Here is a 72089-nt window from a genome sequence, read left to right as displayed (position 1 = left end):
GCTCCGAAAGTGCTTCAAGACTCCTGACCACACCGTCAACTTCGAGGACATTGAGCTCCAAGAAGATCTCTCTTATCGTGAGCACCCAGTTGCTATTCTTGAAGAGACTGAATGCAAGACTCGCAACAAGTCAATCAAATTTCTCAAAGTCAAGTGGTCACACCATTCCGACCGTGAAGCTACCTGGGAACACGAGGATCACCTCCGTTCTGAGTACCCGGCGTTCTTTCAGTCCTAGATCTCAGGACGAGATCCTTTCGTAGTGGTGGAGTGTTGTAACACCCCGGATGTAACTTTCCCTATTTGTACTCCAACTCTTGCCGTTTTCGGCGTTAAGTTATATTTATTTCCTCGGGTTCGGGTTTTTGTCTCCGTGTGTTGTTGTCGTTGTCATGCATCTCATATCATGTCATCATGTGCATTACATATGCATACGTGTTCGTCTCATGCATTCGAGCATTTTCCCCGTTGTCCGTTTTGCATTTCGGCGCTTCGTTCTCCTCCGGTGGTCATTTCTAGCTTTCTTTCGTGTGTGGGGATTAAACATTTCTGGATTGGACCGAGACTTTCCAAGCGGCCTTGGTTTACTACCGGTAGACCGCCTGTCAAGTTTCGTATCATTTGGACTTTGTTTGATACTCCAACGGTTAACCGAGGGACCGAAAAGGCCTCGTGTGTGTTGCAGCCCAACACCCCTCCAATTTGGCCCAAAACCCACCTAACTCTACTCCATCATCTAGAGCGTTCGATCACGATCGCGTGGCCGAAAACCGCACCTCATTTGGACTCTCCTAGCTCCCTCTATGCCTATTTAAACCCCCCCCCCCCCGATTTTCGGATCTTCTTCCTCCCCGAAACCCTAGAAATCGTCCCCGCGCCACGCCGGACAAAAATCCTGCCGACGGACATGTCCGAACGCTCCGCCGCCGCCGACCCGGGCCAATAGGCGCCCGCCACGTGGCACTCCGCGCCAGCCGCCGCCGCGGCCCGCGAGGCCCGCTCGGGGCCCCCGCGAGCCCATCGCCGCCGCCTGCCTCCTCCTCAGCCCGAGCCGGCTCGCCCGCCTCTCCTCCTCGTCGTCGGCCGCACCGCCGCCGCCACCAGAACCTCACCGTCGATCCACCAGCCGCCGCCGCCTCGATCCGGCCGCCGCCGCCCCGATCCGCTCGCCGCCGCCTCGGGTCCGCGCCGCCCGCGCCTCCCGGAGCCAGATCCGGCCGCCCCGCCGGAGTCCGGACGCTCCCCGGCCTCCCCCCGCCGCGCTCGAGCCTCGCCATCGCCGGAGACAGAGGAACCGGCCTCTTCTCGCCGGAGTTGTTTTTTTTCTCGCGGGGTGATTTTTTCTACTAAGTCCCAGATATTTTCAGTACAAGTGCACATGTTCATGACCCCGTAACTTTGCATCCGTAGCTCCGATTCATGCATATAGCATATCAAAATGTTCATCTCAGAGAGTACATCATTTCATTCCATTGCATCATTTCCATTTGAGCTACTTGAGTTAATTGTCACATCTGCAACTCCGTTTAGCACTTTTGTCATTTTTGCCATGATTAATGTGTGCATGCTATGCCCATGAGTTCTACATGTGTTTTGTTAAGGGTTTTGTCATCTCTCCAGAGGTGCAACCCATGTATTTTTAGGATGTGTGTGGTGACTTGTGCAAGCTTGCAAAGTGGTGCACTTGCTAAGTCTGTTTTCAGGGACTTAGTGATTTCACTAAGTCCTGGACCTGTTTATCTCATGATGCCATATGTTCATGTTGTTTCCTAGTGATCTGTGCCTCTTTTGAGGATGATCAGTAAGGATGTTTTGTTAATCTTGTAGCGCTCTATCCATCCATGTCTTTGTTTGCAATTATGGAGTACCCTAGCTTGAGTCAATCGAGTTCTACTTTTGCTACTTTGTGAATCTGGGCAGATTGTCAACTTGTTTGCAATTTTGCCGATGTTGTTGTAGTTGATCCGTGCATGCTATGCTATTGTTCTTGCCATGTCTAGCTGGCATTTTGTGCCTTCTTTGTGGGTGTATGCTTGTCTTGCCATGACTTGAAACGTAGTGAGTGCATCGAGCTCGTAAACATGCCTACTTGAGTTATATTTCAGCATGTGTCAGTTTCCACTAAGTCTGTAAACTGATTATGTTTTTGCTATGTTCACATGCTTGCAATTGTATTTTCTGATCCCTTTTGGCTCAAGGCCACTAAGGGACTTTTGTTAAGCTCTTTGAGTAGCTCCATGCCATGCTTTACTTTTCCATGTTCAGGTCCTGTAGCATGTAGTTTTCATGCTCCAAAGAGGACTACCTGATCTGAAATTCCAGACAAGTGTTAATTTCACTAAGTCTGAGATCTGTTTGCCATATGCATTTTTGCCATGCTTATTTGAACCTGTTAATGGATGAATTGGCCGTAGCTCAGTGCTAGACTTTTGTTAAGCATCTTGTGTGCATCTCTGCCATGTATTTTGTTGTCATGTTTGGGTGTTGTAGCATGTTCATTGCATTGCATTTATGTGGCTACTTGCTGTAAATCGCAAACCGGTGTCATTTTTGAATCGCTTGCCATTTCCAAACCGTAACTCTGATTCCGGCGTTCTTTATATCGTTTTCAAGCGATTTCGTCTCATCTTTCCAGTGGCACACTTGGTTTTCCAAGTTGAGGCCAGGTTCATGCATTTCCTGTCATATCTTGCATTTTGCATCCCGCATCGCATCCCGCATAGCATATCATCTTTGCATTGTGTTGTTTGAGTTTGCACGTGGTTGATTGTATCCTTATTGCTTGTTTGTCTTGTTTGGGTAGAGCCGGGAGACGAGTTCGCTAACTAGGAGCCCGTTGAGTTTGCTTTTGAGGATCCAGTCAACTCTGACAACTGTGTAGGCAAGATGATCATACCCTCGAAATCACTACTATCTTTGCTATGCTAGTTTGCTCGCTCTTTTGCTATGCCAATGCTACGATGCCTACCACTTGCTTTCAAGCCTCCCAAATTGCCATGTCAAACCTCTAACCCACCATGTCCTAGCAAACCGTTGATTGGCTATGTCACCGCTTTGCTCAGCCCCTCTTATAGCGTTGCTAGTTGCAGGTGAAGATTAAAGGCCGTTCCTTGTTGGAACATTTATTTACTTGTTGGGATATCATTATTTTATATTGTTATCTTAATGCATCTATATACTTGGTAAAGGGTGGAAGGCTCGGCCTCTCGCCTAGTGTTTTGTTCCACTCTTGCCGCCCTAGTTTCCGTCATATCAGTGTTATGTTCCCGGATTTTGCGTTCCTTACGCGGTTGGGTTATAATGGGAACCTCTTGATATTTCGCCTTGATTAAAGCTTTTCCAGCAATTCCCAACCTTGGTCTTACCATTTGCCACCTAGCCTCTTTTTCCCTCGGGTTTCCGGAGCCCAGGGGTCATCTTATTTTAAACCCCCCCCGGGCCAGTGCTCCTCTGAGTGTTGGTCCAAACTAGAGTCCTGTGCAGCGCCCCCTCGGGGAAACTCGGGGTTTGGTTTTAGTTGTATGGAGCGCTCATCTGAGTGTGCCCTGAGAAAGAGATATGTGCAGCTCCTATCGGGATTTGTCGGCACATTCGGGCGGTGTTGCTGGTCTTGTTTTAACCCGTTGAAGTGTCTTGAATTACCGAGATACCAAGTCTGATCGGAACGTCTTGGGAGGAGTTCTATTCCTTCGTTGACCGTGAGAGCTTGTCATGGGCTAAGTTGGGACTCCCCTGCAGGGATTTGAACTTTTGAAAGCCGTGCCCGCGGTTATGGGCAGATGGGAATTTGTTAATGTCCGGTTGTAGATAACTTGAACCTTAATTTAATTAAAATGAATCAACTGAGTGTGTTACCGTGATGGCCTCTTCTCGGCGGAGTCCGGGAAGAGGACACGGTGTTGGAGTAATGTTTGCACAGGTGGTTCTCTAGTTTCTCGCTCGTGCTTTGCCTCCTCTTCTCGCTCTCTTTTGCGAATAAGTTAGCCACCATACTTGCTAGTCGCTTGCTGCAGCTCCACTTATATTATACCTTGCCTTACCTATAAGCTTAAATAGTCTTGATCGCGAGGGTGCGAGATTGCTGAATCCCTGTGGCTCACAGATTACTATTACACCAGATGCAGGGCCTGATGATTCCGCTCCAGGAGACGCACATGAGCTCAAGTGGGAGTTCGACGAAGACTCTCAACGTTACTATGTTTCCTTTCCCGATGATCAGTAGTGGTGCCCAGTTGGGGGTGAACGGGACCGTTGTCGCATGTTGGGTTCTCTTTTATTTTGGCGCCGTAGTCGGGCCATGAGTGTGTTGGGGGACGTTGCAGAAAACAAAAAATTTCCTACGGTTTCACCAAGATCCATCTATGAGTTGATCTAGCAACGAGTGATTGGATGCATCTACATACCTTTGTAGATTGCGAGCGGAAGTGTTCAAAGAACGGGGATGAGGTAGTCGTACACGACGTGATCCAAATCACCAGAGATCCTAGCGCCGAACGGACGGCACCTCCGCGTTCAACACACGTACGGTCAGCGTAACGTCTCCTTCTTCTTGATCCAGCAAGGGGAAAGGAGAGGTTGAGGAAGATGGCTCCAGCAGCAGCACGACGGCGTGGTGGTGATGGAGCTGCAGTACTCCGGCAGGGCTTCGCCAAGCTCTATGGAGGAGGAGGAGGTGTTGGAGAGGGAGAAGGAGGCAACCAAAGGCGTGGATGAAAAGGCCCTCCTTCCCCCACTATATATAGGGAGCCCAAAGGGGGGCGCCGGCCCTAGGAGATCCAATCTCCTAGGGGGCGGTGGCCAAGGGAGGAGTCCCTCCCCCCCCAAGGCACCTAGGGGTGCCTTCCCCTTGTGGGACTCTTCCCTTTTGTGAACCCTAGGCGCATGGGCCTCTTGGGGCTGGTGCCCTTGGCCCATGTAGGCCAAGGCACACCCCCTACAGCCCATGTGGCCCCCCGGGGCACGTGGCCCCACCCGGTGGACCCCCGGGACCCTTCCGGTGGTCCAGGTACAATACCGATAACCCCGAAACTTGTCCCGATGGCCGAAATAGCACTTCCTATATATAATTCTTTACCTCCGGACCATTCCGGAACTCCTCGTGACGTCCGAGATCTCATCCGGGACTCCGAACAACATTCGGGTTACTGCATATACATATCCCTACAACCCTAGCGTCACCGAACCTTAAGTGTGTAGACCCTACGGGTTCGGGAGACATGTAGACATGACCGAGACGACTCTCCGGTCAATAACCAACAGCGGGATCTGGATACCCATGTTGGCTCCCACATACTCCACGATGATCTCATCGGATGAACCACGATGTCGAGGATTCAAGCAACCCCGTATACAATTCCCTTTGCCAGTCGGTATGTTACTTGCCCGAGATTCGATCGTCGGTATCCCAATACCTCGTTCAATCTCGTTACCGGCAAGTCACTTTACTCGTACCGTAATGCATGATCCCATGACCAGACACTTGGTCACTTTGAGCTCATTATGATGATGCATTACCGAGTGGGCCCAGTGATACCTCTCCGTCATACGGAGTGACAAATCCCAGTCTTGATCCGTGTCAATCCAACAGACACTTTCGGAGATACCCGTAGTCTACCTTTATAGTCACCCAGTTACGTTGTGACGTTTGGTATACCCAAAGCACTCCTACGGTATCCGGGAGTTACACGATCTCATGGTCTAAGGAAAGGATACTTGACATTGGAAAAACTCTAGCAAACGAACTATACGATCTTGTGCTATGTTTAGGATTGGGTCTTGTCCATCACATCATTCTCCTAATGATGTGATCTCGTTATCAATGACATCCAATGTCCATAGTCAGGAAACCATGACTATCTGTTGATCAACGAGCTAGTCAACTAGAGGCTTACTAGGGACATGTTGGTGTCTGTTATTCACACATGTATTATGATTTCCGGATAACACAATTATAGCATGAATAAAGACAATTATCATGAACAATGAAATATAATAATAATGCTTTTATTATTGCCTCTAGGGCATATTTCCAACAGTCTCCCACTTGCACTAGAGTCAATAATCTAGTTACATTGTGATGAATCGAACACCCATGGAATTCTGGTGTTGATCATGTTTTGCTCTAGGGAGAGGTTTAGTCAACGGATCTGCTACATTCAGGTCCGTATGTACTTTACAAATATCTATGTCTCCATCTTGAACATTTTCACGAATGGAGTTGAAGCGACGCTTGATGTGCCTTGTCTTCTTGTGAAACCTGGGCTCCTTGGCAAGTGCAATAGCTCCAGTGTTTCACAGAAGAGTTTGATTGGCCCCGACGCATTGGGTATGACTCCTAGGTCGGTGATGAACTCCTTCACCCATATTGCTTCATGTGCTGCCTCCGAGGCTGCCATGTACTCTGCTTCACATGTAGATCCCGCCATGACGCTCTGCTTGCAACTGCACCAGCTTACTGCCCCTCCATTCAAAATATACACGTATCTGGTTTGTGACTTAGAGTCATCCAGATCTGTGTCGAAGCTAGCATCGACGTAACCCTTTACGACGAGCTCTTCGTCACCTCCATAAACGAGAAACATTTCCTTAGTCCTTTTCAGGTACTTCAGGATATTCTTGACCGCTGTCCAGTGTTCCTTGCCGGGATTACTTTGGTATCTTCCTACCAAACTTACGGCAAGGTTTACATCAGGTCTGGTACACAGCATGGCATACATAATAGAACCTATGGCTGAGGCATAGGGGGTGACACTCATCTCTTCTATATCTTCTGCCGTGGTCGGACATTGAGCTGAGCTCAATTTCACACCTTGTAACACAGGTAAGAACCCCTTCTTAGACTGGTCCATATTGAACTTCTTCAATATCTTATCAAGGTATGTGCTTTGCGAAAGACCTATGAGGCGTCAAGATCTATCTCTATAGATTTTGATGCCTAATATATAAGCAGCTTCTCCAAGGTCCTTCATTGAAAAACTCTTATTCAAGTAGGCCTTGATGCTGTCCAAGAGTTCTATATCATTTCCCATCAAAAGTATGTCATCTACATATAATATGAGAAATGCTACAGAGCTCCCACTCACTTTCTTGTAAACGCAGGCTTCTCCATAAGTCTGTGTAAACCCAAACGCTTTGATCATCTCATCAAAGCGAATGTTCCAACTCCGAGATGCTTGCACCAGCCCATAAATCGAGCGTTGGAGCTTGCACACCTTGTCAGCATCCTTAGGATCGACAAAACCTTCCGGCTGCATCATATACAATTCTTCCTTAAGGAAACCATTAAGGAATGCCGTTTTGACGTCCATTTGCCATATCTCATAATCGTAGAATGCGGCAATTGCTAACATGATTCGGACGGACTTTAGCTTCGCTACCAGTGATAAAGTCTCATCGTAGTCAACCCCTTGAACTTGTCGATAACCCTTAGCGACAAGCCAAGCTTTATAGATGGTCACATTACCATCCGCGTCTATCTTCTTCTTAAAGATCCATTTATTTTCTATGGCTCGCCGATCATCGGGCAAGTCAGTCAAAGTCCATACTTCGTTTTCATACATGGATCCTATCTCGGATTTCATGGCTTCTAGCCATTTGTCGGAATTCGGGCCCGCCATCGCTTCTTCATAGTTCGAAGGTTCACCGTCGTCTAACAACATGATTTCCAAGACAGGGTTGCCGTACCACTCTGGTGCGGAACGTGTCCTTGTGGACCTTCGAAGTTCAGTAGCAACTTGATCTGAAGTTTCATGATCATCATCATTAACTTCCTCTCTAGTCGGTGCAGGCACCTCAGGAACATTTTCTTGAGTTGCGCCATTTTCCGGTTCAAGAGGTAATACTTCATCAAGTTCTACTTTCCTCCCACTTACTTCTTTCGAGAGAAACTCCTTCTCTAGAAAGGATCCATTCTTGGCAACAAAGACCTTGCCTTCGGATCTGAGGTAGAAGGTATACCCAACAGTTTCTTTAGGGTATCCTATGAAGACGCATTTTTCCGACTTGGGTTCGAGCTTTTCAGGTTGCCCCAAACTTTTAGAAATGACAGCTTAGGTTTCTTCCCAAACCATAACTCATACGGTGTCGTCTCAACGGATTTTGACGGAGCCCTATTTAAAGTGAATGCGGCAGTCTCTAAAGCATAGCCCCAAAATGATAGCGGTAAATCGGTAAGAGACATCATAGATCGCACCATATCCAATAGAGTGCGATTACGACGTTCGGACACACCATTATGCTGAGGTGTTCCAGGCGGCGTCAGTTGTCAAACTATTCCACATTTTCTTAAGTGTGTGCCAAATTCATGACTCAAGTATTCTCCTCCATGATCTGATCGCAGGAACTTGATTTTCCTGTCACGTTGATTCTCAACCTCACTCTGAAATTCCTTGAACTTTTCAAAGGTCTCAGACTTGTGTTTCATTAAATAGACATACCCATATCTACTCAAGTCAATCAGTGAGGGTGAGAACATAACGATAGCCACCGCGAGCCTCAACACTCATTGGACCGCACACATCAGTATGTATGATTTCCAATAAGTTGGTTGCTCGCTCCATTGTTCCTGAGAACGGAGTCTTGGTCATTTTACCCATGAGGCATGGTTCGCACGTGTCAAATGATTCGTAATCAAGAGACTCTAAAAGTCCATCTGCATGGAGCTTCTTCATGCGTTTGACACCTATGTGACCAAGGCGGCAGTGCCACAAGTATGTGGGACTATCATTATCAACCTTACATCTTTTGGTATTCACACTATGAATATGTGTAGCATTACGCTCGAGATTCATTAAGAATAAACCATTCACCATAGGAGCATGACCATAAAACATATCTCTCATATAAATAGAACAACCATTATTCTCGGATTTAAATGAGTAGCCATCTCGAATTAAACGAGATCCCGATACAATGTTCATGCTCAAAGCTGGCACTAAATAACAATTATTGAGGTTTAAAACTAATCCCGTAGGTAAATGTAGAGGCAGCGTGCCGACGGCGATCACATCGACCTTGGAACCATTCCCGACGCGCATCGTCACCTCGTCCTTCGCCAGTCTCCGCTTATTCCGCAGCTCCTGCTTTGAGTTACAAATGTGAGCAACTGCACCGGTATCAAATACCCAAGAGCTACTACGAGTACTGGTAAGGTACACATCAATTACATGTATATCACATATACCTTTCGTTTTGCCGGCCTTCTTGTCCGCTAAGTATTTAGGGCAGTTCCGCTTCCAGTGACCGCTTCCCTTGCAATAAAAGCACTCAGTCTCGGGCTTGGGTCCATTCTTTGGCTTCTTCCCGGCAGCTTGCTTACCGGGCGCGGCAATCCCTTGCCGTCCTTCTTGAAGTTCTTTTTACCCTTGCCTTTCTTGAACTTAGTGGTTTTATTCACCATCAACACTTGATGTTCCTTTTTGATCTCCACCTCCGCTGATTTCAGCATTGAATATACCTCAGGAATGGTCTTTTCCATCCCCTGCATATTGAAGTTCATCACAAAGCTCTTGTAGCTCGGTGGAAGCGACTGAAGGATTCTGTCAATACCGCGTCATCTGGAGATTAACTCCCAGCTGAGTCAGCGGTTATGCATCCCAGACATTTTGAGTATGTGCCAACAACGAACTATGTGAGTTCCGGCCCATCAGAGACTCTGGTTTTCCTCCATCTTACAGCTGAAGAACCACAAGGACGTCTGGAAGGTGCTGTTCAATGGCGCCGAGGTCCCTCCCTACCTCACCGAGGACCGTGGGCTAAGCGCGAAGCGCCGAGCGCATTCGGTGAGTTCTATACATCCGGTAGGATATTTTATTTCCCCTAGCTTAATCATGTGCGGGGTCTGATTTCCATGCCTTTGACAGGACTGGTTGGAGACGTCGGGGCAAATTAACTGTCCGGCCCCTCTGCCCGAAGACACTGCGGACGCTCTCCTCATGGAAGTGCTGACTCCGGCCCCTTATAAGGTGCCGGAGAAGACCAAGAAGGCCAAGGGAACCCGAAAGAGTTCCCGACGCCAGGTGTTATCGGACTCATCGTCTGAGGACTCCTCGGCGAACTCTTCCCACGAAGACGAGGAGGAAGATGAAGACGCTCCCCCTCCAGTCGGGGGAGACAAGAAAAGGAAGGCCGCCCCAACTAGGGGGGCCGAAGGGTCCAAGAAGGGAAGGACTCTCCTTCCGGACTACTCTACCACCGCCGCCGAAGGCGAAGATGGGTGGCTGCTCAGGGCCAAGCCCCTGGCAAAGTCGTAAGTATTCGGATGCCAGAGTAACTCATAGCATTCATTTGTCGCATTGTTTCTTCTAACGCCGAATTATGATTATGCAGACCGCCACGAGCCCGTATCGACGTATCGTCGGACGGCTCCCTGGGCTCATCGGATATGGATAGCGATCCATTTCCGACCGCCACCTCCCCCTGCCCTACAGACCACGCCGAGGTATTGTCTCAAAAGGCACCTGGTCAAGGGGAGACAATCCCAGAGGCGCCTCAAGACGACCTTCCAGACTCTGGGAGAGAGGGAGCAAGGCTCCCGAGGGCTCCGAGTTCGGCCCTCAGCCGAACACCGCGCCGGAACCCCCAGTGGTTCCGGACTCGGGCAGGCGGCCTCCTTCCAAAAGGGGGCAAGACGCCTGTGCCGGTGGCCTCTGTCCAACCAGAGCCACCGGACAATCTGCTGGGAGCGCTTCGCAGGGCTTCCATCGACGAAGAGCACCGCACTATTATGAGTGCGGTGGTCCAGAAGGTTCAGTCCGCCAAGAGCGGATTGACTGAAGCCTGTGCCAGCCTTGTAACAGGCTTTGAGGTAAGTTTTTGAAATATAGGAAAAATATTACCGCATAGACAGTAGCCCCTGATGCTTTGTTCGGTGTTCAAAAAGAAAAGCCGAATAGAGGATCAAACAATATCGCAGGAGTCTAACATAAGTATGTCTATATGCGTATGCAGGCTTCGCTGCTGGCCTCTGCCGCACAGACTGCGGAGGTTGCCGCATTGAAGCAGAACCTCGAGGGGTCCAAGAAAGAGCTCGGCCTTGCCAAGAGGCAGCTCGAGAAGAACAAGGGTAAGTAATACCCTGTCTATAGATATATATATATATATATAAAAAAGAAGACGCGATTGCAAAATGACAGGATCATCGTAAATTTGCCAGGGGCCATGACCGAGGTGGCAACCCTGAAGCAAGTGCTATCCGAGGCCGAAGACAGAGCGGCCAAGGAGCGCACCGAGCGGGAAATGAAGGAGGCACGGGTGGGCGAGGTGCAGCAAGAGCTCCAAGCTCTCGTGTCGAAGCATGAGGTGTTGGAGCGTGACTCGGATACGCGAGAGTCCAAGCTTGTCGCGGCCCTCAAAAGCGCGAAAAATGCCAAGGCTGAAGCCCAAAGATCCCTCCAGGAGATTGAGGCGATGAAGAAAATAGCGGTGGGTAAGGCATTCCTTATGCAGAGCAAGCATGTGAAAGTAAATTAGTTGTTACTTACCCGAATCTGGAGCTCTCCAGGAGCGTTCGCAGATTTGCCCCGCAGCGTGTCGGATGCTGCACGGTTTTACCAGGCCGAGGAGGGAAGCTCAACGAAGAAGTTGTTCTGGTCTCAGTATACTGGGGCCGAACACCCGGTGCCCATGAGCGACCAGCTAAAGCAGCTGGTCGAGCTACACAAGGCGGCCGAACAGGCCATGAAGGGCTTTATATTCCGGATGTGGCCTGGCGACGCCCTTCCCAATAGCTACTTCGGCCTGGTGAGGCGGCTTGTGGATGCCTGCCCACGGCTGGAAGTCATCAAGCGGTCCATCTGCATGGAAGGTGCACGTCGGGCTTTCGCCCGTGTGAAGGTGTAATGGGCCAAGCTGGATGCCGTGAAGCTGATTAAGGAAGGGCCGCCGGCGGGCAAGGAGCATCGCCACCCCGAGATGTACTATGAGGGTGTCCTGAAGGGTGCCCATCTCATAGCGGACGAGTGTACGAAAGATGTAATATTTGAGTAAACTCGCTCGTGTAATCATGTATCTATGAAAACTTGTTCATATGCGCTATGCAACGCTTGTTTGAATTTAAAATATTACCTTCTGTTTGGCCGTTTATCAAATCTGAGAGATGGCTAGTCATCGGCTTCTGCCCCCATGCCACGAGTGCTGGGGTGTTCGGAATAAACCTGAGCACTCTTGTTCCCATTGTTGGGTCCTTCGAGGGAGGTGCTTAGCACAACAAACAAGGCAATCGGACTATAATGCGTTATCACTCTCACTTAGCCATAGAATTCTATAATTTTAAATTTCGGCGAAGCCCCTAGTATTCGGAAGGCCGAATTCGGGGCGCGATACACGCCTTAAGTCGGACAGGGCCGACTCCTTGCTCTAAGCGGCATAAGTCTTTAGGGACTCGAAAACCTCTCGAACAGCGACCAGTCTCTTGCCTTATCATGACAGTCAGTTTTAGCTTTCTCTACTGAGGTGCTTAGCCCAGCTGAACCGGGGCACAATCGTAGTAGTTCTCCCAGTGCTACCTTAGCCGATATAGCGGAACATAAGGTACCAAAACATGGGAGCCGGGCAAACCCAACTATTGACCAAAGACATGATTCGGAGCTGATGCATATAATGCTATAAGTTCAGGGTGCCGCACTTGTGAAAGTGTTCGGACTTCTCACACCATATTGTGGGGTACTTAAGCCCCTGGTGTATTGGCCGTACCAGAGTGTACGGGTGTTGGATGTCATGAATGAACATATATATATAAAGAAGAATGCAATAAAAGCCTTAATGCAATGCATTGTTTATTAAAAAATGTGCGTTAGAGCAGAATGATACAGGTAGTGCGATAAGAAAAAAGTAGGACTATGTCCCCTCCAAGGGCAAGCTGAGGAATAATATTAAAGTAAGTATTTCACTCGTTATTGTAATCCACCTGGGAGTTCCGTGGTGTGATGTAGCTTTCTGCCTCCTTGGTTGCTGCATCATATGTTCGGCAATCATGCTGCCGGACAGGGTTTCCAGAGATTAATGTCCTGAAAGAGAGAAAAATAACAAAGCGGGAAGCCCCTAGTGCGGTTTAAGCCGCGTCTTGGGGCGTGCCGTAGTCGTGCCCCCTCCCTACCTGTGCCCATGGTATTTTTGATGCGTAATTATGCGTGGCACGAGTTTCGCCGTTTGGCTTGGGCCGGGGTGGGGGCCGCATTGCTATGCGAGCTCGGAACGTGCCAGGCGGTCATGTTGCCGATTACTCCGAGCACGCTTGAAGGTGTTCGGGTCCTTAAACGCCGAACTAGTGGATTGCCTTAAGAGGCTGCTTTGCGCTTCCGTTGCGAGGGCCGCAGTGTGCTCCTCCGTTCGGAGAGAGCGCTATGTGTTTCCATTAACTGTAATGACCCCCTGAGGTCCTAGCATCTTGAGCTTGAGGTATGCATAATGCGGTACCGCATTGAATCTCAAAAAATGCGGTTCGCCCGAGTAGTGCATGATAACCACTGCGGAACGGGACTATATCGAAGATTAACTCTTCACTTTGGAAGTTATCCGGGGATCCGAAGACCACTTCCAGTGTGACTGAGCCTGTGCAATGGGCCTCTACACCTGGTATGACGCCTTTAAAGGTCGTTTTTGTGGGTTTGATCCTTGAGGGGTCTATACCCATTTTGCGCACTGTGTCCTGGTAAAGCAGGTCCAGGCTGCTGCCGCCATCCATAAGGACTCGAGTCAGGTGAAATCCGTCAATGATTGGGTCTAGGACCAGTGCGGCGAATCCGCCATGACGGATACTAGTGGGGTGGTCCCTGCGATTGAAGGTGATCGGGCAGGAGGACCATGGGTTGAACTTTGGGGTGACTGGCTCCAAAGCATATACGTCCCTGAGTGCACGCTTCCGCTCCCTCTTGGGGATGTGGGTTGCGTATATCATGTTCACTGTCCGCACTTGTGGGGGAACCTCTTCTGTCCTCCGGTATTCGGCTGCCGGGGCTCCTCCTCGTCATCGCTATGTGGCCCCTTATCTTTGTTTTCGGCAATTAACTTGCCGGCCTGCTTGAACACCCAACAATCCCTATTGGTGTGGTTGGTTGACTTGTCGGGGGTGCCGTGTATTTGACAAGAGCGATCGAGTATACGGTCCAAACTGGACGGGCCCGGAGTGCTTCTTTTGAATGGCTTTTTCCGCTGACCAGGTTTAGAGCCCTTGAATTCGGCATTGACTGCCGTATCCTCGGTATTGTCCCTGTTAATGCGGCACTTATGTTTGTTGCGACGTGACCTGCTAGTGCCATCCTTGGTATCCGAAGTACCATGGTTCTTTGATATGTTGTTACTGTGAGCCAGCCAGCTGTCTTGTCCCGCACAAAAGCGGGTCATGAGTGTCGTGAGGGCTGCCATAGATTTCGGCTTTTCCTGACCAAGGTGCCGCGCTATCCACTCGTCGTGGATGTTGTGCTTGAAAGCTGCTAGAGCCTCAGCATCCGGATAGTCGACGATTTGATTTTTCTTTGTTAGGAACCGGGTCCAGAATTGCCTGGCCAATTCCTCTGGCTGCTGAATTATGTGGCTCAAGTCATTGGCATCTGGTGGTCGCACATAAGTGCCCTGAAAGTTGTCGAGGAATGCAGCTTCCAGATCCTCCCAACAGCCAATGGACTCTGTTGGCAAGCTATTGATCCAATGCCGAGCTGGTCCTTTGAGTTTGAGTGGGAGGTATTTAATGGTGTGTAGATCATCACTGTGTGCCATGTGGATATGCAGGAGGAAATCCTCGATCCATACCGCAGGATCTGTTGTGCCGTCGTATGATTTTATGTTTACCGGTTTGAAACCCTCTGGGATTTGGTGATCCATTACTTCATCTGTGAAGCATAAGGGGTGTGCCGCACCTCTGTACTGGGCTATATCGCGACTCAGCCCCAATGAGTCCTGCCCGCTGTGTTCGGCCCGGCCGGATTTACTTTTACTGTATCCGGCGTGACGTTTATCGTCTCGCATAGAGGCGCACCCTCGTGATCCGTAGATCGATCTTGCATGTTTTGCTTTGTCCTCCAATACGTCTCGTAGGTCTGGCATATTTCCCCATGCCTTTTTAGTTGAATGGCATCGGGGTGCAGGCTGAGCTTTTGGCTGGAATGCCTCTCTATCGCGGCCACGAGGTGGCCGATCAGCCGCGTCATACGCTTCTTCCTCCAGTCGGGGTAGCAACCTGCGTTTTGGGTAACTCTTGGAGGGGCGTTCGAGTTTATATTCCTCGGCTGCGAGGACTTCAGTCCATCTGTTAGCTAGCAGATCTTGATCAGCTTGAAGCTGTTGCTGCTTTTTCTTAAGGCTATTTGCCGTGGCTATAAGCCGGCGCTTGAAGCGCTCTTGTTCGACGAATTCGTCATCGCCGAGGCTTGCCTCATCTCCGGAGGGGGGCATGCAATTATCATCCTCCGCCTCTCCATCTGCCGCTCTCTTTGGAGGGCTGGCCTCTCCATCCTCCTGTCCTAGATCGTGCTGGAGGGGATTGTTGCCATCTTCGGCACTATCCGGAGTGTTATTATCTCCTGTGCCGGTATCACTACTTTTGCATTGGCGGGACTTAGAGCGGCGCCACTGACGTCGGCGCTTGGGTTGCTTCTTGGAGGGGTCACCCTCTGCTGTCTCGTCGTCATTGCCTTCTTTGGGTGTGTCCACCATTTATATATCGTATGATGAGGTGGATGTCCAGTGCCCTGTGGGCAGTGGTTCCTCTTCGTCTCCCGCATCGTCGTCCATACCGTCGATGTCTTCGGAGTCAAAGTCGAGCATGTCGGTTAAGTCGTGGACAGTGGCTACTAAGTGGGTGGTGGGTGGGCAACGAATTTCTTCGTCATCCGCATCCCAATCCCGCCAGACATAGTTCGGCCAGGATCCTCCTGACAAGGAGAGAGACCTTAATGAGTTTAGTATGTCGCCAAAGGGCGAGTGCTGAAAAATAACCGCGGACGTAAACTCCATGATCGGCGCCCAATCGGATTCGCTAGGAACGGGCGCAGGCGGTTCGGAGTCCGTGGCCGGAGAAGGATCCGGCAGTCTAACAACACGGCTCTCGTGCAGGGTAAGGTCGATGTTCGGCTCGATCGCCACTGAGGGTAAGGCCTCCGTGGTGGGGTCCATCCACCCGTCCATGGATGGCGCAACTGGCTCCGAATTGAGGGTCGGAGCGGCTGCCGGTGCGATCTCCTGAACACTGTCTGATGGTAGAGCTAAATCGTACTCATCGTGACCGTGTGACGCACAAGGCAGAGGCTCGAATCCATCGAAGATCAAGTCTTCGCAGATATCGGCCGTGTAGTTTAAGCTTCCAAACCTGACCTGGTGGCCAGGGGCGTAACTTTCGATCTGCTCCAAATGGCCAAGCGAGTTGGCCCGCAGTGCGAAGCCGCCGAACACAAAGATCTGTCCGGGGAGAAAAGTCTCACCCTGGACTGCATCGCTATCGATGATCGTAGGAGCCATCAAGCCTAACAGCAACGACACAGAGGAACTCTCAATGAAAGCACCAATGTCGGTGTCAAAACCGGTGGATCTTGGGTAGGGGGTCCCGAACTGTGCGTCTAAGGCGGGTGGTAACCGGAGGAAGGGAACACGATGTTTTACCCAGGTTCGGGCCCTCTTGATGGAGGTAAAACCCTACGTCCTTCTTGATTTATTCTTGATGATATGAGCATTACAAGAGTTGATCTACCACGAGACCGGAGAGGCTAAACCCTAGAAGCTAGCCTGTGGTATGATTGTTGTTGTCCTACGGACTAAAACCCTCCGGTTTATATAGACACTGGAGAGGGTTAGGGTTACACAAGGTCGGTTACAAAGGAGGAGATATCCATATCCGTATTGCCTAGCTTGCCTTCCACGCCAAGTAGAGTCCCATCCGGACATGAGACGAAGTCTTCAATCTTGTATCTTCATAGTCTAACAGTCCGGCCAAAGGATATAGTCCGGCTGTCCGGAGACCCCCTAATCCAGGACTCCCTCACCGTGCATTGCCCTTTCTCACCTCGAGAGTTGGTGCAAACTTCACCGGTGCATCCAAAGCCCGTGATTTGATACGCTCTGTCACACATAAACCTCCTTATATCTTCCTCAAAACAGGCACCATACCTACCTATTATGGCATTTCCATAGCCATTCTGAGATATATTGCCATGCAACTTCCAACCATTCCGTTCATCATGACACGCATCATCATTGTCATATTGCCTTGCATGATCATGTAGTTGACATCGTATTTGTGGCAAATCCACCGTTCATAATTTTTCATACATGTCACTCTTGATTCATTGCCCATCCCGGCACATCGCCAGAGGCATTCATATAGAGTTATACTTTGTTCTAGTATCGAGTTGTAATCATTGAGTTGTAAATAAATATAAGTGTGATGATCACCATTAATAGAGCTTTGTCCCAAAAAAAGAAAGGCCAAAAAAAGGAAGGCCCCAAAAAAGAAAAAAAGGGGCAATGCTACTATCTTTTTTTCCACACTTGTGCTTCAAAGTAGCACCATGATATTTATGATAGAGAGTCTCTTGTTTTTTCACTTTAATATACTAGTGGGAATTTTTCATTATAGAACTTGGCTTGTATATTCCAACAATGGGCTTACTCAAATGCCCTAGGTCTTCGTGAGCAAGCAAGTTGGATGCACACCCACTTGGTTTCTTTTGTTGAGCTTTCATACATTTATAGCTCTAGTGCATCCGTTGCATGGCAACCCCTACTTCTTGCATTGACATCAATTGATGGGCATCTCCATAGCCCATTGATTAGCCGCGTCGATGTGAGACTTTCTCCTTTTTTGTCTTCTCCACATAACCCCCATCATCATATTCTATTCCACCCATAGTGCTATATCCATGGCTCACGCTCATGTATTGCGTGAAAGTTGAAAAAAGTTTGAGATTACTAAAGTGTGAAACGATTACTTGGTTTGTCGTCGGGGTTGTGCATGATGAGAGCATTCTTGTGTGACAAAAATGGAGCATGATCAAACTATATGATTTTGTAGGGATGAACTTTCTTTTGCCATGTTATTTTGAGAAGACATAATTGCTTACTTAGTATGCTTGAAGTATTATTATTTTTATGTCAACATTAAACTTTCATCTTGAATCTTTTGGATCTGAACACTCATGCCACAATAAAGAGAATTACATTGAAGAATATGCTAGAAAGAATTCCACATCAAAAATTCTGTTTTTATCATTTACCTACTCGAGGACGAGTAGGAATTAAGCTTGGGGATGCTTGATACGTCTCCAACGTATATGTAATTTTTGATTGTTCCATGATATTATATATTCTGTTTTGGATGTTAATGTGCTTTATTTTACACTTTTATATTATTTTTGGGACTAATCTATTAACCCAAGGCCCAGTGCAAATTGTTGTTTTTTTTGCATATTTCAGTGTTTCGTAGAAAAGGAATATCAAACGGAGTCCAAACGGAATGAAACCTTCGAGAGCGTGATTTTTGGAACAAATGTGATCCAGAGGACTTGGAGTGGGCGTCAAGAAACAACTGAGGAGGCCACGAGGCAGGGGGCGCGCCTACCCCTGGGCATGCCCTCCCCCCTCGTGGGCCCCTCGTGGCTCAACCGACCTTCTTCTTCCTCCTATATATATTCATATACCCCGAAAACATCCAGGAGCACCACGAAACCCTATTTCCACCGCCGCAACCTTCTGTACCCAAGAGATCCCATCTTTGGGCCTTTTCCGGAGCTCCGCCGAAGGGGGCATCAATCACGGAGGGCCTCTACATCGACTCCATGGCCCCTCCGATGATGTGTGAGTAGTTTACTTCAGACCTTTGGGTCCATAGTTATTAGCTAGATGACTTCTTCTCTTTCTTTGGATCTCAATACAATGTTCTCCTCGATCTTCTTGGAGATCTATTCGATGTAACTCTTTTTGCGGTGTGTTTGTTGAGATCCGATGAATTGTGGGTTTATGATCAAGTTTATCTATGAACAATATTTGAATCTTCTCTGAATTCTTTTATGCATGATTGGTTATCTTTGCAAGTCTCTTTGAATTATCAGTTTGGTTTGGCCTACTAGATTGATCTTTCTTGCAATGGGAGAAGTGCTTAGCTTTGGGTTCAATCTTGCGGTGCTCGATCCCAGAGACAGAAACGGAAATGACATGTATTGTATTGTTGCCATCGAGGATAAAAAGATGGGGTTTATATCATATTGCTTGAGTTTATCCCTCTACATCATGTCATCTCACCTAATGCATTACTCTGTTCTTATGAACTTAATACTCTAGATGCATGCTGGATAGCGGTCGATGTGTGGAGTAGTAGTAGTAGATGCAGGCAGGAGTCAGTCTACTTGTCACGGACGTGATGCATATATACATGATCATGCCTAGATATTCTCATAATTATTTTCTTTTCTATCAATTGCTCGATAGTAATTTGTTCACCCACCATAATACTTATGCTATCTTGAGAGAAGCCACTAGTGAAACCTATGGCCCCCGGGTCTATTCTCCATCATATTAATCTCCCGTTACCAAGTTATTCTTTGCACCATTTATTTTGCAATCTTTGCACCATAAAAATACCAAAAATATTATCTTATCATATCTATCAGATCTCACTCTCGTAAGTGACTGTGAAGGGATTGATAACCCCATTATCGCGTTGGTTGCGAGGTTCTTATTTGTTTGTGTAGGTACGAAGGACTTGTGTGTGGCCTCCTACTGGATTGATACCTTGGTTCTCAAAAATTGAGGGAAATACTTACGCTACTTTGTTGCATCACCCTTTCCTCTTCAAGGGAAAACCAACGCAGTGCTTAAGAGGTAGGAATCAACACTACTAGTTGGAATAGCTTCTACCCACTTAGTAACATAATCAACAGCAACTAAAATATGTGTGTACCCATTAGAGGAAGGAAACGGTCCCATATAATCAAAGCCCCAAACATCAAATGGTTCGATAACAAGTGAATAATTCATAGGCATTTCTTGACGTCTACTAATATTACCAATTCTCTGACATTCATCACAAGATGAGACAAACTTACGGGCATCCTTGAAGAGAGTAGGCCAATAAAAACCGGATTGCAATACCTTATGTGAAGTTCTGTCTCCAGTATGGTTTCCTCCATAAGCCTCGGAGTGACACTTGCGTAGGATCTGTTCCTGTTCATGCTCAGGTACACAACGTCAATAACACCATCTACCCCTTCTTTATAAAGGTGTGGGTCATCCCAGAAGTAATGTCTTAAATCATAGACGAACTTTTTCTTTTGCTGGTATGTGAAACTAGGTGGTATAAACTTAGCAACAATATAATTAGCATAATCAGCATACCATGGAGCAGTACGAGAAGCATTTATGACAGCCAATTGTTCATCAGGGAAGCTATCATCGATAGGTAGTGGATCATCAAGAACATTCTCTAACCTAGACAAGTTGTTTGCAACGGGCTTCTCAGCTCCCTTTCTATCAATAATATGCAAATCAAATTCTTGAAGCAAGAGAACCCATCTAATAAGTCTAGGTTTAGCATCTTTCTTTTCCATAATATATTTAATAGCAGCATGATTAGTGTGAATAGTTACTTTAGAATCAACAATACAAGGTCTGAACTTATCACAAGCAAATACAACTGCTAAAAATTCTTTTTCAGTAGTAGCATAATTTCTCTAGGCACTGTCTAGAGTTTTACTAGCATATTGGATAACATTTAATTTCTTATCAACTCTTTGTCCTAGAATAGCCCCTACAGCATAATCACTAGCATCACACATAATTTAAAATGGTAAATTCCAATCATGTGGCTGAACAATAGGTGCAGAAATCAAGGCTTTCTTAAGTATTTCAAATGCTTCTACATAATCATCATCAAAGATAAATGGAACATCTTTTTGTAAGAGATTAGTTTGAGGCCTTGAAATTTTGGAGAAGTCCTTAATGAACCTCCTATAAAAACCAGCGTGACCAAGGAAACTTCTTATACCTTTAATGTCCTTAGGACACACCATCTTTTTAAGAGCATCAACCTTAGCTTTATAAACCTCAATACCTCTTTCAGAAATTTTATGCCCCAAGACAATACCTTCATTAACCATAAAGTGGCACTTCTCCCAATTCAAGACAAGATTAGTTTCTTCACATCTCTGCAAAACTCGATCAAGGTTGCTTAAATCAAAAGAAGTTCCATAAATGGAGAAATCATCCATGAATACCTCAACAATCTTTTCACAAAAGTCAGAGAATATAGCAGTCATACATCTTTGAAAGGTAGCAGGTGCATTACATAAACCAAAAGGCATACGTCTATAAGCAAAGGTGCTGAAAGGGCAAGTAAAAGTTGTCTTTTCTTGATCCTCTTTTGACACAGGTATTTGAGAGAAACCAGAATAACCATCTAGAAAGAAAAAATGTGTATGTTTGGATAATCTTTCCAGCATTTGATCAATAAAAGGTAAAGGGTAATGATCCTTTTTAGTAGCTTTATTTAATTTGCAGAAATCAATTACCATTCTATAACCTGTAACAATTCTTTGTGGGATCCATTCATCTTTATCATTAGGAACAATAGTAATACCTCCCTTCTTAGGGACACAATGGACAGGACTTACCCACTGACTATCGGCAACGGGATAAATTATACCTGCTTCTAGAAGCTTTAGTATTTCTTTTCTTACCACTTCTTTCATCTTAGGATTTAACCGTTGTTGGTGATCAACAACCGGTTTTGTGTCTTTCTCCAATTTTATTTTGTGTTGTCATAGAGTGGGACTAATGCCCTTAAGATCATCAAGAGTATAACCAATAGCAGCACGGTGCTTCTTCAGAGTTTTCAATAGTTTCTTTTCTTCATGCTATGAAAGGTTAGCACTAATAATAACAGGATATATCTCTTTCTCATCAAGATAAGCATATTTAAGAGTATCAGGTAAAGTTTAAGCTCAAACACGGGATCACCCTTAGGTGGAGGAGGATCCCCTAAGATTTCAACGGGCAAGTTGTGTTTCAAAATAGGTCCCTGTTTAAAGAATATTTCATCTATTTCCCTTCTTTCATTCATAAACATATCATTTTCATGGTCTGGCAAATATTGTTCTAAAGGATCACTAGGAGGTACGGCAATAGAAGCCAGACCAATAATTTCATCTTTACTAGGCAATTCTTTATCATGGGTTTTTTTGACTATATACTGCAAGGCAACAGCCTCATAGTCCTTTATTGATACCAAAAAACAAAAGGTTCTCTGTACAACTTATGGAGAAAAGAAAGAGAATACAAAACTTACAAAGAGAGCTATCATACTTACAAAGAGAGTTAGGGGGGAGAGGCTATCCAAGCTAACAGACTGTCTCTATATTTACATTTGATTCTGTGAGCTAGTAAAGAAAGGTCATGCACAAAATTCCTCCTCCAACCTCTAAAACTAGGAGTCTCATTTATGAAGATCTTGCCATTCCTCTGCGTCCAAATGTTCCATGTAGCAGCAAAAACCACCTCAAAATAGAAAGGTTTATTGAAATCCTTCCTAGAAGTTGAAGCCATCATGAAAGTAGACTGGTTGGTTGTTGCTGGCCAGGAAATCCCAAGATAATTCCAAACTCTTTGACTAAAATTGCATGAGAAAAAAAGGTGGACTCTATCTTCATGGAAGGAAGACTGGCACAGAAGCAAGTATCATCCTGGATATTCCAATGCCTTTTGTGCATCATGTCTCGTGTGTTAAGGCGATCCATCAATAAAATCCATCCAAAAACCTTGATCTTGAGGGTACAGGAGCATTTCCAAATATACTTGAAAATTGGGTCAATCCTCAAATGAGAGAAGGTGAACTCATAGTAGAGTTTAGATTGATACTCTCCAGATTTAGATGGCCATTTCCAAATATCCTTCTCCTCTGAATGTAAGCTGATGGGTTGTAACAAAGTCTGGAGTTGAGTTAGTTCCAAATACGCCTCTGAAGAGAAAGGTAGATGAAAACCTTTAATAGCCGACTGATAAGAAAAAAAGTCCTTGACTGTTATCGTATCATCAATGGCAAATGAATGGAGCCTAGGAAATCGATCCTTAAGAGAAATCATTATGTTGTCAATTTTCCAACGATCAAGCCAGAAAACCATAGTATCTCCAGTATGCACTTGTGGTGTGGCAAGCAAACAGAATTTTTCATACAACTTGAGCACATCACGCCACCAAAAGGAGCCACAAAGCTAAGTAACTTGTGGGGCTGAGGAATGATAATAGGAATCCCAAATGAGGTTAACCCATGGGACATCTTTCTTATTGAAGAACTTGAACAGATGCTTGATCAGAAGAGATTCATTTCGCACTCCCAAATGAATGAATCCCAGCCCACCATACTTCTTTGGCTTGCAAACCAACTCCCATGCAGCTAGAGATTGTCTAGGAGTTTCAGTATTCCCCCTCCAAAGACACTGCCGTTCAATCCTTTCAATATGCTTGAGGATACCCTGCGGTATAGATAAGGAGCAGAGAAAGTAAATGGGCATGGATGTGAGGGCTGACTGCAGGAGTTGAAGCCTACTGCCTTGGTTGAGGAGACAAGAAGTTGCGGATAATGTTCTTTCAATGCGATCGACAAGAGGCAGCAGATCATAAATGGTCGGCCTAGAGGTGCCCATGGGTAGACCAAGATACGTGAAGGGCATTGATCCAACAAAGCATCCAAGTAAAGCAGCAATACAAATTCCTTCTTCGCCAGACATGTTCATTGGGATGAGGGAAGATTTACTAAAGTTGACCCGCAAACCCGTGGATTCAGCAAAATTATGTAACATATCCTTGAGAGCAATCAATTGGCTGTCAACCGCAGGCAAAACTATCAGAGTGTCATCCGCATACTGAACAATGGGATAGTCATTAGACCTAGTTAGGATAGGTAAGCTGAGGATATTATGACTGCACATGTCATTGACCACCGATTGTAAAAGATCCACCGCAATGACAAAGAGTAGAGGCGATAAAGGATCGCCTGGACGAACACCACACTTGCATTGAAAATGTTAGCCAAGAACTCCGTTTAACAATACCGCAGAGGAACCACATGAAAGAAGGTTATTGACCCAACCACTCCAACAATCATCAAAGCCCTTGAACTGAAGAATTCTGAGGATGGCCTCATGCTCAATCGTGTCAAACGCTTTAGTGAAATCCAGCTTCAATAAAACAATGGGTCTCTTTGAAGCTTTGCACTTGTGTATATATGCAAAACACCATGCAAGGCAGTCTTGGATAGAGTGACACTTGAGGAAGCCATATTGGTTTCGGTGGATGCATTGGAGGATTACTTTCTGCAATCGATTCGCCAGAAGCTTGGTTAAGAACTTAAGGCATGTATTGGTTAAAGATATTGGCCGAAAGTCACCAACGGACTCAGGGTTTAACTTCTTAGGGATGAGGGTAATGAGGGAGGTGTTAAGACATTCCAAGCTGCATTTCCCTCATAAAACTCTGCAACCAACTTCAAAAAACCTGACTTTAGAACACTCCAACATTTCTTCAGGAAAAGGCCTGTAAATCCATCCGGGCCAGGTGCACAGTCAGACGCTAAATGTTTAATGACCTCCTCCACTTCATCATCAGTGTATCCTAGATAAAACCTCAAGTCCATCGACTCTAGTCAGGAGGTTATTAAGGTCAAAGTTCATGCAAATACCCTTGGCTTGGCCCATGCGTTGCTTGAAATCAGTCCAAAACATGGAAGCTAACTGATGATGATTAATCACAACCTCACCTGCAGCATTTTTAGTGGAGGTGATGGTATTCCTTCGGTATCGCTCTGTAGCCATGGCGTTGAAAAATTTCGTGTTTTCCTCGCCCACTTTGATAAATCTGATGGTACAACGCTGTTTCCAGTAGAAAAATTGCAAATGAAGGATATCCTCAAGGTGGAGCTTAACTATTTTACGAAAATTTATGTCTGGCCAAGTGAGCTCCCGAAGCTCCTCTAAACCATCAAAGTGCAGGATCACCTTGTTGCAATCAGCAATTAGGGCCTTAACCTTCGAAAGGCTTACGTGCCACCTCTTAAGAGCATAACGGAGGGCTTTAAACTTGGCCGAAATGGTACCAGCTGCAGAAGACCTCTGAACAGGCATGTTCCAAACTTCAGAAACACATTCATCAAAGCCCGGGAGGTTTACCCAGTAGTTTTCAAAACGGAAGACTTTGGCTTTCGGAATAGAAGTGGCAACAGAAACCACACAAGGTACATGATCCGATGTTGTCCGTGCAAGGGGCATGACCATAGTATTAGGGTGATCAGAGGTCCAAGATACCGTGGTGAAGAACCAATCAATCTGCTCAAGAAGAGGATTTTTTTGCATATTGGACCAAGTAAATTGTCTTCCTTTTATTGGTAATTCCACCAAACCTAGGTGACCAATAATTTCATTAAAGAGAAATATATCATTAACATTACCCCCTGGTAGATTACGGTTTTCCAAGGAGCGCATGAAATTAAAATCACCGAGAAGAAGCCATTTCTCATCAATTTGTATGTTCAGGTTATATAATCACTGAGCAAATTCACCTCGAGCAGGATTCTGACAAGGACCATAAACTGACACTAAATTCCAAACTTCAAAAGTGTGTGCAGATGCAAATTCCACAATTATGCCATAGTAGTGGGCTTCAATTAATTTCCCAGAAAAGAAAGTCGAATTCCAAATAATTAGGAGACCACCAGAAGCCCCAGACGATGGCATATACACAAAATTATCAAAGCATCGAGGACAAAATTTCCTAAGAAAATGTTGATCAATATGCATGCATTTGGTTTCTTGCAAACAAATGATAGAGCACCCACTTTCATCTATCTTCTGCTTAACTGCAAGTTGCCTTGCTTCAGAGTTAAGACCACGCACATTCCAACACAATATATTCCAGTCTCTAAAGATGGTTGATTCATTACAAACTAAGGGGAAGAAAAGCAAAAGTAGATCACGCAGTGACCTACAACATCCAACGAACATCATCATAAAGTTCAACATTAGGTAACAAAAGCAAAGATAAGTGGCGATTAAATGGGTTCGCCAGCGACCCATGTTGTGGCAGACTTCAGTCATCATCAGTATCCTTGGAAGGAGTGGCTTCAGAGGGATCGGCTACAAGCTTCTCCGCCGTGATCTTCTCAGGAGCAATCCGCAGACGTGCACCGATGCGTTGAAGGTCAGAAATTGCAGTTGGAGGAGGCACAACTGTCTCATCAGAAGCGGGTGCAGACTAGGCAGGCCGGGCACTAGTTTTGCGCTTCTTAGTGCGCTTGATAGGCTGTGGGCTGATTAATCCTGGGGGCGCCTGACGGAAGCCATCACGCAAGGTGCGAAGCCGGGAACTACGACGAAATTGGGACTCCAGAAGAATCGGCCCAACAAATGCAGATTTATGAGTTCTCTTGTTGTTGATAACAGGCATAGCGGAGAACTGAAACTTCTCTGAGACAGTTTCAGACAATTCATATGGCTCATCAAAGCAAAGTGCACGAGCAACTAGGCGCTTGACTGGTGAAAGCTGACAGAAGATTTCAGAAGTAGACGGAGGCGGCAGCAAACTGAGATCCACACTCCCATTAGACAAGCTGTGACTCCAAGATTGCTTGATGAAGTTAAACAGAGGCATCTGCAAAGGTCGATGGATGACTGTCGAATCAAATTGCTGCATGTACTTAGAGAAAGTACAAGTCCATTGCATGTGTGGGGGCAGAATGGGGCCAAAAACCGTTAGAACCTAACCAATATGGAGGACCTGCTGAGCTGGAAGTTGAGCTTGAGGATGTAGAGGAGCAATATCAGCATTGTGAACGGCATTAGGGCCATTGTCATTATTAACTGAGTCATCCGAAACTTGCAACACCATGGACTCTTGAGACTGAACTTCAACAGGTTCCTCAAGTGCGGCAGCATTGTCAGGGACGGCATCATGTTGCACATTGTCATTGCCAACAACAGGAGGAGGCACATCATTCCATCCTAGTTCAGGAAACTCCGGCAGTACCCAGTTGTGATTGTTGAAGTGCATCTGGCCGGGGAGGGGATGTGGATTTCCATCAAACGGCATTGGATCTTCATCTGCAGGCAACACATCTGCAAAGTCCGCGGACAGAACATAAACTGGAGCAGACCATGAAACCCTAGTACCACCAAAATCTCCGAACTCTCGATAAACCACTCCTCGGGGCACCATGGAGGGGGTAGGGAAGGACACATACGCCAGAGTCCGCACTAGCAGAGGATCGGCCTGATGCCAATAGTGGAAACGGCCAAAAGTGCTAATCACATCCGCGATGTATTGCGGCCGACGATAATCCAGAGGAACTCCCAAGAGCATCACCCAACCACGGCGAAAACCCTGAACAGCTCTGTAATTGTTCCCCTCATCATGCGGAATAAAACGAACAAAGCGATCATTGCCCAAATCAAAGGGTGGATGATCCACCATAATTTGCCTAGAGATTGCACTACGGAAACGGAACAATCCAACGCTCTGAATCCATGGCTGAACATCCAGAACATCTCGCTCCAGCTGATTAACAATACAGTCACTAACCATGTTACGGTAGAGTTGAATCTCCTCAGGCAGCGGCGCTGGCTCGACGATGCCAATCGCATACTCCTCATGCCTTCTGTCAGGCGTAGTAGCTGGAGCAAAAAAGGTGCGAGGGAGACGAAGCGGCCCTCCATCGATGATCTCAAAGCCCGGCGGCACGTACAACAGAGGATCCAGCTCAAAGTTGGCCATCTCCGGTGAAGTTGCTGATGGTGAGCACGGCAATGACGGAGGTGCTGTGGTTGGAGGTGGCGGCGTATCTGGTCGGGAGCGGATGGTGGAGCTGGGGGAGATGGTGGCAATGGGGGTGGTGGCGGAGGCGGAGCTGGAGGGGATGGAGGTAATGGGGGTGGCGGAGGTGGAGGCAGCGGTAGGGTGGAGGGTACGCGAGGCGTCAAGCCGTAAAGCAGGTGGTGGGCTGTCAGATGGACTCTCAATGACGCGCGTGACCCACCTAAAACCTCCTGCCGGTGCAGATCCTGTGCAATATTTTGCCCTGCGGCCTGGCCGAAAACAACAGCGACAGCGCGTTTGATTGGTGCAACTGGAGGTGATATGTGCCGTAGAAAAGCAGTTGTGACATTTCCAGACATTAAACGCCATTTCATCAACCATAGAAGAAAATCCATCCAACTCCTCAACAGACCAGCCCAAAATTCGGGTGGGAGATAAGTTACGATTCTAATGGACTTGCCGTGCATTGGGAGATTCAGCATTGACTGGGCTCGGAGAGATGACGCATGTCTCAGAAGTTGGGCTGCTGGGCTGGGCAGTAACGGCCCTAGATGACACAATGGGCCCATCAGTTGCTGGTAAATTAGGATGGAGATGATTTGAAAAAATCCTAGACCCGCCCAACAGATGCACCGAAGATTGAGGAACCAGCTCATGCGAGATTGACGCGGATCGAGCGGGTGGCGGAGGAACTGTACCAAAACAGATCGGTGGAGTGGCCACCGTCCACCGGAGCTCCGCGCCGGAGGAGAACGAATAATGACACACTCACGTTTATTAAGATCATAACCCGCATCTTGGACAGTGTCAATGCATTTTTGCGTGGCAGGGTATTGATAACCCTTGCAGGCAGGATAGTTTTGAAACATAGCAAATGAAAGTTTCTTCCTGCAACTAGGGGCAGACTTCAAAGAAGATTTAACAGGGGGTTTATGCATGGCTATCATACCCATTGTAGCGCGACGTTTGGTAGGACTAATAAAAATCCATTCCGCATCACACTCTTTTCTCCAAATCAAGACCTCACGTCTCCAATTAGGACCACCATGGCCCCAAAGGTGGAAGAAACACTTAAAATGCTCACAAGCGAAAGACCGAAGAGCAAGAATGTAGAGACCAACTTTTTTGCATGAGACATGAAAGGATAATACCTTGTCACGTATAAGGAAAACAATGAACTCAATCACCGATCCACCAATAGCAGCCTCAAGAGCTGCAGCAACTGAATCTTCTGAAAGGCGGAAATCATGCCTACTAAACGAGACCACCATGATGAAAGAATCCATGCCATCCAAAGGATGAACCGAGACACCACAAGATCTATAGATCTCATTTGCAAAAACCAGCCCCTTGGAGAAATCCAAGCCAAGGGTAGAACCAGAACCCTGATCCATCGAAGATGGTGATCAACGTATAGAGGAGGAGACGCCGGAGAGGATGAGTGGATTGGTTTGGGAATTTAGTGGCTAGGAAGGGAAATCGCCAGAGAGCCTGTCGGCGTGGGTGGAGGTGGGGTGGGAGCCATCGGGTATTTTTTATCATGGGGTTGTCTACTAAATTTAGCAAAATTAAACTCATGAGACATATCCCCCAAACCAATAGTAACAACATCCTTATTGCAGTCTATCTTAGCATTAACGGTATTCAAGAAGGGTCTACCGAATATAATGGGACAAAAGTCATCTTGTGGGGAACTAAGAACAAGAAAATCAGCAGGATATTTAACTTTCCCACACAAGACTCCAACATCTCTAACAATCCCAACCGGTGAAATAGTATCTCTACTGGCAAGCTTAATTGTAACATCAATTTCCTCTATCTTAGCAGGTGCAATATCATGCATAATTTCTTTATATAAGGAATGAGGTATTGCACTTGCACTAGCACCCATATCACATAAGCCATGATAACAATGATCTCCTATCTTAACACAAATAACAGGCATGCCTACAACAGGTCTATGTTTATTTTTAGTATCAGGTCTAGCAATTCTAGCAGCTTCATCGCAGAAGTAAATAACATGCCCATCAATATTATCGGCCAAGAGATCTTTAACCATAGCAGCACTAGGTTCAACTTTAATTTGCTTAGGGGGTTTGGGTGTCTTAATATTACTCTTACGAACCACAGTTGAAGCTTTAGCATGATCCTTTATTCTAAAAGGGAAAGGTGGTTTCACAATATAAGCAGTAGGAATAACAGGATCATTATAAGTGATAGTCTTTTCTTCAACTTTAATAGGTGAAACTACTTTTACTTCAATGGGAGGATTATATTTAAACCACTTCTCCTTAGGGAGATCAACATGGGTAGCAAAGGATTCACAGAAAGAAGCTACTATCTCAGAGTCAAGTCCATATTTAGTGCTAAATTCACGAAAAGCATCGGTATCCATAAAAGATTTAACACAATCAAACTTAGGTGTTATACCTGAATCCTTACCTTCATCGAGATCCCAATCTTCAGAGTTGCATTTAATTCTTTCCAATAAACCCCATTTGAATTCAATAGTCTTCATCATAAAAGAACCAGTTCAAGAAGTATCGATCATGGAGTGATTACTAAGAGAAAGCCAAGCATATTTTTTTGAATAATCATTTCTTTTGAGAGCTCATGATTGGGGCATGAATATAACATTGACTTAATCCTCCCCCAAGCTTGAGCGATGCATTCTCCTTCGCAAGGCCACAAAATATATATATATAGTTACGATCTCGATGAACAAGATGCATAGGATAAAACTTCTGACGAAATTCCAATTTCAATCGGTTGTAGTTCCATGATCCCATATCATCACATAGCCTAAACCATGTCAATGCCTCTCCCTTCAAAGATAAAGGGAATACCTTCTTATTGATAACATCCTCGGGCATACCTTCAAGCTTAAATAATCCACAAACTTCATCCACATAGATTAGGTGCAAATCAGGATGTAATGTTCCATCACCTGTGAAAGGATTAGCTAGCAGCTTCTCTATCATACCCGAAGGAATTTCAAAGTAAACATTTTCAGTAGGTTCAGTAGGTTGAGGAGCAACTCTTTGCTCTACTGGTAGGGGCGAAGATACCCCGAACAAGCCCCTCAAAGGATTATGTTCCATAGTAACAAGTGACAGTAAATTTCAGCACACTATATAAAATTTTCCTTACCAAATTCCACCTACCAAGGCGCTTCACTCCCCGGCAACGGCGTTAGAAAAGAGTCTTGATGACCCACAAGTGTAGGGGATCTATCGTAGCCTTTTCGATAAGTAAGAATGTCGAACCCAACGAGGAGCAGAAGGAAATGATAAGCGGTTTTCAGCAAGGTATTCTCTGCAAGCACTAAAATTATCGGTAACAGATAGTTTTGTGATAAGATAAATTGTAACGAGAAACAAGTAATGAAAGTAAATAAGGTGCATCAAGATGGCCCAATCCTTTTTGTAGCAAAGGACAAGCCTGGACAAACTCTTATATAAAGGAAAGCGCTCCCGAGGACACATGGGAATTATCGTCAAGCTAGTTTTCATCACGCTCATATGATTCGCATTCGGTACTTTGATAATTTGATATGTGGATGGACCGGTGCTTGGGTACTGTCCTTCCTTGGACAAGCATCCCACTTATGATTAAACCCTATTGCAAGCATCCGCAACTACAACACAAGTATTAAGGTAAACCTAACCATAGCATGAAACATATGGATCCAAATCAGCCCCTTATGAAGAAACACATAAACTAGGGTTTAAGCTTCTATCACTCTAGCAACCCATCATCTACTTATTACTTCCCAATGCCTTCCCCTAGGCCCAAACAATGGTGAAGTGTCATGTAGTCGACGTTCACATGACACCACTAGAGGAAAGACAACATACATCTCATCAAAATATTGAACGAATACCAAATTCACATGACTACTTGTAGCAAGACTTCTCCCATGTCCTCAGGAACGAACGTAACTACTCACAAATCATATTCATGTTCATAATCAGAGGGGTATTAATATTCATAATGGATCTGAACATATGATCTTCCACCAAGTAAACAAAGTAGCATCAACCACAAAGAGTAATCAACACTACTAGCAACCCACAGGTACCAATCTGAGGCTTTGGGACAAAGATTGGATACAAGAGATGAACTAGGGTTTGATAGGAGATGGTGCTGGTGAAGATGTTGATGAAGATTGACCCCCTCCCAATGAGAGGAACGATGGTGATTACGGTGGTGATGTTTTCCCCCTCCCGGAGGGAAGTTTCCCCGACAGAACAGCTCCACCGGATCCCTAGATTGGTTTCGCCAAGGTTCCGCCTCGTGGCGGCGGAGTTTCTTCCCAAAAGCTTGCTTATGATTTTTTTTCTCGACGAAAGACTCCATATAGCCAAAGATGGGCATCAGAGGGCTGCCAGGGGGCCCACGAAGCAGGGGGCGCGCCCAGGGGGTAGGGCGCGCCCTCCACCCTCGTGGATGGTGGGTGGCCCCCCTCTGGTACTTCTTTCGCCCAATATTTTTTATATATTATGAAACATGCTCCCGTGAAGTTTCAGGATTTTTGGAGAAGTGCATAATAGGTCTCTAATATTTGCTCCTTTTCCAGCCCAGAATTCCAGCTGCCGGCATTCTCCCTCTTCATGTAAACCTTCTAAAATAAGAGAGAATAGGCATAAGTATTGTGACATAATGTGTAATAACAGCCCATAATGCAATAAATATAGATATAGAAGCATGATGCAAAATGGACGTATCACGGGGGCGGGTGGAGCGCGCGGAAGCGGCGGCGGAAGGCGCGGGACGAACGGACGGCGCCGAGGAATGCGCGGCAGGTGAAGGCAGCGGAGGCGAGGCTGGGGAGATCCGGGAGGAGGAGGAAGATCTCTCGGAGCTGGTCGTCATCAAGGGCACTTATGGTGGTGGGAGCGGGTGGTATAGGATGTTCCGGCAGCGGCGCCGGGTGGGAAGCCATGGCTGCCGAGCTCAGGCGGCCACGGAATTGGAAGACCTAGCCGCTTGGAAGTGTGCTTTTCTTTTTTTCAAACGGGAGAAGCGTCCCAAATAACCAGATAGCTGCATTAATAAACATAGAGCGGTGATACGGTGCAGTTTACAGCAGGGCCCAAATGAAATAAAGGTTCACAGGCCGCTCCTTGATCAGGCCCAACGGATCTACTTACGCCGTTGCTAGGTCGAGACAACTTGGGAAGTAGAAGCCATGGACTCTGAGCCGAAGATAATCCGCTTTCGTTTAGCTTTCAATCTAGAGGAAGAAAGGCGGACGCACTTTGGCCAAAAGAATCAATGGCGGGGTAGTGGAGGCAGACAATCGACCGCCGTTGACGGGCGTCATAGCTCCTTTTGCGAACACCATTCATGATGAGCTCGTTCCTCACATACTCTTGGAAGAGTTTGGAATGAAAGTTGTGGTTTTTTCACACAAGTCTGTGAGATGGTATTTATTGGTCCAAGAGGGGCTTATTGAGAGAAGAGGTTACGAGGAAAGGTGTGCCACAAAGCAACATCGCTTGGGCAAGGGGAAGTGTTTGTATGGGAGAGGAGGAATAGAAAACTCTCATTGACGCCATGTCTATTTTTAAGATACAGAAGAGGTTTGCACAGCTAAAATTTGGTGCTTTAATGATGAACAAGAACAAAAGGATGCGCTGGTTTGCTCGGTGGAAGTTCTGTTTCTCAAAGAAGATAGGCAGATTGAGGTCCATGATTTCAGTTCGTTCAGCTTAGCGATGTTGGCAAGCAATGTTGGAGGCTAATCCAAGGTCCAAATTATTTATGTGTGAGTGTGCTCAAAGCAAAACATTCCCCTAATACTCATATTTTTAGTGGCATGCCTAGAAAAATCATCTTTCACTTGGCAAAGAATCCTCTACGATTTTCAAATTTCCAACTAGGGGTATATTCAGGGGACCGGTGATGGTAACAATGTGTATATTTGGACCTGTCCATGGATCACAACTAGTCTGAATAGGGTGGTGATGACAAGGAGGGGTGGTGCCATTATTTAGAATGTTGATGATTTGATTGATCCCATAATGTGAGTCTTGGATGAAGAGTCAGTGAGAACTAGTGTGGTGATTGGCATTTAAAAAGAAGTGCCGCTCATAGCAAAGACCACAAACATTGGAAATACCGTTATTTTTTTCTGTTCACTCGATTGATGACATTACATTCATCTAGCATATGGGTATCAACAAAAAATAATGTATGATCACGAAAGTTCATTTCCACAAATCTTATGATGCTGAGTTCATCCCGGAGAAAAATTGATGTGTTGGTCAACATATCGAGAAGTATCATTCCAAAACTTAATACAACCCCACAACTTAATGTATGACCACCTCCAATATTCTAAAAATATACTAGATCAATAATCATGATAGCAATAAATAATTATATGCCAGTCACTTTCAAAAGTAATAATTATACTCCCTCAGTTCTATAATAAAATAATAATTATATACTCCCTCGGTTCCATAATTATTGTCGTGGAGTACCAAACAACTATACCTAGAATCTTAGAGTCAGATATCCCACAGTTCCATTCGCAATAAATGAGCTTGAATCTTCGAGTGTTCTTAGTTTAGAATCAGTGTAGAACCTCGCTATGCCAAAATCTCCCAAACAAATACTCCAATAATTAGGCGTTGTGGTATAACACCGATGCTATTCTTTTTAGTCCAATAGCGTATCTCCTAGGTCCCAGAGATCACTCTAGCGCGTCGTGTAAACTGTAATGGAGAGAGTATTCATATGCATGTCCAAAGAGTGTATTAGTAGGCTTCAAGTCACAATGGATGATGGTCCTCCCACTATCATTGTGTAAATAATCCAACACATAGGCTATGTTAGTACATGCTTATGCTTTGAGCTAAGCCTAAATGCCTTCTAGCTGTCTGATTCCCTTGGTGATGCAAAAGTGTCCAAGTTCCCACTGAGAACTAAAGCATAAATTAGGGATCTGAAAGAATTGCATTTGTTGTCCTGTAGAGCATTCAATTTTGAGAGGAAAAATGTTTACATGACAAATGCCTCTCAACGCTTTGCACTTGAACGTGAAACTTCCCTTGGCGCCTCGAATCTCAAGGTGATGTATCTTAGACCACCACTTCTATTTTGACTTGCCTCAAGTTGCATCCGCACACTAAACTGTAACTTCCTCAGCCAATTAAGTTAATCTTAGAGAAGTCCACAATAAGAAACTCTAGGGAATCCCATAAATAAGGCAATAATGAAAGTGTAGTTTTTGTGTCCCCGCACGGTTTACAAAGCAAGTCTACAATGCCAATGACACACAACCAATTAGGCCCTTCCCAATGCTTCACGATGTACAGGTGCTAAGGGTGCCACATAGGCAAAAAAATAAGGTGACAAATCAATTAAAGAGGAGAGAGAACATTATAGTGACCTCAGGGAGGAAACGGTGATAAACGTGTGACCCTATGCAAAATGACCACCAACCAATGCATGAAGGAGTTTAATTGTTAAATAATTTAATGACGAAAGCTTAACTACTCTAAAACTAAGCACCTATGCATTGGGGAGACTAGTGTTGCTAAGGCTGCTGCCAATGCATCGGTGCTTATATGAGGTGCTAAGAACATTAAATAGCTTAGCAACTATACTCCCCAATGCACAGGTGCTTAGCTTCTTGTAGCTAACCTTCATTCCTTTAATACTTTAGCAACTAAAGTTTTTCATGCATTGGTGGGATTTATTCATTTAAATGTTTTGTCTAGGATCACACACTTGGCATTGTTTCTTCTTGGGGTCACCACACTCATCTCTCTCCTCTTAATTAACTTGCCACATCAAATTTTTTGCCTACATGACTGGTTTAGCACCTGTATAAGATGGAACATTGGAAGGGGCCTAAGAGTTTTAATGCTCTGGACACCTCATGTAAGCACCAATGCATTGGAAGTGACCTTATTGGGATCAACACCGTAATCAAATGATGGTGTTCTCCTGTTCTCAAAGAGTCATCTCGGCATGTGGGCACATGAAAACCGGTTGCTCCTCCATAGAGTCAATTGTTGCCATCAAGTGATCGACAATTTGTCAAGGCCCCGGAATTCGCTGCACATCCCAGCGGCGGGATTAGATACCTACATCAGATTGAAGTATTTTTTGTATCATGAAACGGGAGTTGTATCTAGGCGGGTCGCTTGGCAAAAATCATATCTTGCGTGTTGGTTATACTTGATATATGAATTTGTACATTCTCATGTGACGTAGATTTAAAAACATAACGAATTTCGTTTATTCAAGTCTCCCAACATGCACGGTCAATTTTTTGGAAGAAAAAACATGCGCCTCAACCTAGTTTTTCTTTAAAAAAAATACAAACATGCACCACTCACCCTTGTAAGCACCTTCGAGAGATTGAATAGACATATTTTAAGATTAACTAAGACACCATAAACACCCCACTGTCGATGTGGACATCACCTCTCACTAATGGAATATATTGCTTTTATAAGACACATATGTGTCAAACTTGAGGTTTGATCCCTGGTGGACTAAGGATACAACCACCCTCCTAACCATCTAACCAGCATTGTAGCCTAGTAATTTGGCACTCTCTTATGCACAAAGGGTAACAACTAAACCCCACAAGCAAATCACTTTCTACATGTGCACTGCAACTTGTGTGGATGACTTCTCGGCAAGCAACGATGGAACAATGGTGGCTTCCTCCTTCGCTACGTCGATGGCGAGTAGCAGAGTTACGGGTGGTCCTGGTGTTGTCATAGCTTCAGCGGTGGCGGCTCTCTAGTCTTGATCTGAACGTCTCGAGCCCGGGCCTCTCTTTTGGCTGGACTAGTGAAGTTGGTACCTTGTGTGACGCCGTTGAGGCTCCCATCAAAAGTTCGTGCTCTGGCATCGTCACCGACAAGGCTCGTGGATGTTGCTTCCCTCTTGGGGGCATCATTGTGTGGGTCCCCTCCCCCTATTAGTGCTCCTGGTGGAAGCCCTAGCTAGTTCGTTCTTTCAGGCTCGACGATGGTGGCGGATTACATTGTTACCCTCTTGGAGCGTCTTCGTGGATCTCAGACGGGAGGCTCTATCCATGGCATGAAGTGTCCTGGTCCAGAGCATGGAGTGGTCTTGTTTGCTCCTACATTTTGCACGTGACCTTGTGGTCACGGTTCTTGGTCCTTGTTGTCCGCAAACAGGATCGATGCTCTACGGCCCAGAACAAGAGGGCGTGGCGACCCTCTTCGGCAACATCTTGATCTGTTCGAAGCATTAGCATTCGATGGTTCCCCAAGGAGACGCTTATTTGTTCCTGGTCGGTGGTATCGGGTGATTCTTGTTTTGAGGTAGCTTTTTTGAGTATATGCTTTGAGTTAATGGAGTTTACACTATTTACTTGGATGTCTTTTTTTGGTTTGTAGTAGGGTTTCTTCACCATTATGTATTGATTCAAATGATTAAATTCGTGAACCAATCTGTGGTTGGATGGTTAGAAGGACAGTGATATCGCATTATTCCTAAATTTATTTCAAAATTTCCAGCGATGCGCTTTCAGTGATATGTCGGCTTGCGTCTTTACTGTGTTAAAAAATGATTAAATTAGGGTAGGGTGTGCGTGTGTGCATTCATTGTGGTGATTGTACGTGTGTATGTATGAGCATTTGTATCTGTATTGTATTAAAAATGATTAAATTCAAACGACTCATACATGATGATTAAATCTAGCCTGTGTTAAAAATGATTAAATTCAAATGACTCATACATGATGACTAAATCTAACCGGACATGCGTATGATCGAAATGATCACGAGCCGCTGGATTTTCATGTCCTGAAGTTTGGGCACATGTGTATCATACACGTAGCAGTTTCATTCATCGTTTGGACGTGGGGTTTCTATACCCAGGAGCAAATGTTCTTGGTGTGAACAGTAACATCAAATGAATTCAAACATAATTTAAAAAATTCTGAAATTTTATTGTGGCATACTTCCATAAATGTTTGTTGTGCATAGAAAATTTCATCGCAAAATCACATTAGTGAAAGGCATGATAAAAAAACAAAATTGATGCTTTGAAAATGATACTTACAAAAGCATTTTGAAGCTTTGATTTTGTTTTTTGGCACGCCTTCCACCAATGTGATTTCGTCATAAAATTTTGCATACACAACAAACATTTGTGAAAGTATGTTACAAAATAATTTCAGAATTTTTTTAATTTTTTGAATATTTGTTCTTTTTTTTATTTTACTGTTCATACCAGGAGCATTTGCTCCACGGGTAGGGGAAAAGGCATTTACATTCGCGTTCCATTCATAGCGTGTATCTCTAGCGCTCAAATCTACCCATGATGCGTGTGAGGAAGCTGAGAATGGCCCCGCTAGGACACAGGCTAGTCTTGTCCAGCAGTAGGTGACGCTGTCGCTAGATTCGCTTTACCCCTCCAGCTGTAGAATTAATTAATGTGATTATCTCTCTAGCCTATATTGTTGGAATAATTTAAACATCACAAAATTAAAATATCATGTTATTCAAATTGTTCTCAAAGAATGTTCTTTAAATAGTTTTAAATAGAACCAAACTTTGTTAAACTGGTATCTGAACTTTGCCATGAAAAATAGAAGAACTTTTGGAAAACCCTGGTATAGCTCGCAATTTTTGAAAAATAGGTAAAGAACATTTTAACTATATTTTTGGAACTTCGTCGCCGAAACTCAAAGAACTTTTTATTTTTGTTGGTTTTTTCTAAGGTCCTTCTAATTTTCATGGCAAAGTTCAGGCACATCCTTTATAAAGTCTGACAGCCTTCATAAAAATGGCACGCCCATGATTTTTTAGTGAGACTGTGGGTTAACATGTAATAATCCCACAGTAACTAGCGACGTTATCCCGCAAAAAAATTAACTTGCGACGTTAATTATCCACGCCAGATATAATTATGAGGCTGGCCTGCCACTAAACAGGAGCATGGGAGGGAAAAGTGCGCAGAGCATGCATAGGATCTAGCTAGAGAAACAAACCTACTAGCCTGTGGCTGGTGCATGGCTGACACAACGGTGGGCCTAACTGATTGGACAGCATGCATGATGTCATGGCTCGGATTCGCGCTGCATACGGAAGGCATTTACATTCACGTTCCGTTCATAGCGCGTATCTCCACCGCTCAAATCTACCCATAATGCGTGTGAGGAAGCCGAGAAGGGTCCCGCTAGGACTCAGGCTACTCTTGTCCAGTAGTAGGTGACGCTGTCGTTAGATTCGCTTTACCTCTCCGGCTGTAAAATTAATTCCTGTGATTATCTCTCTAGCCTATATTGTTGGAATAATTTAAACATCACAAAATTAAAATATCCTGTTATTTAAATTGTTCTCAAAGAATGTTCTTTAAATAATTTTAAATAGAACCAAACTTTGTTAAACTGGTATCTGAACTTTGCCATGAAAAATAGAAGAACTTTTGGAAAACCCTGGCATAGCTCGCATTTTTTGAAAAATAGGTAGAGAACCTTTTAACCATATTTTTGGAACTTCGTCGCCAAAACTCAAAAAACTTTTCATTTTTTTTGGGTTTTTTCTAAGGTCCTTCTGATTTTCATGGCAATGTTCAGGCACATCCTTTATAAAGTCTGACAAAGTCTTCATAAAAATTGCACGCTCATGATTTTTTAGTGAAACTGTGGGTTAACATGTAATAATCACACAGTAACTAGCGATGTTATCCCACAAAATTTTTAACTAGTGACGTTAATTATCCATGCCAGATATAATTATGAGGCTGGCCGCCACTAAACATGAGCATGAGAGGGAAAAGTGCGCAGAGCATGCATAGGATCTAGCTAGAGAAACGAATCTACTAGCCTGTGGCTGGTGCATGGCTGACACAACGGTGGGCCTAACTGATTGGACAGCATGCATGACGACCGGCTCGGATTCGCGCTGCATACGGAAGGCATTTACATTCGTGTTCCGTTCATAGCGTGTATCTCCACCGCTCAAATCTATCCATGATGCGTGTGAGGAAGCCGAGAAGGGCCCCGCTAGGACCCAGGCTAGTTTTGTCCAGTAGTAGGTGACGTTGTCACTAGATTCACTTTACCCCTCCGGCTATAGAATTAATTCCCGTGATTATCTCTCTAGCTTATATTGTTGGAATAATTTAAACATCATAAAATTAAAATATCATGTTATTTAAATTGTTCTCAAAGAATGTTCTTTAAATAATTTTAAATAGAACCAAACTTTGTTAAACTGGTATCTGAACTTTGCCATGAAAAATAGAAGAATTTTTGAAAAACCCTGACATAGCTCGCATTTTTAAAAAAATAGGTAGAGAACCTTTTAACCATATTTTTGGAACTTCGTCGCCAAAACTCAAAAAACTTTTCATTTTTGTTGGTTTTTCTAAGGTCCTTCTGATTTTTATGACAAAGTTCAGGCACATCCTTCATAAAGTCTGACAAAGCCTTCATAAAAATTTCACGCCTGTGATTTTTTAGTGAAACTATGGGTTAACATGTAATAATTCCACGGTAACTAGCGACGTTATCCCGCAAAAAAATTAACTATCGATATTAATTATCCATGCCAGATATAATTATGAGGCTGACCTGACACTAAACACAAGCATGAAAGGGAAAAATGCACAAAGCATGCATAGAATCTAGCTAAAAAAACGAATCTACTAGGCTATGGCCAATGCATGGCTGACACAACGGTGAGCCTAATTAATTGAACAGCATGCATAATGACCGGACCGGCTCCGATTCGTGAACACGAACATAAAAAACTGCGTCCGGCGGGGAGGTACTTTCGTCATCGTTTGCTTATACTATTTATAAAATGGGGCGGAAGTTTGACACTTTCTTTTTACATAGACACTCTCATATGTACAATTTTACATTATGTGATGCCCATCCCTGCTCCTCAAAAACACGAGCAGGATAGAGGAAAGAGAACTCATCACCGGAAAAAGAAAGACAAATTACAGGAATCATCTGTACACTTCATCAGTCATCACACTCAAGTTCGTGGGCTATAGCTATACTCGAATGACACGGTCACCGGCCGGCAGCGCCACCGGCGGCGTCGGCTGGCGCTGCTCGTAGACCCGGTGGATCTCGTTAATGAGCCACCTCGCTTTCTTGTTCGCCAGAGGGCTGCCGTCGGCGATGAGCGCGTACAGCGCGGGCATCAGCGCAGTCATCTTGCCCATGAGGGCGACGACCTTGTCCCCTCCGTGCAGGCACAGCGAGGCCAGCAGCGCCACGCAGTGGTCCTTCCCCGACCGAGACACCGACGCGCCGAGGAAGTCGACGAGGCTCGTGACGAGCTCCGAGCTGGCCAGGATGGCCGTCGCGCCGGCCGGCTGCTCGGCGATCCTCGCGAGCAGGGCGACGGCGTCGTTCGCCAGGTCCTCGCGGTCGCCGGGCAGGAGGCTGGCGAGCACGCCCACGGCGCCGGCGGTCACCGCCTTCCCGATGCTGCTCGCGCCGTGGAGCACCCCGTGGAGGCTCACCAGCGCGTTCTTGCGGCCGCGGTAGGTGCCGTCCCTCATGAGGCGCACCAGCGTCGGGATGGCCTCCGGGATGCGGCCGATCTCCTGGCAGTACTCGCTGTTCGGCGAGAGGTAGAACAGGATGGCCGCCGCGTTCTGCCGCGCCTCCACCTTGGCCGCGACGTTGACGGCGTCGACGACGAGCCCGAGCCCGCCCGCCTCCACGAGCGCGCTCCGCCCGGCCGCGTGCTTCGAGAGGTTGAGGAGGCAGGCGATGGCGTTGTCCTGGACGGACGCGTCCATCGAGGAGACGAGGTGGAGGAGCCACGGCACGGCGTCGGCCTCCACGAGGCACGCGCGGTGGTACACGTTGCGCTTCGCCAGCTTCCGCACCTCGTGCGTCGCCTTCTTCTGCTCCTCGGGCGTGCCCCTGGAGAGCCTGGCAATAAGGAAGGTCACGGCGAGACGCACGCCGCCGGCCGCGGCCGGGCCGAACGCCGAGACGGTCTTATCGACCGCGCACCGGTGCTTGCTGCTCTGCTGCTCGTGGAGCGGCGTCCCATTGGCCAGGAGCAGCTGCTCGACAATGCCGCGCGCGGCTACGTTCGGCACGAACTGGGTGCTACGGAGCTTCTCGCCGGTAACAGGGCACGTCCGGCAGCCGCTCTTGATCCACCGTTTGATGGACGTCCGGTCGTAAGTTTGGCCGGTGGTCACGGTCACCGGGTCAGTCATCAGCTCGAGACTGATCGGGCATTGCAGCGCCTCCTGGCTAGTCCACGCCGCGCAGCTCGATGCCGGCCTTGACCCGGGCGCTGCCGCGTCAGCTTTCTTGGCATCAACGGTGTCAAACAAGACGACGCGACAGTAGACGAGGAACGCCATGAGGCCGCTGATGAGCACGAGGTCGTTGTCGTTCTCGCGGCCGTCCTCCAGGCGGTCCAGCAGCTCGGCCTCGAGGAAAGCGGCCTCCTCGGCGCAGTCGCACCAGCTGGTGATGCCGACGCGGCCGAGCACCATCATCGCGTCCTCCGCGTGCGGCGTGGCGCGGCTCCTGAACAGCGCGAGCATGGAACGCACGCTCCGGGTCGCGCGCCCGTCGTCCTCGTCCGGCCACACCGGCGCGCGCCACGCCTGCTGAGACAGGAGCCTAGCGAGCTCTCCAGCCTCGACAGAAGCCCCGACCACGTCCGCCGGCAGGACGTCCAAGGCCGTGGCGACCGAGCCGAGGATGACCCTGAGCTCGGACGCAACCATGTCGGCGTTCATGAGCACCCACAGCCTCGCCCCTCGCCTGGAGCAGTCCGCGAGCAGGAACCGGAGCTTCTGCATGGCGACGTGGAGCTCGGACAGGCCGAGCACCGACGCGTCCGGCAGGGGCTCCCCCGCCGCCTCGCGGACCTCCTCGAGGAACGCGAGGAGGACGCGGGTGACGCGCAGGGCCTCGCCGGCCCCCCGCCGGAGCACGGGGAGCGCGGCGGCGTCGTGGCGCGCGACCTCGGCCACGAGGGCGACGAGCGACGCCAGCAGCGTCGCGGGGGCGATGGCCTCGCACGGGCACACCGTGGGCAGCGCCAGCATCCGGCGGCCCGGCGGCGCCTGACGGTCGTGCGGCGGCATGTCGCGATCGGGCAGCTGCGGACGGCAATTGGATTTGGAGGGAACGCAGCGCGCCGGACACAAAATCTGTGAGGATTGAGGAGCGGGGTCTTCCTCTCTCGCGGCGGCCAAGACCAAGAATTGGAAGAACTATTTATAGGGACGACGGTACACGTGCTGGACCGGCCATGGATAGGGCTCGGGCTGGTGGCGCGCGGCGGTTCGCCGATGGTGGCGCGTACGAATCTGGTTGCGGTGGGCGGCAGCTTCCGGACGGACGGGGCAAGGCGAGGCGACGCGCCAATATCATGATTGCATAGTGCTGCACTGTGCGGGCCGCGGGCGGCAGCTTTTTAAAATCCCGGGCGTTGTTTCATGTGCTTCCGATAACAAGATTTGCTGTCTCGATTAGCTGGGAATCGAGTATGTAGATAATAAAATTGTTAGGGGGGTGGGGGGCAGAAGATATTGCAATTTGCAATATGGAAATCGACTCGGCTCCACATAGAAGAGTGCCCTAAGCTGATCGTTCAACATTTTGTACTACTACCAGTAGAAAAGAAAATAATTTTGCTAAGTTTCAGTCGACCGAGACTTCCTTAGCCTTAGTCAATGCTATATTGATTTTGTCTTGCATGGAGATTTGTACAAAAATTTTCTTTTTGACTTTTTCCTTTATATTCTTGTGTGTATATACTACACCTTCGTCACATAATATAAGATGTTTTTTCAAGAATATAAGACGTTTTGAAGCTATGTTAGCTTGCAAGAAGAGTGTTTTATATTGTGCGACGGATTAATATATCACCCGACTAAGACTTTATTAAGTCTCCGTCACACTGAGACAAAGACCCAAAAGAAAAGGTAGAAAGTATAGAACGCGTGCCTTTTGCATGTGGAGGCACGCACAAGTAACACGACGGACGGCTAACAGATTGTTAGTTTGACAGCGTTCCGTCGCTGTTTTAAGCAGAGCTCCAGCTGCTGGCGCTCTCTCGAGAGAGAGAATCACCGCGCGCGCAAAAGATTAGCCGGTAATTTATTCTTAGGGCTTGCGAGCTGTCGTCGTCTGTCCCGGCATGGCCGAACACGATGGAAACGACTGCCGCCGGAACGGGCTTACGGGCCCACGTGACATTGGCTCTTGCAAGGCGTGGGCGCATGGGATAATCGTAATCACGGCCATGTCGGCACGTACGGCAGGAGTGGGGAGTTTGGAACTGTCGGCCGGCCGCCCGGGGCACGTGGACGGGCGCCGTGACCTGAGCGCGGCGGCATCGCGAGGGAGTCCCGGAGGGCGGCTGGGCCCACCTGGCCGACACGGTGCCGCCCCAGGTGTCGGCTCCCGAGCGTCCTCTGTTCGGGGCCCCCCTCTGTTCGTGCCCATTGAGAGGCAGCAAGCCAGGAGTGGGCACCTCCTGAACCCAAGAGCATCCGCACCCACTTTTTGAAAATTACTTTTTCCGGTTTTTTTACTCTGTATATTAGAATTTTTTGAAGTCAAACTTCATAGAGTTTGACCGTATTTATATAAAAAAATATCAACATCTGTCATGCTAAAGTTATATAATATGAAACTTTAAGTCATGACACATCTATTGATATTGATTTCAGATTGTGAATGTTGGTACTTTTTTCTATAAAATTGGTCAAACTTTACGAGGCTTGACTTCAGTCAAATCTTATATACGAACTAAAAAGGATCGGAGGGAGTACATTTTAAGCATTTTTTAAAATCTCAAAAAATTCAAAAGAAAATTTCATGCATACATGTCGCAAATGTATGTGCAGGGAACAAAGTTTTGTGAAAAAATGTCTTCTTGTTTTGTCTCCGCAAAAAAGTCAAATTTCAGTGCTTCTAAATAGCGTTCCACGACACAATATTTTGTCTTTTTTGCACACACCATGAAAAAAGTTATTTTTCCGCGAAACTTTATGCACACACATAGAACATGAAGACGTATCAGTGCAACATTTTTCAGATATTTTTAGCATTTAGAAATGTGTTTTTCAAAGTGGGTTCATATGTATCCGGGTTCATTCATGCACTTCCCAGCAAGCCAGGGATGATGTCCGTGTGCATGGTTTTGCATCCGCACCTGAGAGAGAAAGATATCTAGGGAGCTGGTACTGATGCTACCTGAAGTCGTTAAACTTGTGCCATGGTTTCATTAATGAAATCGGAGGGGATCCCCTCTTTTGCTTAAAAAAAACCTAAAAGAAAAAGATGAGAGAGAGTGCATGTGGAAAGAATGTGAAGATGATATGTGGCCATGTAGTCACTGAGACAAGTGAGTGATCCCAGCTGGGCTTACTCTTTCCCGGTGTCACGAATAGGTCTAAGTTATGATTGATCGGAATCAGTAAGTTTGCGGTGCCAATTTTAGGGATTTAGAGTTTAAAGTTGGATTATTACTTGATTTATGAATCCAATATTTATTTTAGACTCTTCTCTTTCATAATCATGCCCTGAACCTCCGTCGGGTTTAAGGCCCACACCCCTGGCCTAAACCCGGACAAAGACGCCTCCACACGTAATCCGTGAAAAATCATAAGAGCATCTACATCCGGGCCTAGCTAATCTGCCCCCCTAAATGTCCATTGACGCGTTTGGTCACCTCTTAGATGTCCACGTCCACAACTGGGCACCTCATTAGCAAATCCTTAAATCCATACAATCACATGCAATGTAAACTAATTCATGTCATGCATATGGATCCCACACATAGCATCCGACCGCTTCATCAACATGCCATCAAACTACTTCATGCAAGCCACACGCAGTGGATGGGCCGTGAGGCATGCCGGCTTTGACCTCCGACATGGAGGCTGATGATGCACAAATGAGGCGCCACCGAAGGGGTTGCGCCATCACCCCGGAGTTGCGGAGCCAGCTAGGGGTTGCCGCATCCGACAAGGCCGCAGTCATACGCCTTGAGCCACCAGCAACGACAGATCCAAACGTCATTCACACAGACGCAATGGATTCCCATCGGATTGACTCCAATAGCGTCCCGACACACACTCCTCCCGTGAATGGTGGATAGTCATGCGGACGGCTATCTCCTCATCTCCGCATGGGACGAGGTCCCAGTCAACGGATCGGAAGATCTCGGAGTCGGATTCATTGCCAGCCATGTTAGAGAAGGCTGAAGATTGTCGGAAAGGAGTTTGGGACGGAGTGGAGTGGCTAGAATTTCATCTGGGGTGCGGATAGGGACGAACATATGTGGGTCAGGGTGGACCAACATGGGCCAAATCAGTCATGGCGGATGCACCTCCCCATATCCGCCCCGGATATGGGTTGGATATGAGCGGTGTTAGTCAGGCCGGATGTATAGGGTCGATACGAGGGGTGCCACTGAATCGTGATTTTGTGACCGGTCAGTGACCAAGCTATCCATCCTCATGTATGAGGGCGTTTGAGGAGTCCGGACGTAGATGCTCTGACCACGACATCACGCAAGCTGTTAATTATCTGCCTCATCCTCCTATTAATTCTCCGGGCTGCATGCTTTACTTTTGGATATAAGGCAAAGCTGCCCATACATTAGTATAAAAAGATGTATATCACATATTATACTACTTTTGTAAGTATAATTACATATAGTCAGTAAGCGTGTGTTTAGTTCCGAAACAAAGTGAAATAAAATGTCATGGTTCCATTTAATTAGAAGGGCCTGGTTCTGTTCCTATGTTTGGTATTGATATAATTCGACGGAATGGAATGATTTTGTTTCGATACTTCAGAGGAATGCTGATGGCGGTACAGGAGACCAGCCAAACGCTCTTCAACATGCAGTTGTACATTTCCCTTCTCTTAGTGAACGTCCAAGATAGACCTTCGCGACGTGTTGGGCATGGTGCAACCGTCCTGCATGTTTGTGCAGACCATCCACGATGTCTCAGCCCCGACCTCCGCGGCCGCATACTTATAAGTCTTAAATGTACCTATAATTTTTTGCCATGTTCATGTTACTTATAGTACTATTTCTTAGTTTGGTACCTTTCTATACTTTTTTAGATTTACCATTAATTCAATGTCAATTGTCAGTTGCTATTGTTCTTTTGTGTTTTTACACTTTGTAGAAAATATCGTTTTAGGGACAGTAATATAAAATATGATCATTAGGGAAATCAACATGGAGCCACAACCAGGGGCCCCTAGCCCCCGCGCGGTGGGCCATTACATGAGTAGGGATTTGATGCTTTAAAATCATTTTGCTTTGCATGATCATATATAGTTGACAATATTTATGTCACATTCATCGTTATTCATTTTCATATACACCATGCTTTATCATTGCATATCCTGGCACACTATCAAAGGCATTCATATAAAGTTTGTATATTGTGTTCATCATCATTGTTAATAAATTTGAGTTAATAAATTCAAAAAGTGTTGATGCCAACATTGATGCACGATTTACCCGGACAATGTTCAACATGTGGTCGCACATTTCCCTCCATGTTTGCCATAGCTTGTTCAAAACTGATCTGCGCGACATGCTGGGCATGGTGGAGGTGCCTTGCGTGGTCGTGTCCCGACCTTCATCTCTACATACTAATACTCAAAAGACATTTATAATTTTGCTATGTGCATGCTACTTTTATGCCATTATTACATATATAGTATTGGCACCTTATAACATTTTATTGGACTAACCTATTAATGCAATGACAAGCGATGGTTGTTTTTCATGCATGTTTGGAGACTTTGCAGAAAAATACCGTTTTCGTCAAAAAGTTATGACCGCAAAATTTTAAATCCGGGGCACCACTATGTAGCCATGAGCTGTCGGGGGGGGGGGGGGTACCCATGCGGTGGGATTAAGTTGTTATTTTTTGGGGCCTACAAATCATATGTTCTGGGGATCCAATCGATACCCATGGGGTAGAATTTCATATCCGTGCATTTTCCATTATTTATCTATTGAACTAGAACCAATGAACACCAAGTTATACCCATATCCTGATCGAATCGACAATATAGTTGGAGTAGAAGAATAGTGGAATTCAGCTTCGGGGTCGTTAAAGCAAGCACATTGTGGTGTCATTGTGCCAAAAAAATACTTTTGTTTGCCACCATGTGTACTTAGTTGTGATCCACATCAAAATGGTCAACTGCATGCTACGTTTACAACGGAATACAACACCCAAACTAACTGCTAACCATCAGAGCTTTTTCTTCTTCTTACGTTTCTGTCTCTTAAGACTAGTCACAGTGGAGAGTAAATTAGAGTAGTAACATGCATATGTTACTAGTCTATGTTACTACCTTCACAATGGGTAGTAACATATGTGTTGTGTCATGCATCACCTCATTTATTATGTTGTAGACTCATCTTTTTTTGATATGTGTGATGTTACAGTAACTAGTTATGTTATCACATGTCTCTTTTTCTTCATTAATTACATGCCATATCATTTATTTTTGTCTAGATAAGTGTGATGTTACCACCTATATTACTTCCACTGTGGCTAGTCTGAGTTTGACTTTGTTGATTTCATCACCCGTTATCGAGATGCTGCTGCTTTGCGGGCTGACCTTTTCTTCTAATCCTTTCAATAGTCAACTCTTCTTCCTAGGCCTTGAATTCTAAACCACCAATTTCCTTCCGAACTCCTTTTGAATATGAATATGCAAAAAACACACATAGGAGACATCGCCCACTAGCGCTGCTTTTTGGGCCAGCCCACTTAGGAAGGCAGCGGTAACATTTTAACTGATCTTTGGAAGGTTCTAGAACCTTCTACCCTATTTTGGAAGATTCTAGAAGGTCTTGTTCACCGTGTTTTTGTTTTCTCTTTCTTTTCCTTTCTTAGATATCATTATTATTTTTCCTTTTTAATTAGTGAAGATATGTCAAACTCACGTACATTTTTCCGTTTTGTGTTTTTCTTTTAAAATTCACAAATATTTTTCGAAATTCTGAAATATTTTTTTGAATCCAAGGACATTTTTTAATTCATGAACATTTTTTGAAACAAGTGAAACTTTTTAAAATTAACTAAGATTTTCAATTTCGTGAATATTTTTTGAGTTATAAAAAAATTTGAACTCACAGACATTTCTCAATTAGTGGACATTTTTGATTTCATGATTTTTTAAATTGGCAAATTTTTAATCCGTGGAAATATTTCAATTCATGAACATTTTTTGAAATTTCCGGTCATGTTTTCAATTTGCCAACATTTTTTAAACTTGTGAAAAAAAGTTCAATTTTTTGAACAGTGTTCATGTTAATAAAATAATAAAAATATAATTTAGTGAATTTTTATATTCATTAACGTTTTAACAATTAAAATAAAACCTACCGAAATAAAAAACAAAGTGAAAAAAAATCCAAAGAATGACAGAAAAAGGAACGCAAGTCGCCCGTCGGCCCGTGTGCGCCAGGCCACGTAGGTGCGCGTAGTACGGTTGGAGCAGCGGCCAGTGGTTAGGTCTCCATTTCGTTCAGCTCGAGCGCGACAGCCATGGCTTCCCACCACCCGCCGCCGCCGCCGCCGGAATACCGTAGACCACCCGCTGGAACCACCATAAGCTCCCTCGGCGACGACCAGCTCCGAGAGATCTTCCTCCGCCTCCCGGACCTCCGCAGCCTCGGCTATGCCGCCTTCACCTGCCGCGCCTTTCTCGGCGCCGTCCGCTCGTCGCGCGCCTTCCGCCGCCGCTTCCGCGAGCTCCACGCACCCCCGCTCCTCGCTCTCTTCCTCACACCCTGCATGCACACCGTACCAGCCTTCCCCTCCTCACGGCGCCCCTCCGCCGGATTCAGTCCCCTCCGAGACCACGCCGCCGCTTCCGATTCCGAGTGGGGACTCGATTTCCGCGACATTGCCTATGACGACGGCTTCATTTGCATCGAAAACCGGAGCACCAAGCAGCAAGCTTTGTACAATCCCCAAACAGCTGCCCTGATTCTCCGCCCCAAGGAGGACCACGACATGCCCTACGGCAGCTCCCTTGAGTTCCACACACTCTCCCCCGGAGAGGATCAGAGGCCGTCCCGTGTGGTCTGTGTCCGCCACGACTACTCATGGGCTTGGGTACGCGTCGCCGTCCTCTCATCCGACACCATGGAGTGGCAGATCTTACCGGATACTGCGACGCCGCTGCCCGAGGGCTCCAGGCACGCAGACAGCACGGTGGTGGATGGGTTTATCTGCTGGGAATTCATGTCCCTGAACGAGGTATCTCTCACCGAGTACATTTTGGTGCTCAACACGGATACCTTTCAGTTCTCTCGAATTGATCTGCCTCCGCCCTTGAGAGTGGTCTACCCAAAATTTAAGATTGGTCAGACCAAGGATCGGAAACTCTGTATCGTCATTGAGAAGGATTGCACGCTTTTTCTTTGGATCTGCACAACCGGTGATGACGGCGTCCAGAGATTTGCGCTGCACAGTACGTTCCTGCTGCACGCTAGATTTATGGAGGTCACCAGCTGTTCAGTGGAAGATAAATTCTCTGTGCAGCTTATGACGGTCTTCAATGGCTTTGTGTACCTTTCTATTTGCCCCTGGAAGAATTTCAGGGATAAGTACAGATCCCCTGAGTGGTTCATGTCTTTCTCTCTGGAAACAGCGGAGCTGAACCAGCATTTCAAGAACAGAAAGCGAATTGGCTGCCCTGTCCATCCCTATTTGGCCTGGCCTCCTTTGGTAGACAACACGGTGAGCCTATTCTTGTGTCTGACCATGGTGCTAAGGATTCCCTTTTATGTTTGGTCCGTAGATTGTATGCTATGAAGTTTCCTGAGAGGATTGGATTGATGTATTGCTGTGAAGATATGCCATCGAGTTTTTTTTGTCAAAGTTACATGTCTTTTGCATAACTCATAGTAGAGGAGCTGATAGTGATGTTCCCGTTCCTTCCAAAAAACAGTAGGCGACCTCAACTACTTGTACATTGCTGCAAGGATGCAAATTGTCAAGGGTTTCTGCAGTTATATGATAGCATTTTGATACATATCTCCACATACATAATCCATAACTAGTACTACCTCTGATCCATAATAAGTGTCGCAGTTTTGAACTAGCCCCAGTTCAAAACTGCGACACTTATTTTGTATTGGATGGAGTATATGAATAGCTAGATTTGTCAGTGGTGTTTAAATATTTGGAGGGTTTAGATTATATGATAACATTATTAAAAAGCTCCACATACATAATATATAACTACTAACTAGTATATGAAAAGCTAGATTTGTCAATAGTGTTCAAGTCCTGGAAACAGCCTCTTGCAGAAATGCAAGGAAAGGCTGCATACAAAAGACCCAAAGTGGTCGAAACCTTCCCCTGACCCTGCGAAGCAGGAGCTACGTGCACCGGCCTGCCCTATTTTTAGTGTCTAAATATTTGGAGGGTTTCTGCAGATTAAAAGATAGCATTAGTATAAAGTTCCACATACATAATCTATAACTACTACGTAGTGTATGAATAGCTAGATTTGTCAGTAGTGTTTAAGTATCTGGATATGGATAAGTTATATGCTCAATGGTAAGTTACGTTTTCTTTCTCCCTTTACATTTTTCCTGTCTTCTACATCAGTTCTAAATTTACATATTATTTAAAGAATATGTGTTTCATAATTTCATGCCAGTTAGAACTGAGCATCTGCCAATATATTTGTACGCAACATGATTCAAGCTTTGCATTCAACTGTAAGATAGTAGTACACATGATTATCCCCATGTCACTTTCTAACCTCTTCCATGTTTTCGGAGGGACGGTACATATATTTGTTTTCTAGGTGCATATTTATCTCTTATAGTAGTTAATCAATCTAGAGTTTGAATAGGCCATGTTCTTTAGAAAAAGACTGTCCAAGAATAGTGAACATCTTCCTATCTGTTTCCAAAACAGAAAACATATTCAACTCTGTTTCTTTTTCTCTTGAACCCAAGTATGGATGTGTTTTTAATGATCAAATCTTAACCGTTCATTTCTTTTCTTAAATCTTAACTGTTTTATAAAAATAATAATAATAGTTAGATAGATTCCAATTGGATAGAGGAGTTTGTATCCAATATATATTTATTTGGTTTCTAATTAGGGCTGTTAAAGCCAATTAAATATCAACCGTCGTTAACTCTGTAAAATCTTCACATTTCTTTTCTATTCCAGATACTGGTTTGTCACTTTGACTCCTATAGTTAAGACACTCAAATCTAATTAAGTTTTAACCATTTTTCATCCATCAAATCTTAACTGTTATCTTTCCATTGCTTTCGTATTATAATGACAGCAGAGTTAAAATGTTCTAGATGGTAGTGGTGTATCAGTATCTTATTTCACTTTCATCGCTTCTGTAAAAGCTAGATACAATGATCTGTATCACATACTCCCTCCGTTCGGAATTACTTGTCGTAGAAATGGATGTATCTAGACATATTTTTAGTTCTAGATACATCCATTTCTATCCATTTCTGCGACAAGTAATTCGTGACGGAGGTAGTATTGGTCTACACAAACACTTGTATTCCTTTTTACACTGAATTTCCTTTTTGTTACAGGAGGATTCAGAATATGAAGTTATTGGAAACAGCGTTGGAAGTGTTGGTCCTGAGAGCACAGAAAAGGATTCATCGTTTCTTATAAAAACATTACGATCATTCAAAGAAGCTTTGATTAAGGATGATGACGCAAATGTTGCTGAGATTGAGGCCTTCTTACTTTGCATTGATGTCGATGATGAGAAGAACTCTCTTGTGAGGAAAATCATTGCTTTAGATGAATTATTGATAACCGTGAGAGATCGTATCTTGAGAGCAGGTGCAGACTCTGAATTCTACAGACTGAGAGCAGGTGCAGATTCTGAATTCTGCAGACAGAAGACAGAAACAGAGAGCTGGTGGCAAATGTGCAAGGGGAAGTTATGGAGAGCTTTCTTCGGTAGCTGAATAAGTCTATCAGGAGTAAGGGCCTGTTTTGTTGGAGCCTTGATAGAACTTGCCTGGCCTGATAAGTGCTTGTGCGTGGTTTGCTTGGTGTCCTGAGTGCTTGGCTTGAGCTAGCATGCCGTGCTGTTATCCTGGTTGAGGCAGCTGGAGTTAGCAAGGAGTTTAGTCGAGGGTGTCTGCCGATGCCATCCAAAAATAGGTCTTAGAACTTCATGTTTTCTCAGGCAAAATTCGTATGAATATCAGGCTACATTCAGGCGATACTGTTTGTCAGGCACAGAGCTCAGGGTAGCAACCACACAGGTAAGTGAGCTTTTGTTGAAATGCGTTGGTACTCTAGCTTTTGGATTCTGTGATGACGATGTGCTAAGTTTAATGTATGTTAGTTGAAACAGTGATGATTGTAACCATAGTCAGTATTCAGTATGACTGGTTGGCAAGAGACCAAGTCAGTTTTACTCTGGAGTGTGCACCAAATGCACGTCAGTTTGTATTACGACTTTTAGACACATATAATTATTTCCTGAATTTTGTGAACAAATGGTTATGGCATGTTTGCAGTTAACATTGGGAGCAGTAGACAATTCTATGCTGGTAGCAAGGGTTTTTTTTTTTTTAAGAAAGGAGACATTGGGAGGCACTATGCTGATAGCAAGTGCTCTCCTGTTTCCATGGAGTCCTGTACAGGCACCAAAGGCATCTTCTATTGGCACGACCAGTGTCACGTTGACGTATATTCTATTTTCATTATATATACTCCCTCCTTCCATCTATATAGGGCCTAATGCGTTTTTTAAGACGGTCTTTGACTATTGACACGATTAATAATACATGACATGCATAATGTGAAAATTATATCATTGAAATCTCCTTTCACATACGAATTTGACGGTATGCTTTGTGTAAGTTGCATGTCATATATCGTTGCTCTAACATTTGGTCAAAGTTAGCCTCGAAAAACGCATTAGGCCCTATATAGACGGAAGGAGGGAGTATATGGAAAATAGACATGGCTAACATGCCATTACCTGAACCTTAAGCACACCCCAGGTGTTGCCTTATTTTTTGTAATTAAGATTTCGGAAGAACATTATTTCAGTTTATTCTAAATCATTGTATACAGAAAAGGCTAAAAAAGATAAACTGGAACAATGAAATAAAAATTGAAGATAATATGTGTTCACAGGATGCACCACACGCATAACGCTTCAGCACAACGGCAAACCTGAACCGTTGGCTGAACAGCGAATGTTTTTCTTTCCTATATATATGTGAACATCAAAGATTACTCTCTTGTTGGTTGCCCCCCCCTTGAGAGTGGAGTTTCTGCTCCGGGGAGTGCATGCCGTCTTTATATTTCGTAAAATTCAAAAACTATGTCAAAAGATTTACTTCCTCCGTTCCTAAATATAAGTTTTTTTTAGAGATTTCAAATGAACTACCACATACGGATGTATATAGACATATTTTAGAGTGTAGATTCACTCATTTTGCTTCGTATATAGTCACTTGTTGAAATCTCTAGAAAAACCTATATTTAGAAACGGAGAGAGTATAAAACAGTGCATGACTTTCATTGCCCGTGTTGTGAGTGGTCACACGGGATGCGGTCTGCCTGTCGTGGGGTGCATGACTGCCTTGGTGTACGCACATCACTTCCCTGCCTGTAGGTTGCGGCACCGCACAACCCTGCAACCCACGTCCGTAGCAGCACGCGGTTATCAAACCCAGGCAACGGCCGCCCCTCCGATTTGGGGGACCGCCGCGCTAAATGAGGACTTTATGTTGGAACTGTCGTGGGATTGGCGACCCCGCGACGGTTTGTGAGCTCCGCGATCTAGTGGAGGCTTGTGCGTCGGATGTGCTTTGCATAGTTGAAACTCAGCTTGCGAAGTATAGGGTGGAAGGTTTGGCGGGTAGTCTAGGCTTTAGTGGTAGTTTTGGAGTAGCTAGTAGTGGTCGTAGTGGAGGCTTGTGCTTGTACTGGAAGAATAATGTTGCCTTGGAAATAAAAAGTTTTTCTCAATATCACATTGACTCTGTAATTATAGAACCGGGCAAAGAACCATGGCGTTTGTCTTGCTTCTATGGAGCTGCAAACAGGAGTCTTAGATACAAAACTTGGGACACCATACAAAACTTGGGACACCATGAAGTTTTTGCGAGGAGAAAACTAGCTGCCATGGCTCTGCATGGGTGATTTTAATGAAATTCTCCGTCCAGAGGAGCAGATGGGACCGAATGAGAGGGACAGTGCACAAATAGCGGGATTCAGAGAGGCTGTCGATGTGTGCGAGCTTGCAGATCTTGGATACAAAGGCCTGGATTGGACGTTCGAAAAAAGAGTGGTCGGAGGAGAATATTGCCGGGTCTGACTTGACCGCGACCTTGCAACTCCGTCATGGTCGGCTATGTTTCCCTTTGCTTCAGTGGAACATCTCACGGCGGCAAAATCAGATCACTGTCCAATTCTTTTGTTAAATGAGTTGGAAGCTAGTAACTTGAGAGTTGCACTAAAGAGGCCGTTTCGTTATGAGTGTATGTGGGAGACTGAAGATTCGTTCAGAGATACAGTGGTACAAGCTTGGCGGGTCAATCATCCTGCTACTACGGTAGCTGAGCTTGCAGCTAAGTTGACCGCTGTTGCATCTTCTCTGAAACACTGGGGGAAGACTACTTTCGGCTCTGTGCGACAAGAGTTGAGGAAACTCAGGCACGAGCTAGCTGAGTTGCGTGCTGATCCTCTTCGTGTTGGTCCAAGCGAGAAGGAGAAAAGGATCCAAAACTGCATAGTTGAAGTATCTTACCGAGAGGAGATCATGATGCGACAGAGATCGCGTATTCGGTGGCTTTCAGCGGGAGACAGCAACACCAAGTATTTTCAGAAGAAAGCCAGTGCTAGGAGAGCAAAAAACAACATTACGCAATTACAACGCCAAGATGGATCAATGTGTACGGACTCGGCTGAACTAGCAGATATGGCAAGTGCTTTTTATGCCAATTTGTATGCTACAGAGGGAACTATAGGTATGGAAGAGGTTCTGTCACATATACCGACCAAAGTGGATGCAGGCATGAATGCTGGCCTTGATGCTCCTTACACTAAGGATGAGATTAAAAATGTGCTCTTTCAGATGTTTCCCACTAAGGCTCCTGGACCGGATGGTTTTCCGGCTCACTTTTTTCAGCGGCACTGGGAGTTTTGTGGTGATGAGGTAACAGGCATGATCACTAGGGTGCTCAATGGAGATGACTCACCGGAGGAAATCAACCACACGTTCATCGTTATGATTCCAAAAATAGCAAGTCCAAAATGGTTAGGACAATTTCGACCTATAAGCCTTTGCAATGTGATCTACAAGATCACATCGAAGGTCTTAGCAAACAGGTTGAAGATTATACTCCCAGAGGTTATTTCTCAAGAGCAATCAGCTTTTGTTCCTGGACGCCTTATAACGGACAACTTTATCATAGCATACGAATGTCTGCATTACATGAAAACAAGGAGAGCCAAGGGGAATCGCTATTGTGCACTCAAGCTAGACATGATGAAAGCTTATGACAGAATCGAATGGCCATATCTGGAGGCGGTTATGCTCAAGATGGGCTTTAGCCCGCGCTTTACTACTACGATTATGAGGTGTGTCACTTTAGTTTCTTTTTCTGTCCTATTTAATGGTGGCATCTTGGATGATTTCAGGCCCTCAAGGGGGTTACGGCAAGGGGATCCCAGCTCCCCTTACCTTTTCCTATTGGCTGCGGAGGGCTTGTCTTGTTTGCTAAAATCGGAAGGCCTGGGTGTTCGAGGCCTGTCGGTAGCTCATCGGCACCAGCCATCAATCATCTTCTTTTTGCCGATGACAACCTTTTATTCTTTGAAGCGGCAACTGACAGTGCATCCAAGGTGAAGGACCTTCTTGACATATATTGTGCGGCATCTGGCCAACGCATCAACACAGATAAGTCGTCGATATTTTTCAGTAAGGGTGTTCCGGAGTCAGCACGTGTTGATATTAAAAATGTTCTTGAAGTTCAGAATGAATCTCTGAACGAGAAGTACTTGGGCCTGCCTACTGATGTAGGTAAGGCTAAGGAGGGCTGTTTCAGGTACCTGAAGGATAGAATATGGAAACACATACAAGGATGGATGGAGAAATGCCTGTCGGTGGGGGGAAAATAAGTCTTGATTAACTCAGTTGCTCAATCCATACCGACCTACTCTATGGCGTGTTTCAAATTACCTCGGGGTTTATGTGAACATATCAATGGTCTCCTTTGGAAATTCTGGTGGGGCAGTAAGCAAGGCCAGAGGAAACCAGCATGGGTATCATGGAAGACGATGTGCAAGCCAAAGTTCATGGGAGGTATGGGGTTTCAAGATGTTGAGCTCTTCAATCTAGCGTTACTTGCTCGGTAAGTTTGGCTCTTGTTACATGATCCGTCCTCTCTCAGTGCCCGTGTCTTGAAGGCATGTTACTATCCACAATCTGATATTTTGGACGCCACCTTGGGTACCCGCCCGTCTCAGGTTTGGCGCTCACTTCTGGAGGGGCGAGATGTGTTAGCACTCGGGATCATCAAGAGAATCGGGTCGGGTTCCACTACTCATATTTGGCAAGATAATTGGCTGCCACGGGACTTTAAGTTAAGACCTCTATGTGCTATTTCGGCTAGCCCTCCACAATTAGTTTCTGAACTGATTGAGCCCGTGACTAGGTCATGGAAGAAGGATATTTTGGAGGAGCATTTTGTTCGCCCGGATGTGGATGTTATCTTGAACATACCACTGAGTTCTAGAATACAACATGATTTTTGGGCATGGCACTATGACAGGAGGGGTGTCTTCTCTGTCCGATCAGCCTATAAAATGCTAAGTGGGATTAGGCAGCAGCGAGAAGATTGGCTCAAGTAGAGGACGAGCCGGTCGAATGTGGTAGCTGAGCGTCATTCCTGGTCACAGTTGTGGAAGGTTAAAATACCATCAAAGGTGAAAGTTTTTGTATGGCGTCTATCACACATGTCACTGCCAACGGGAACTGTAAGACATGAGAGGAAGATGGCGACCTCGCCGGCCTGCTCTATATGCAACTCAGCTAAAGATTCTTGGCGGCACTCGTTGTTTGACTGTCGCATGGCACGGTGCGTCTGGGCCCTGGGGGATGGAGAAGTTCTTGAGCATTTTCTATCCAACAGAGTGGAGGATGCCCGCCTTTGGCTGTTTTGGTTGTTTGAAACGATGAACCAACAAGACCTGGCAAGAGTGCTCATTACAATGTGGTCGATTTGGTGGGCGAGGAGGCGTGCAATACATGATAATGAGTTTCAAAGCCCTCTGTCAACTATGTGCTTCATCAATAGGTATTTGGAGGATTTGGAGATTGCTTCGGTGAGGACAGTACAACCAACTATGGGGCCAGCCCAGCCTCGTGTCCAGAGGTGGATCGCTCCGGGTGAAAACTCGGCAAAGATAAATGTTGATGGAGGACTTTCACGCAATGGACGCATGGGCGCTGCTGCAGCTGTTTGTCGAGATAAGGATGGCAAGTATCTAGGAGCCTCGGCGATGATCTTTGAAGGACTAGTTGATGCACCAAATATGGAAGCTTGTGCATGCAATGAAGCCCTCTCCCTTACAAAGGATCTCAACATATCACATTTGATAATAGCTTCAGATTGTATGCAGGTTGTCTCGGATATCAACCAGGGTGCACATTCATCTTATTCCATGATTCTAGATGAGATTAGAGATAGAGTAAAGGATTTTGTTAAAGTTACTTTTCGGTTTGAGGTTAGGGAGGCGATTTTTTTTTGAAAGAAAAGGTGGCTGAATGCCAACCTTATATTTCAAAACAGGATAAAACCTGTGAAAAGTAACATGTTACATTAGGCTTGTGAAGTGCACCTAGGTGCAAGATCACAAGTAAGAAGAGATTGGTAAGGGGGAGGAAGACTACAGGAGCAAGGAGGAGACAACAACAACAGGGTTGGCAGATTAGCCAGTAATCAGAGTACACCAAAAGAGGAGGTCAGTCTTGTCTTGCTGCCTGTTTGCCCTATTGCTCCATAGTCGAATGAGATCAACTGTATAGTATTTGATATATGGCTCAGACCATAGCTTTGAATGAAAAACTCGATCATTGCGGCATGCCATGCAGCGACAGCGCAAGCAGCAAAAACCACATTCCATTTGCGCCTAAAATGCAACCGCCCACCAGCCGCTTCGACAAAAGAAAGGATGTCAGATGATGCATGCGCCAAGGAGCCCAATCCCAAGGTGTTCCATAAAGCAGACGCTGCCCTGCAATGCAACACAAGGTGACCAATGCTCTCCAACGCAGGGCAGGTATCGCAGTCGGCAAACGGAGCAATGACAGACCAACTTTTCCTGAACAAGTTGTCCATGGTGTTAAGCCTCCCCCTAGAGGCAATAATAAATTAGTTATTATTATATTTCCTTGTTCATGATAATCGTTTATTATCCATGCTATAATTGTATTGATAGGAAACTCAGATACATGTGTGGATACATAGACAACACCATGTCCCTAGTAAGCCTCTAGTTGACTAGCTCGTTGATCAATAGATGGTTACGGTTTCCTGACCATGGACATTGGATGTCGTTGATAACGGGATCACATCATTAGGAGAATGATGTGATGGACAAGACCCAATCCTAAGCATAGCACTAGATCGTGTAGTTCGTATGCTAAAGCTTTTCTAATGTCAAGTATCATTTCCTTAGACCATGAGATTGTGCAACTCCCGGATACCGTAGGAGTGCTTTGGGTGTGCCAAACGTCACAACGTAACTGGGTGGCTATAAAGGTACACTACGGGTATCTCCGAAAGTGTCTGTTGGGTTGGCACGAATCGAGACTGGGATTTGTCAATCCGTGTGACGGAGAGGTATCTCTGGGCCCACTCGGTAGGACATCATCATAATGTGCACAATGTGATCAAGGAGTTGATCACGGGATGATGTGTTATGGAACGAGTAAAGAGACTTGCCGGTAACGAGATTGAACAAGGTATCGGGATACCGACGATCGAATCTCGGGCAAGTATCATACCGATAGACAAAGGGAATTGTATACGGGATTGATTAAGTCCTTGACATCATGGTTCATCTGATGAGATCATCATGGAACATGTGGGAGCCAACATGGGTATCCAGATCCCGCTGTTGGTTATTGACCGAAGAACGTCTCGGTCATGTCTGCATGTCTCCCGAACCCGTAGGGTCTACACACTTAAGGTTCGATGACGCTAGGGTTATAAAGGAAGTTTATATGTGGTTACCTAATGTTGTTCGGAGTCCCGGATGAGATCCCGGACGTCACGAGGAGTTCCGGAATGGTCCGGAGGTAAAGATTTATATATGGGAAGTCCTGTTTTGGTCACCGGAAAGGTTTCGGGGTTTATCGGTAATGTACCGGGACCACCGGGAGGGTCCCGGGGGTCCACCAAGTGGGGCCACCAACCCCGGAGGCTTGTGTGGGATAAGTGTGGGAGGGGACCAGCCCCAGGTGGGCTGGTGCGCCCCCCCACAAGGGCCCAAGGCGCTTAAGAGGTGGAAAGGGGGCAAATCCTAAAGGGGTATGGGCCTTAGGGCCCATCCTAGTGTGCCTCCCTCTCCCCTCCCCTCTTGGCCGCCTCCCCTTTCCCATCTAGGGCTGCCGCCCCCTAGGGGTGGGAACCCTAGAGGGGGCGCACCCTCCTCCCTCTCCCCTATATATAGTAAGGCCTAGGGGCTGCCCATAACACGCGATTAGATCTCTCTCGTTGGTGCAGCCCTCCCTCTCTTTCTCCTCATATCTCGCGGTGCTTAGCGAAGCCCTGCAGGATTGCCACACTCCTCCACCACCACCACGCCATTGTGCTGCTGCTGGATGGAGTCTTCCTCAACCTCTCCCTCTCTCCTTGCTGGATCAAGGTGTGGGAGACATCGTCGGGCTGTACGTGTGTTGAACGCGGAGGTGCCGTCCGTTCGGCACTAGGATCTCCGGTGATTTGGATCACGACGAGTATGACTCCATCAACCCCGTTCTCTTGAACGCTTCCGCTTAGCGATCTACAAGGGTATGTAGATGCACTCTCCTTCCCCTCATTGCTGGTCTCTCCATAGACAGATCTTGGTGACACGTAGGAAATTTTTGAATTTATGCTACGTTCCCCAACAGTGGCATCATGAGCTAGGTCTATGCGTAGTTTCTATGCACGAGTAGAACACAAAGTAGTTGTGGGCGTTGATTTTGTTCAATATGCTTACCGTTACTAGTCCAATCTTGATTCGGTGGCATTGTGGGATGAAGCGGCCCGGACCGACCTTACACGTACTCTTATGTGAGACTGGTTCCACCGACTGACATGCACTAGTTGCATAAGGTGGCTAGCGGGTGTCTGTCTCTCCCACTTTAGTCGGATCGGATTCGATGAAAAGGGTCCTTATGAAGGGTAAATAGCAATTGGCATATCACGTTGTGGTCTTTGCGCAGGTAAGAAACGTTCTTGTTAGAAACCCATAGCAGCCACGTAAAACATGCAAACAACAATTAGAGGACGTCTAACTTGTTTTTGCAGGGTATGCCTTGTGATGTGATATGGCCAAAAGGATGTGATGAATGATATATGTGATGTATGAGATTGATCATGTTCTTGTAATAGGAATCACGACTTGCATGTCGATGAGTATGACAACCGGCAGGAGCCATAGGAGTTGTCTTTATTTATTTATGACCTGCGTGTCAACATAAACGTCATGTAATTACTTTACTTTATTGCTAAAGCGTTAGCCATAGTAGTAGAAGTAATAGATGACGAGACAACTTCAGGAAGACACGATGATGGAGATCATGATGATGGAGATCATGGTGTCATGCCGGTGACAATGATGATCATGGAGCCCCGAAGATGGAGATCAAAAGGAGCAAAATGATATTGGCCATATCATGTCACTATTTGATTGCATGTGATGTTTATCATGTTCTTGCATCTTGTTTACTTAGAACGACGGTAGTAAATAAGATGATCCCTCATTAAAATTTCAAGAAAGTGTTCCCCCTAACTGTGCACCGTTGCGACAGTTCGTTGTTTCAAAGCACCACGTGATGATCGGGTGTTTGATTCAGACGTTCACATACAACGGGTGTAAGACAGATTTACACACGCAAAACATTTAGGTTGACTTGACGAGCCTAGCATGTGTACAGACATGGCCTCGGAACACAGAAGACCGAAAGGTCGAGCATGAGTCGTATGGTAGATACGATCAACATGAAGATGTTCACCGATGTTGACTAGTCCGTCTCACGTGATGATCGGACACGGCCTAGTTGACTCGGATCATGTAATCACTTAGATGACTAGAGGGATGTCTATCTGAGTGGGAGTTCATAAGATGAACTTGTTTATCCTGAACATAGTCAAAAGGATTTCGCAAATTATGTCGTAGCTCGCGCTTCAGTTCTACTGTTTAGATATGTTCCTAGAGAAAATTTAGTTGATAGTAGCAATTATGCGGACTAGGTACGTAAACTGAGGATTGTCCTCATTGCTTCATAGAAGGCTTATGTCCTTAATGCACCGCTCAGTGTGCTGAACCTCGAACGTTGTCTGTGGATGTTGCGAACATCTGACATACACATTTTGATAACTACGTGATAGTTCAGTTAAACGTTTTAGAGTTGAGGCACCGAAGACGTTTTGGAACGTCGCGAAACATATGAGATGTTTCGAGGGCTGAAATTGGGATTTCAGACTCGTGCCCACGTCAAGAGGTATAAGACCTCCGACGATTTTCTTAGCCTGCAAACTAAGGGAGAAAAGCTCAATTGTTGAACTTGTGCTTAGATTGTCTGAGTACAACAATCGCTTGAATCGAGTGGGAGTTGATCTTCCAGATGAAATAGTGATGGTTCTCCGAAGTCATTACCACCAAGCTACTAGAGCTTCGTGATGAACTATAATGTATCGGGGACATATATGATGATCCTTGAGATATTCGCGATGTTTGACACCACAAAAGTAGAAATCAAAAAGGAGCATCAATTGTTGATGGTTTGTGAAACCACTAGTTTCAAGGAGGGCAAGGGCAAAAAGGGATGCTTCATGAAACGGCAAATCAGCTGCTGCTCTAGTGAAGAAACCCAAGGTTGAACCCAAACCCGAGACTAAGTGCTTCTGTAATAAGGGGAACAGCCACTGGAGCAGAATTACCCTAGATACTTGGTAGATGAGAAGGCTGGCAAGGTCGATAGAAGTATATTGGATATACATTGTGTTGATGTGTACTTTACTAGTACTCCTAGTAGCACCAGGGTATTAGATACTGGTTCGGTTGCTAAGTGTTAGTAACTCAAAATAAAAGCTACGGGATAAACGGAGACTAGCTAAAGGTGAGCTGACGATATGTGTTGGAAGTGTTTCCAATGTTGATATGATCAAGCATCGCACGCTCCCTCTACCTTCGAGATTGGTGTTTGCGTTGAGCATAGACATGATTGGATTATGTCTATCGCAATACGGTTATTCATTTAAAGAGAATAATGGTTACTCTGTTTATTTGAATAATACCTTCAATGGTCTTGCACCTAAAATGAATGGTTCATTGAAATCTCGATCGTAGTGATACACATGTTCATGCCAAAAGATAGTAATGATAGTACCACCTACTTGTGGCACTGCCACGTAAGTCATATCGGTATAAAACGCATGAAGAAGCTCCATGTTGATGGATCTTTGGGCTCACTCGTTTTTGAAAAGTTTGAGGCATGCGAACCATGTCTATTGTTGTATATGCATGAAGAAACTCCATGCAAATGGACCGTTTGGACTGACTTGATTTTGAATCACTTGAGACATGCAAATCATACCACATGGGCAAGATGACTGAAAGCCTCATTTTCAGTAAAATGGAACTAGAAAGCAACTTGTTGGAAGTAATACATTTTGATGTGTGCAGTCCAATGAGTGCTGAGGCATGTAGTGGATATCGTTATGTTCTTACTTCACAGATGATTTGAGTAGATGTTGAGTATATTTACTTGATGAATCACGAGTCTGAATTATTGAAAGGTTCAAGTAATTTCAGGGTGAAGTTGAAAGATCGTCGTGACAAGAGGATAAAAGATCTATGATATGATCATAGAGATGAATATCTGAATTACGAGTTTGGCACAGAATTGAGACATTGTGAAAATTATTTCACAACTAATACAGCCTGGAACACCATAGTGTGATGGTGTGTCCGAACATCATAACTGCACCTTATTGAATATGATGCATACCATGATGTCTCTTATCGAATTACCACGATAGTTTATGGGTTAGGCATTAGAGACAACCACATTCACTTTAATAGGGCACCACGTAATTCCGATGAGATGACACCGTATGAACTATGGTTTAGGGAAACCTAAGCTGTCATTTCTTAGAAGTTTGGGGCTGCGACGCTTATGTGAAAAAGTTTCAGGCTGATAAATGCATCTTCATAGGACACCCAAAACAGTTGGGTATACCTCCTGTCTCAGATTCGAAAGCAATAAGGGATTGTTTCTAGAATCAGGTCCTTTCTCGAGGAAAAGTTTCTCTCGAAAGAATTGAGTGGGAGGATGGTGGAGACTTGATGAGGTTATTGAACTGTCTCTTCAACTAGTGTGTAGCAGGGCACAGGAAGTTGTTCCTGTGGCACCTACATCAATTGAAGTGGAAGCTTATGATATTGATCATGAGACTTCGGATCAAGTCACTCCCAAACCTCGTGGGATGACAAGGATGCGTACTACTTCAAAATGGTACGTAATCCTGTCTTGGAAGTCATGTTGCTAGACAACAATGAACCTACGAGCCATGGAGAAGCGATGGTGGGCTCGGATTCCGATAAATGGCTCGAGGCCATAAAATCCGAGAGAGGATCCATGTATGGAAACAAAGTGTAGACTTTGGCAGAACAGCTCGATGGTCGTAAGGCTGTTGAGTGCAGATGGATTTTAAAAGGAAGACGGACAATGATGGTAGGTATCACCATTAAGAAAGCTCAACTTGTCGTTAAGATATTTTCCGACAAGTTCAAGGAGTTGACTACGATGAGACTTTCTCACTCGTAGCGATGCTAAGAGTCTTTTGGAATTATATTAGCAATTACTGCATTATTTGTGAAATCTTGCAGATAGGATGCCAAAAACCATTGTTTCCTCGACGATTTTTGAGGAAAGGTTGTATGTGATACAACCGGAAGGTTTTGTCAATCCTGAAAGATGCTAATAAGTATGAAAAGCTCCAGCAATCCTTCTAAGGACTGGAGTAAGCATCTCGGAGTTGGAATGTATGCTTTGATGAGATGATCAAAGATTTTGGTGTATACGAAGTTTATGAGAAACTTGTATTTCCAAAGAAGTGAGTGGGAGCACTATAGAATTTCTGATGAGTATATGTTGTTGACATATTGTTGATCAGAATGACGTAGAATTTCTGGAAAGCATATAGGGTTATTTGGAAAGTGGTTTTCAATGGAAAGCCTGGATTAAGCTACTTGAACATTGAGCATCAAGATCTATAAGGATAGATCAAAACGCTTAATGGTACTTTCAAATGAGCACATACCTTGACATGATCTTGAAGGTGTTCAAGATGGATCAGTCAAAGAAGGAGTTCTTGCCTGAGTTGTAAGGTATGAAGTTAAGACTTAAAGCTCGACGACGGCAAAATAGAGAGAAAGGACGAAGGTCGTCCCCTATGCTTAAGACGTAGGCTCTACAGTATGCTATGCTATGTACCGCACCTGAAGTGTGCCTTGCCATGAGTCAGTCAAGGGGTACAAGAGTGATCCAAGAATGGATCACAGGACAGCGGTCAAAGTTATCCTTAGTAACTAGTGGACTAAGGAATTTTCTCGATTATGGAGGTGATAAAGAGTTCGACGTAAAGAGTTACGTCGATGCAAGCTTAACACCTATCCGGATAGCTCTGAGTAGAGATGCCGGATACGTATAATGGAGCAACAATTTAGAATAGCTCCAAGTAGAATAGTTATTTGGAATAGCTCCAAATAGAACATGGTAGCTACATCTAGGAGATGACATAGAGATTTGTAAAGCACACACGGATCTGAAAGGTTCAGACCCGTTGACTAAAACCTCTCTCACAAGCAACATGATCAAACCCAGAACTCATTGAGTGTTAATCACATAGTGATGTGAACTAGATTATTGACTCTAGTAAACTCTTTGGATGTTGGTCACATGGCGATGTGACCTGTGAGTGTTAATCACATGGCGATGTGAACTAGATTATTGACTCTAAATATGCCCTAGGGGTGGGCACGAGCCTGAAATCCCAATTTCAGCCCTCGAAATTCGATCGTCGGTATCCCGATACCTTGTTCAATCTCGTTACCGGCAAGTCTCTTTACTCGTTCCATAACACATCATCCCGTGATCAACTCCTTGATCACATTGTGCACATTATGATGATGTCCTACCGAGTGGGCCCAGAGATACCTCTCCGTCACACGGAGTGACAAATCCCAGTCTCGATTCGTGCCAACCCAACAGACACTTTCGGAGATACCTGTAGTGTACCTTTATAGCCACCCAGTTACGTTGTGATGTTTGGCACACCCAAAGCATTCCTACGGTATCCGGGAGTTGCACAATCTCATGGTCTAAGGAAATGATACTTGACATTAGAAAAGCTTTAGCATACGAACTACATGATCTAGTGCTATGCTTAGGATTGGGTCTTGTCCATCACATCATTCTCCTAATGATGTGATCCCGTTATCAACGACATCCAATGTCCATGGTTAGGAAACTGTAACCATCTATTGATCAACGAGCTAGTCAACTAGAGGCTTACTAGGGACATGGTGTTGTCTATGTATCCACACATGTATCTGAGTTTCCTATCAATACAATTATAGCATGGATAATAAACGATTATCATGAACAAGGAAATATAATAATAACTAATTTATTATTGCCTCTAGGGAATATTTCCAACAGATACAGGGCAGCCGAGGAGCTGGGCAATCTCATCAGCCACACACGCATCCATAGAGACAGGCACGAGCGTGCTCTTGTGGAAGTTGATCTTCAGCCCAGAGAAATCTGAGAAGCAGGTGAGGATGCTCTTGATGACAGACGCCTGTTGCAAGTCACCCCGAAACAGAATCAACGTGTCGTCTGCGTACTGTAGCACTGGGAAGAAACTGTCCGAGCCAAGGGGATGTAGCAGGGTACCCTCCTGGAAGTGGTGACAACATATCCTCTGCAGTACGTCCGCAACCAAAATGAAGAGGTACGGGGACAGAGAATCACCTTGCCGGAACCCTCATTTGGCAATGATAGGATCACCCATCTCACCATTGATCAGAACTCGAGAGCGCCCGGTGGAAAGGAGAGAACGAACCCACTGATTCCAGGGGGAAGGGAAACCCCGGGCCTCGAGCACTTGATCCAGACAGTGCCAACTGACAGAATCAAAAGCTTTGTGAAAATCCAACTTCAAGGCAACAACTGGCAACCTCCGTTTATGAGCATACTGTATCATCTCAGCAGCCAAAGCAAAATTTTCCACGATTGATCGGCCACGCATGAACCCAGATTGCAGAGAGTGAACTAAGTCAGGTATCCTCTTTTTCAGTCTATTAGCCATTACCTTGGAAGCCAACTTTGGCGTACTGTGCACCAGAGAGATTGGCCGGTAGTCACGCAGCTCTAAAGGAGTGTCTTTCTTAGGCAGCAAGGTGATGAACGCAGTGTTGATTCCATCCAAGCTCACATTATTACTATGAAAATCACCGAAGAACCGGAGGAGGTCCTCCTTCAGTAGGAGCTTAAAGGCTTCGTAGAATTCGTTCGTGAAGCCATCCGGCCCCGGACTTTTGTTGTTTGGCAACCTGTCAATGGCCTCCACAATTTCAGCCCAAGAGAAAGCCTCAGCGAGCTCTGACAAGTCCGTATGCTGATACAACGAGCTTAACTGGACAGAAGGCCTTGAAGGAGCAGGTTGTCCAAGTATCTCAGTAAAGTAACTCGTAGCCAGGCTGAGCTTTTGGCAGTTCTAAAAGTCCTCCACCCCATCTTTGACAATAACCTTGATGTTGTTTCGACGTGCTTGACAATTGGCAGCTGCCTGAAAAAACTGACAGTTTTCATCGCCTGAGACACACCAGCGAACCTTAGCACGTCGTCTCTAGAAGGCCGTTTGCCACATGATAAGCTGTTCTGCCTTAGCAGAGGCAAACTCCCTCAAAACAGACTCCAAAACAGACAAGTTGCATCGTTCTTCAACAACATTGAGAAAATAGACCACGTGTTTGTTATTCTCTATAAGCAGCTTCAAGTTGGATTGTCTTATGCACCAACTGCGAAGAGCAGCCCTTGTTCTCCTCATCTTAAAGTTTATGATAGAAGCAGAGGATTGTATGTCTCTGATGCCCCTTGACCAACAATCAACAATGATATTTCTGGCCTCCTCGATCTCCAACCAATGATTTTCCAACCTGAAAACCTTACTCTTGGGCGTATCCGCAGAGAAAGACACGAGGATGGGCACATGATCTGAAGTGGTTGTTGATACGCCGGTAGCTGCTGACTGTAAGAAGCTAAGATTCCACACCGCATTAACAAGCACTCAATCAAGGCGGGCTAGAGTAGGCGACAGCCTCTTGTTGGACCAAGTAAAGCGCCTATTGTCAATTTGAACATCATCCAGATCGTACTCGCGGATCTAGGCGTTAAAAGCCTCCATCTGTTGGGGAACGTTGCAGAAAACAAAAATTTTCCTACGGTTTCACCAAGATCCATCTATGAGTTCATCTAGCAACGAGTGATTGGATGCATCTACGTACCTTGTAGATCGCGAGCGGAAGCGTTCAAAGAACGGGGATGAGGGAGTCGTACTCGACGTGATTCAAATCACCGGAGATCCTAGCGCCGAACGGACGGCACCTCCGCGTTCAACACACATACGGTCAGCGTAACGTCTCCTCCTTCTTGATCCAGCAAGGGGGAAGGAGAGGTTGAGGAAGATGGCTCCAACAGCAGCACGATGGCGTGGTGGTGGTGGAGCTGCAGTACTCCGGCAGGGCTTCGCCAAGCTCTATGGAGGAGGAGGAGGTGTTGGAGAGGGAGAGGGAGGCACCAAAGGCGTAGGTCAGAGGTCCTCCATCCCCCCCACTATATATAGGGGGCCTAGGGGGGGGCGCCGGCCCTAGGAGATGCAATCTCCTAGGGGGGGGGGCGGCCAAGGGGTGGGGGGCTTGCCCCCCAAGCAAGGGGCGCCCCCCTTTAGGGTTTCCCCACCCTAGGCGCATGGGCCCTAGGGGGAAGTAGCGCCCCAGCCCACTTTGGGCTGGATCCATTCCCACTTCAGCCCATGGGGCCCTACGGGATAGGTGGCCCCACCCGGTGGACCCCTGGGACCCTTCCGGTGGTCCTGGTACAATACCGGTGACCCCGAAACTTGTCCCGATGGCCGAAATAGCACTTCCTATATATAATTCTTTACCTCCGGACCATTCCGAAACTCCTCGTGACATCCGGGATCTCATCTGGGACTCCGAACAACATTCAGGTTACTGCATATACATATCCCTACAACCCTAGCGTCACCGAACCTTAAGTGTGTAGACCCTATGGGTTCGGGAGACATGTAGACATGACCGAGATTGCTCTCCGGTCACTAACCAACAGCGGGATCTGGATACCCATGTTGGCTCCCACATGATCCTCGATGATCTCATCGGATGAACCACGATGTCGAGGATTCAAGCAACCCCGTATACAATTTCCTTAGTCAATCGGTATGTTACTTGCCCGAGATTCGATCGTCGATATCCCAATACCTCGTTCAATCTCGTTACTGGCAAGTCACTTTACTCGTACCGTAATGCATGATCCCGTGACCAGACACTTGGTCACTTTGAGCTCATAATGATGATGCATTACCAAGTGGGCCCAGTGATACCTCTCCGTCATACGGAGTGACAAATCCCAGTCTTGATCCGTGTCAACCCAACAGACACTTTCGGAGATACCCGTAGTATACCTTCATAGTCACCCAATTACGTTGTGACGTTTGGTATACCCAAAGTACTCCTACGGCATCCGGGAGTTACACGATCTCATGGTCTAAGGAAAAGATACTTGACATTGGAAAACTCTAGCAAACGAACTATACGATCTTGTGCTATGTTTAGGATTGGGTCTTGTCCATCACATCATTCTCCTAATGATGTGATCTCGCTATCAATGACATCCAATGTCCATAGTTAGGAAACCATGACTATCTGTTGATCAACGAGCTAGTCAACTAGAGGCTTACTAGGGACATGTTGGTGTCTATTATTCACACATGTATTACGATTTCCGGATAACACAATTATAGCATGAATAAAAGACAATTATCATGAACAAGGAAATATAATAATAATGCTTTTATTATTGCCTCTAGGGCATATTTCCAACAGTCTCCCACTTGCACTAGAGTCAATAATCTAGTTACATTGTGATGAATCGAACACCCATGGAATTCTGGTGTTGATCATGTTTTGCTCTAGGGAGAGGTTTAGTCAACGGATCTGCTACATTCAGGTCCGTATGTACTTTACAAATATCTATGTCTCCATCTTGAACATTTTCACGAATGGAGTTGAAGCGACGCTTGATGTGCCTGGTCTTCTTGTGAAACCTGGGCTCCTTGGCAAGTGCAATAGCTCCAGTGTTGTCACAGAAGAGTTTGATTGGCCCCGACGCATTGGGTATGACTCCTAGGTCGGTGATGAACTCCTTCACCCAAATTGCTTCATGTGCTGCCTCCGAGGCTGCCATGTACTCCGCTTCACATGTAGATCCCACCACGACGCTCTGCTTGCAACTGCACCAGCTTACTGCCCCACCATTCAAAATATACACGTATCCGGTTTGTGACTTTGAGTCATCCAGATCTGTGTCGAAGCTAGCGTCGACGTAACCCTTTACGACGAGCTCTTCGTCACCTCCATAGACGAGAAACATTTCCTTAGTCCTTTTCAGGTACTTCAGGATATTCTTGACCGCTGTCCAGTGTTCCTTGCCGGGATTACTTTGGTACCTACCTACCAAACTTACGGCAAGGTTTACATCAGGTCTGGTACACAACATGGCATACATAATAGAACCTATGGCTGAGGCATAGGGGATGACACTCATCTCTTCTATATCTTCTGCCGTGGTCGGACATTGAGCTGAGCTCAATTTCACACCTTGCAACACAGGCAAGAACCCCTTCTTAGACTGATCCATATTGAACTTCTTCAATATCTTATCAAGGTATGTGCTTTGTGAAAGACCTATGAGGCGTCTTGATCTGTCTCTATAGATCTTGATGCCTAATATATAAGCAGCTTCTCCAAGGTCCTTCATTGAAAAACTCTTATTCAAGTAGGCCTTAATGCTGTCCAAGAGTTCTATATCATTTTCCATCAAAAGTATGTCATCTACATATAATATGAGAAATGCTACAGAGCTCCCACTCACTTTCTTGTAAACGCAGGCTTCTCCATAAGTCTGCGTAAACCCAAACGCTTTGATCATCTCATCAAAGCGAATGTTCCAACTCCGAGATGCTTGCACCAGCCCATAAATCGAGCGTTGGAGCTTGCACACCTTGTTAGCATTCTTAGGATCGACAAAACCTTCCGGCTGCATCATATACAATTCTTCCTTAAGGAAACCATTAAGGAATGCCGTTTTGACGTCCATTTGCCATATCTCATAATCATAGAATGCGGCAATTGCTAACATGATTCGGACAGACTTTAGCTTCGCTACCGGTGAGAAAGTCTCATCGTAGTCAACCCCTTGAACTTGTCGATAACCCTTAGCGACAAGCCGAGCTTTATAGATGGTCACATTACCATCCGCGTCTGTCTTCTTCTTAAAGATCCATTTATTTTCTATGGCTCGCCGCTCAACGGGCAAGTCAGTCAAAGTCCATACTTCGTTTTCATACATGGATCCTATCTCGGATTTCATGGCTTCTAGCCATTTGTCGGAATCCGGGCACGCCATCGCTTCTTCATAGTTCGAAGGTTCACCGTTGTCTAACAACATGATTTCCAAGACAGGGTTGCCGTACCACTCTGGTGCGGAACGTGTCCTTGTGGACCTACGAAGTTCAGTAGCAACTTGATCTGAAGTTTCATGATCATCATCATTAACTTCCTCTCTAGTCGGTGCAGGCACCTCAGGAACATTTTCTTGAGTTGCGCCATTTTCCGGTTCAAGAGGTAATACTTCATCAAGTTCTACTTTCCTCCCACTTACTTCTTTCGAGAGAAACTCTTTCTCTAGAAAGGAT

The 72089-nt window shown here is 45.6% G+C and overlaps 2 protein-coding genes across 2 annotated transcripts; one reads left to right on the top strand and one right to left on the bottom strand.

The window, feature by feature from the left end:
* Window positions 1-40706: 40706 nt before the first annotated feature.
* Window positions 40707-43126, bottom strand: LOC125534157 (U-box domain-containing protein 19-like). Its single transcript, XM_048697444.1, has one exon. The coding sequence runs from the start codon at window positions 42859-42861 to the stop codon at window positions 40786-40788; it is 2076 nt and encodes a 691-aa protein (XP_048553401.1). The 5' UTR covers window positions 42862-43126; the 3' UTR covers window positions 40707-40785.
* Window positions 43127-49241: 6115 nt separating this feature from the next.
* Window positions 49242-53284, top strand: LOC125539791. The gene is made up of 2 exons (XM_048703307.1): window positions 49242-50520; window positions 52362-53284. The coding sequence occupies exons 1-2, from the start codon at window positions 49321-49323 to the stop codon at window positions 52746-52748; spliced, it is 1587 nt and encodes a 528-aa protein (XP_048559264.1). The 5' UTR covers window positions 49242-49320; the 3' UTR covers window positions 52749-53284.
* Window positions 53285-72089: the final 18805 nt, after the last annotated feature.

Source organism: Triticum urartu, chromosome 2, assembly GCF_003073215.2.
Source record: "Triticum urartu cultivar G1812 chromosome 2, Tu2.1, whole genome shotgun sequence".
Taxonomy (NCBI): domain Eukaryota; kingdom Viridiplantae; phylum Streptophyta; class Magnoliopsida; order Poales; family Poaceae; genus Triticum; species Triticum urartu.
Note: the sequence above shows the minus strand (reverse complement) of the source record. Positions and strands in the feature narration are given on the sequence as shown.

What these genes read in the sequence shown, in the direction of transcription:
- LOC125534157 (XM_048697444.1), bottom strand. Translation starts at nt 42,861, where the DNA reads ATGCCGCCGCACGACCGTCAGGCGCCGCCGGGCCGCCGGATGCTGGCG.
- LOC125539791 (XM_048703307.1), top strand. Translation starts at nt 49,321, where the DNA reads ATGGCTTCCCACCACCCGCCGCCGCCGCCGCCGGAATACCGTAGACCA. An exon ending in CTCCTTTGGTAGACAACACG is followed by an intron (nt 50,521 to 52,361) that starts GTGAGCCTATTC and finishes TTTTTGTTACAG; the next exon opens with GAGGATTCAGAATATGAAGT.